The sequence below is a fragment of the Neofelis nebulosa genome, chromosome 3 (assembly GCF_028018385.1).
Source record: "Neofelis nebulosa isolate mNeoNeb1 chromosome 3, mNeoNeb1.pri, whole genome shotgun sequence".
Lineage (NCBI taxonomy): Eukaryota > Metazoa > Chordata > Mammalia > Carnivora > Felidae > Neofelis > Neofelis nebulosa.
The window spans coordinates 199587807-199659895 of NC_080784.1; the positions used below are offsets into that span (position 1 = coordinate 199587807).

General features: G+C 43.8%; 1 long non-coding RNA gene across 1 annotated transcript; it reads left to right on the forward strand.

Moving 5' to 3' along the window:
* The first annotated feature begins 35002 nt into the window (after positions 1-35002).
* Positions 35003-48074, forward strand: LOC131506241 (uncharacterized). The gene is made up of 4 exons (XR_009258821.1): positions 35003-35135; positions 39427-39567; positions 44942-45218; positions 47946-48074. It is a non-coding gene; the product is annotated as an uncharacterized LOC131506241 (long non-coding RNA).
* Positions 48075-72089: the final 24015 nt, after the last annotated feature.

Genomic DNA, 72089 nt, shown 5'->3' on the forward strand with positions numbered 1-72089 from the left:
CGAAGCGTGTAGCCACCCCTGGTTGTGTTACACGATGGCCGCCCTGATTACGTGGTCCAAATCAATCTCTCTCTCTCTCTCTCTCTCTCTCTCTCTCTCTCTCTCTCTCCTCTCTCTCTGTCTCTCTGTCTTTGTTAACCTGGTAGCAGCTTTTTAAATTTCTTGTTTAGCACAAGTCCTGGCGTGGCTGGTATACAGTCGGGTCTTGTCCGTTAGACGGTGAACTCCTTGGGGCTGGGAATCTTGTTTTGTTCCCTTGCAGCCCCAGGGCTCTGGCTTAGCTGCTGGCAGGTGCTACTCGTCAATTAAAACGTTTTGAATTGAATCATGGGCCTCTTTGGGAACTGGAGATCCGATGTGAATTGCTCCACGGGGGCTCACCCTTCTTGCTGCACTTTGATTGAATTCAATCCGATGTCCCAGAAGCATCAGGACGTGACTTTGCTCAGGCGAGTTTTCTTCCGCATTTTGATGTGGGCTTCAGATCTCCAGAACTCAGGATGATATGCAGATTTCATTGGCTACCCCGGGGAGGGACCTTTCCTGGGGCGGCCGGTGTATTGCTTTCCTGGGGTGGCCGGTGTATTGCTTTCCTGGGGCGGCCGGTGTATTGCTCCCCAACCCCAAACCGTGGGCAGTTCTCTGGTTTCTTGCTTTCTCTGAGCCAAGCCTTTGGTCTGGTGAGTAGCCCAGCAGGCATCAGAGGGTTCTTTCTTTCTCTCTTAGCAGAAAGTGGATCCAGCTGCTAAGAATAGACTGTGTGCTCTGGAGGCTGGGTCTCTAACCTGTTCCCTGTTGGAGGGGTCCTTGGAGTTAGAAGTGACTAGCACAAACACGGAGCAAATGAGGCTGTCTGTCACCCTCGGAGTAAACTCTGGAGTCCTCACTGTGACCTTGAGCCCTCGGTGATTTGGCCCCTGACCTCTCTCGCCACAGCCCCATACCAAGCCCATGCCCTGGCGGATGTGAACATCGAAAGCCCCCTGCCCACTCTTCTGTAGCAGGCCTGGCTGGCTCACGCGTACTCAGAATGACCTAATTTCCCTTCACCATCCCCCCGCCCCACCCCCAACTCAGCTTATTCACTCTTTTGCCTAATTTCTCCTTTAAGGCCCATCTTAAGCATAAAATACGGTTATTTATTTGGGAATACAAAAGAATCCCTTTCTCAAGCCTGTCCTAGAGGGAAAAACATAATTAAAAAACCCTATGTGTGCTGTAAAAGAATGAAAATCAAATAGAACCAGAAGGAAACACAAGTGTATGATTTTGCGACAGGGAGTCTTTCTATGCATGATTTTGAAGGCAGAAATCAGAAACTAAAAATGCCACACATTAAACATAGAAAACATTTAAGTGTGCATGTTAAGGCATAACATACAAAGTTTAAAAACAGGAACATTTGCAACAATTTGCCTTCATACATGGAAGGATGAATATCCTCCGTTTATACAACTCATGATGGGAAACATCCCCACCGAACCAGCATGAAAGGGTGATTTACAAAAGAAATACAATAAATGTTTAAAAAAATCACATAAAAAGTTTGTCTTAGAAGACACGAAAGAAATACAGGTAAAATCTACTAGATCAGTTTGGCAAAGATTTTTTAAAAATTTGTTTAACGTTTATTTATTGTAGACAGGGAGAGACAGAGCATGAGCAGGGGAGAGGCAGAGAGAGGAGGAGACACAGAATCCGAAGCAGGCTCCAGGCTCCGAGCTGTCAGCACAGAGCCCGACGTGGGGCTCGAACCCACAAACCATGAGATCGTGACCTGAGCCAAAGTTGGACGCTCAACCGACTGGGCCACCCAGGCGCCCCAGTTTGGCAGATAATTTTAAATGATACTATCTATGGTGCAGTAGACTATATTCAGCAAATAGTTCTTTCCTTGGTACTCCATTGATTGGGGTTTGCCCTGTTATTAGGTGTGTTGATTATACTTCTTTGCTCCTTGATGGGAGACTTGACTATATGGCTCAATTCAATCAATTAATTAAATTTAATCATCTGATGGATATTAATGTAACAATGGCATGGCATGTGTTCACGTGGTAGAGATTATACTGTTGCACACCCCCTTTCCATGATGAGAAGAACATTCCCCAGGTACCTGCTGGTTTGGATACCTGAGTGGTTAAGAGACAGTGGAACAAATCTAAACCTGTCTCAGATCTTGGAGCCCAGCTAATCTAAGCCCCGTCTCGTCTCATCTGACCACACTCCAGCCAATACAGAGCCATGTGAGCAAGAAATAAATTCTACAGTGTGAAGCATGCCACTGAGTTCAGGATGGTGTGTTACACAGTATCTTTGCACAAAACCTACCGGAAATAATGTTTGGTATTGGTGAGAATGTAGACGAATGTTGTTGGCCATTCTAATGAGAGAACTGAGGAAAAGGAAGGAAGGAAGGAAGGAAGGAAGGAAGGAAGGAAGGAAGGAAAGAAGGGGAAGGAGGGAGGGAGGGGAAGGAAGGAGGGAGGGAAGGAGGAAGGAGGGAGGGAGGAAGGAGGGAGGGAGGAAGGAGGGAGGGAAGGAAGGAGGGAGGGAAGGAGGGAGGGAGGGAAGGAGGGAGGGAGGAAAGGAGGAAGGAAGGAAAGAAGGAGGAAGAATTCTAAAAAGGTTGGGGGGAGGGAAGAGGGAGAGAGAAAGGAAGACAATTTCATGGTGAGTTTCTTTTTTATGGAATTGCTATGCCTAAAATCATCAGGTGGGACTTATAATAGAAGCAAATATCACAACCAAGTAATGGAGCAAAAGGATAAAGCGGAAACCAGAGCCACGTTATGATTATCATGTTCACAGCGATGACATTGGTGAAGGTGATAACTTACATTCATGTGGCATTTTTCAGAATAAAAAAAGCTCCTCACGTGGCTGTCAAAACTCTAACTTCTTCCTATTTTATGGATGAAGAAACTGAGAGAAGCTGATGGCTTGCCCAAGGTCATAGGCGGTCCCGAGATTTGACTGAGGGCTCTCTCACTCCTAAGGGAGTACCTTCAGCGTCGCAGGTGGCTGGCTCGCAGTCTGTCTGTGTGACCAGTGGACGTGATTTCCTGAAAGAATCCAACATGTGCTCCTTTTCCAAGCTGGAGAAATGGAGCTCGTCGGCAATTACAGCCGTACAGACGGTCCCCACTTACAACGGTTCGACTTGCAATTTTTTGACTTTACAACGATGTGAAGGCAACATGCCTTCCATGGAAACTGTACTCCGAGTTTGGAGCTTTAACATTTATTTATTTTTGAGACAGAGAGAGACAGAGCATGAACGGGGGAGGGTCAGAGAGAGAGGGAGACACAGAATCCGAAGCAGGCTCCGGACTCTGAGTGGTCAGCACAGAGCCTGACGCGGGGCTCGAACTCATGGACCGCGAGATTGTGACCTGAGCCGAAGTCAGAGGCTCAACCGACTGAGCCCCCCAGGAGCCCCGAGTTTGGAATTTTTATCTCCACTAGTGCTATGCGGTAGGATCCTCTCGCATGCTGCTGGGTGATTGCAGCAACCTCAGCTCCCGGTCCGCCACGCGGTCAGGAGGATAGACGGCCGACCCATCGACAGCGGTTCTGGGACCATACAACCATTTTCTGTCTCGCCCTCCGTAGAGAATTCTATAAATTGCATTGAGAGAGAGAACCTGGGTGGCTCGGTTGGTTAAGCATCCGATTCTTGATTTCGGCTCAGGTCATGATCTCCCCGTCATGAAATGGTGCCCTGTGTTGGGCTCCACGCTGGGCATGAATGGAGCCTGCTTGGGATTCTCTCTCTCTCTCTCTCTCTCTCTCTCTGTCTCTGCCCCTCTCCCCCAAAATAAATAAATAATAAATAAATAAATAAATAACACTCTTTTATAACACTTTTATGGAAGAGAGTTTGTTGTGAGACGATTTTGTCCAACTGTAGGCTGATAGAAGTGTTCTGAGCCTGTTTAAGGTGGGCTAGACTACCTTCTGATGTTCCATGGGTTACAGATGGAGTAAAGGTATTTGCCACTTACAATATTTCCAGTGTGCCGTGGGTTCATTGGGATGTAACCCCGCCGTAAGTCTAGGAAGGTCTGGAACGATTAAGCACTGTTGGTTTCGGGGACCTGACTTCAGAGTTTTCTCAGATCTCGTCTATGCCCGTTACGGGACGCTGCCCAGGATATTCCTCGTGAAAGGATAGTAATTTCTCATTATTCAAAGGACTCAATTAAGGGGCCTTTCATCAAAGGGTTTTAAGTACTCGTTGGACTCCTTTCCAAGGTGGTGAGTATATTTACAGAGAGAACCGGAAAGAGCAGCATGAAGACAGTGGATGTTTGACGCACTGTACCAGGGACGGTGCTGCCCACATGGAGAAATGATGGTAAACCGCATTGTGCTTCGAAAGTTGCAAGGGACTGGTTTGTACTCTCATCTCTGTCCTACAGCTAGTAGTGTTTGCAAAGATTGAAAGTCCTTTGAAGCCAGTTTCTTTTTAAGGATTTAAGAACCTATGAAAGTTTTCGGTCAGGCAAGCCTGAGCGGATAGTATCTGCAGGGCTAATCTACCCACCCTGAGAGGAAAGGCTATGGAGAGCGGGGAAGGTTGGTGGATGTGGGTTAGGAGCCTGGGTTCAAGCTGTACCACTTACCGGCTCTGGGAGCTCGGACGTGTCTTTTAATCTCTCGCAGGTGTTCTCTCCTTCCTTCCTTCTCTTCTTCCATCCCTCCGACCTCTTGCTGACATTTATAGAAATTCTTTTGTGTCATTTAAAGGTGTGTTTGTGGGCTCGTGTGCGTGGTGTACAGAAACCTCAGTCAACGGGAGGGTCCTTGATTTTGATCACATGAGGGAAAAGTCCAGAGAGCTGAGCTGCCGTAGGACTGAGGGCAGGGCTATAAAGCCATGTCTTTGTAGGTCCGGTTTTCTTGGTTCTGTCGACAAAATGTTCTGCACTTGAACTTCACCCTGTGCCTCACTGGTGATAATCTCATGATCACAATGTCTCTGCAGGACGAAGATTCCTCCTATTCCATTTCCCCCACGGAGAGGAGGCTATTTGTGTGTTTCAAAACCTTTGAACATCTTAAGCCTAGAATCTCATTTTGAGGCTCTCTTTTCTGGTGCCACCTGTGGTATTAATTACCGTGTCTGGCAGAGTCCCAAGAGCAAAGAAAAAAAAAAAATGGCATACTCCACTGGGACGTTTGAGGAGCTATCAGGAAAGGGACTCATTGCAATGATGTGGTCATAGTTTTAAGGTTCACTTCGGGGTGCCTGCAACAGGGGGGAGCCAGAACGAGGGGAGGGAGCAGCCCTGACTTTCAAAGAGGGAATTGTATGGAAAGGGCCACCTGCCAAAATCCAGGGCTCTGGTAGAGGCAACCCAGCCCCAAAAGAGTCAGGGAAGTGAGACCTCTGACTTCACCCTCTCAGTGGTTCCAGTGCCTTACCACGGCTGCCCTCCCCTCTCCCCCAAAATATGCTCCCCCACACCCCAAGCCCAAGGGCATGGCTGCCCCAAAAGACCGACCATTCAAAGCAGCCTCTCAGGACACAGAGCTGGTGGAGAAAGGCAGGGTTGCATGTGGTGCCTCGCCCAGTTTAGTGGTAATCTGGGTTTTGCTCTGTAATAAATGGCTAGAAAAAGTGGAGGAGTTTGCTGCGTGAGCCAGGTACGCGTAGAAGGTTGTCTGGGGTTTCAAATATATTATATGAAGAATACAGAACAAAATGCAAGTGTTCAACCGGGAGGAAAAGAAAAAGAGCATGGATGTGGGACCTAAACACCTGTTAACCAATTAAAATAAGAAGTTGGCAGTGATTGTAAACTGAGTTGCAGGAACGCAGTAGGACCCGGGAGACCCAAGAATGAGCTGGAGTCCTCGTCTTTGGGAGCTGCTTGGTAAGCGAGCAATTAAATGAATTGCAGACGGGCTAAGAGAATGACATTGGAGAAATGGGCTGCTGATTCTAAGAGTGACAGAATTAGGCTCACCTTTTCTGGCGGGACATGGGTAGAGAGTTTACTGCCTCCCAAGAACTTAGAAACAAAGGAGATAAATTGCCTTCCGAGAATTAAATCCACATTCGGTGGGTGTGATTTTCTGCCTGTGGTGAGGGGAAAGCCAGCCTGGAAAGGTGAGCCGGTAAAGGCCGGGACCAAATGTGTCAGCCACATACTAAGGGTTTGTTATGTGCCTGTCGGGAGATTCGATGGTTTACGCACGTGGGGTCTTTTAATCTTTACAACAGCCCTGTCCTTCAGCTCCATTATTCCGATTTTATATACGAGGTACCTGAATCCTATAGAGGTTAAATCACTTGCCCATACTTTCACAACAAGTTAAGAGGCCGAGAAGCAAGTTCAATGCACATCTGTCTGGATTCAAAGCACGGTTCAGAGAGGCAGAGGTGGAAGCCATTGTGATTTAATAATAACCTGGTGAGCATGATTTCATCGAAAGTGTGATAGTCTGTCCTGTCTCCTTCCTTCGCCTTCTATATACCAATGCTTGAACGTGGCGGAGTTTTGTTTTCCACAAGGCAAAGATTGAGAACCCATGGTGCCGTGGGTTGAACTTTAGCTCCCATAGATATGTTCACCTGGAACATGGAAAGCACCCATATTTGGAATAAGGGCCTTTGCAGATGGAGATAATGTAAGAGTATCAAGGTGAAATCATCCTGGATTAGGGTGTCTCCAATGGCGGTTGTCCTTGCAAAAGACATAAAGGAGATGACAGAGAAAGAGACACAGGGAAGAAGCTCATGCGACACGCAGGCAGAGAATGTAAGGATGTTGCCATAAACCAAGGAACACGGAGCCCCCAGGAACTGGAAGGGGCAATGGCGGATTCTCCCTCGGGTCTTCAGGGGCAACGCGGCCCTGCTGACATCTTGATTTCAGATTCCGGCCTCCAGAAAGGTGAGAGGAAGGAATTTCTGCTGTTTTAAGCCACCCAGTTTTCAGTAATTTGTTATGGCAGCCAGAGGAAACTAATGGAAGAACTTTGAGGTCACTAAATGGATGCTCTTCTGCAGGGAAGATGGAGGAAGGGAAGATTCATCATCTTATTCTTAGAGCTTATTTCTCTACGTAACTGAAACTTTTTACCTACCACGTGACCTTTGGACAACTATTATAGAACCTGGAACGTAGCGGTCGCTTAATAAATATCTATGAAGGGAATACATGTCAAACATTTTGTCATTAGTCACTCTAAGTGTTATCTACTAAATATTGGGCACCTGATATGTCTCAAGCACTGGCCTTGGAGCATCACATACGTTTTCCCTCGACTTGACCAGAACACTGCGAGACAAGTATCGGGATCTCCATCGTACTTCTGAGAAGACCAAGGCTTCTAGAGGAAAAATGCGCTGCCTACTCCTAGTTAATGGCAGGTGGGACACAAAACAGGTGTATCATTCCAAGGCCAGCATCCTAACCTCTCCATTGCAGTGGGGCCCATCTGATCATGGAAAAAATGTGCCCGATGGAGAGAGGATACGTGGTTGGCTTGAGACAACACCAGCTTGAAAGCCACATCCTAAAAAAGTTTGGGTTTCAGTGAGGAAAACCCACTCTGATCTTCAGGTCATCTTCTGACATTACTGTCACCTCCTTTTCTAACCGTAAGCAAGGACTTCAGCATTTAGAGCCAATCCAGCCGCCGGCGGGTGGGGGTGGGGGGTGGCCTGTCTCAGCAGGCAGTGAGGTCCCTCTTCCTGGAGGCTAGTGGCACTAGAGGCAAACTTGGACAGCTAACCCCAGAGTTCTGACATTCTTTGATTCTTTGAGATCATCTCAGGTAGCTGCTTAAAGGATCAAAGTACATAGTGGTTGTAAAACAAGCTTTGACAAGCTCTCAGCTATAGGAGAGAATAAATATGAAATAAGTTGGCATTTAAAAATGGCTCCACACACTGCCTCGAATAGAGTACGCATTTCATATCTTCTGCTTAATTATCAACTTTGCTAAAGCTCTTTAAAGCAGTTTAGTATTTGAAAACATTTGAACATTAGACTATCGGCTTAGGTAAGTTACATAAATCCTTTGAGCTGCATCTGGGAGAGTTAAATGAGATAATGTTTGCAAATCCTCAACATCATTTTTGACGCCTAGCAAACGTGCAATAAACAGTCGCGATTTTGGTCTTATCTTAAGAGATGGGCTGCGTAATATCTAGGAGAGAAAGCCTGAACAAACTGTTGTTTCTGTTTTTGTTTTTGCTTTAAACCTTGCATTTGAAGAATATTCATGGCCAGGAAGCAGCGCTCAAGATGTAATGTAAATTGGAGAAAGCAGCATGCCAGAAATGCAGAGATTTGTAGAAATTGTGCAACATTAATTTTGCAGCAAAAATACTCATATTTGAAGCTGACGCTTAATAATGTAACTTTGTGATGTGTAGGCATCCCTGTGTTTATAACTATATGATCACATACATAATCTACCGATGGATTCTTACATAATAAATGCAAGTTTTCACATAGAGGTGTATCTAATTCAAAGAAATTTATTAATTGCTTATAATGTCTGCAAGGCAATTTCCCTTAAAAATACTTCCATGTAAATAGTGTGATGCTTGCAGGTAAAGTTTAATATTTGTGGTCAAATGGAACGTGATACATCTGCTGTGTAACAATTAAAAGTATGCAGATCAAGAATCATTCCCTTTAAGAGTGGTTACAGAACACTTAAAATATCGTTAAAATCTACACCAGGGGATGTGTTCATTTGCATAAAGAGTGGGAGAAATTAACATTGGAGACGGGACTAATGATCAGGATGGTTAGGAATAGCGTGTGGTATCTACTACTTTTGTATCGATATGGCAAACTCTGCTGCCTTCGGTCTTCTATGCAACATTTGAAGCCCAGGGTCCCAATGGTCCAAAATCTGCATGGCATGCAGGGTTATCATTCAAGCCAGCCACGTGCCCAGTGGACACCGAATCTAAATATCTGTGTTTCCACCTTCACTGGTGGGTGTCAGTCTGACGGCTCTGGGGGAGGGGGAGCAAGAGTGAGAGTTCCTCAAACCACAACAAAAAAATTAGTGACATTGTTTTTGTGCCTCTGTGCAAATACTCGCTCTGTGTCCAGCGGAATTTTGTAGAACCCTTGCTTTCGTCTAACAAAGCACCAGGTAGTGAAATCAAAGGGGATGGAACATAAACTCTTCTAAATTCGCAGAGAAGAGTGCTATCGACGTATATGTACCAAACATGTGTCAATTAACATATGTCATATATACCATAAATTCTGGAAATCTAGATAATATTATTTTATCAAGCATTATAACGTGCCATAAATTAATCGTTTGTTATGCGTTTGCCTATGTTTCAAGACTTGATCACCCTGTGTGTGTATATGTATATATACACATACACAACACACATTCTCTACAAACACACGTAAGAGCTGGAAGAGAAAGCATCAAAATGTCCCCAGAGATTACCTCTAGGTAATGTTAATGTTCTTCTCCATCCTTTTTTTTTTTTTATTTTCTAAATTCTCTTCAATAAATAATGCAAACAATTTATAATAAAAATGCAATAAATGCTATAAAAATCTGCACTCACACTTTACTGTTGTAGATTTGCTCAAAGGAAACAGATGGCTGCTAGCCCTGTAACATTCTGTCTCCTAAAATTAGAGCCAAAGACTCTGGTATGATCCATTGCACGAAATGGATTCCAGATTGAAAAGTGCAAGTAGATATAATTGCAAAGCATTAACCTAATCTGTAGGAGTTGAGGTGAATCCATCACCCCCAATCATTTATTCAGTCGTATGTATTGAATGCATATAGTTTAGGAGACAGAGACATTCCTGCTCTCACGGAGCTTTCCCTTGAGTGAACAATCCCAGTTGCGATTAACACGTACAGTGCCGGTGTCTCTTTCTAGATGAAAGTTCCATAAAGGCAGAGATCCAAGTGCTTTGTGCACAGTTGATCTTATAGGTCTTCCCCCAGCTGTGTCCTTGAGCAGGTGCAAAATAAATACTAGTCAAGCTGAAATGGAAAGGATTTAGTAATGAAATTAAAACCAATGGAAATCAGTTCACCAGATTTTTGAGTGCCTGATGCCAGGCCCCTGGCTAAGATTCAAGAGACGAGCAGCACCTAGACCCTGAGATCCCAAAGTTCATGTCTTCCCTGGAAAGTCGTGACACAATGTAAAATGACAAGTTATACACAAAGTAACAATTAGCTAAGTGGAGGGAGAGGTTGATTACTCAAAAGTGAGAGATTGTGAAAGATATCGTCCAGAAGGTTATCCCAGAGCTGGGTTATTAATGAATAAGAGTCAGATGGGTGAAGGAGGGGGCGGAAGGAAATTCCAAGCAGGAAAAAGTAGCATTTGTCACTGCAGTGGCGGTTAAAAAAAACCATGGTGAATCTTCCCAACTGGCCATTTAGACCGATCAGGGCAATGGAGGGTTTGCAAGCCACGGTAGGGAGCTAGACTGTTGCCATACTGCAGGCGATAGGGAACCATGGAAGATTTATGAGCACAACAGTGATTGATGAGATATATTTGTGACATTCTTTGGGGAAAGGGAGTACAAGAATGAGTGGAGGGTAGCAAAAGTAGTGAGTCCGTTGGAGCAGGAGATGGTGAGCCAAGGTTGTGGGAAGAAAAGGAGTGAATAGAATTAAGGAATGTTTCTCAAGTCACAGTGATGTAATCTGGTGGCCTCGCTCACTCATTCCACATACATTAATTGGAAAAATAGCTTGAAATGTATTAAAGTCAAGCTGTTCAAGCCAATCCAGGTTATTGGAGAAAATACTTCAGAAAATGTCCTGTCAGAGTAGTACTTCGGTAACACACTTTATGAAGTGAATTTTACATCCAGATACTGAATCGTGTCTAGTCTAGTTGCATAATAATAGCAACATCAACACAATTATGTCTCATAATATTTATAACCATAAAACTCACTTGATTATCTCAAGACGCTAGGACTGATGAAGGTAAATTGTCCTTATCACCATGTGGAAGACAGCATGAGGAAAATAATGCTTAGATGAAGTAAGTAACTCGCGTGATGTCAAAACTTACATAAATGACGGTGTGTGGGTATGTGGGTGTGAGCCTACATATTTAGGGTTATTAAGGTCATTCTACCAGGCTAATCTGTAAGGACAAAGAAACAAAATAAAAGCAAGTACACTGTACCTATGAAAGAATTATGGCTGAACCTATTATGATTAGACCTTATAGGGGAGCAGAATTTATCAGCCAAATCTATCTCTTTGGCATAACGATTATTTTAGGATGATGATTTTTTTAAGAAACTGCAAAGGAAGAAACTCAGAGACCACGCAGGACTTACCCTTTGGTAAGAAACTTTGCATTTATAAGGGAAATCTCCATTTGTAAAGGTGTGGCCCTCACCACACCAGGAAGAGGGGGATGGAGCAAAATCTCCAGAAACTTATCAGGGGAGAAGGCAACGCCTTAAATCATTGTAACAACCTTACCCTTGTTTACTGTGTTTTTCCTGGTAACCTTCCATAACTGACTTCCCACCTGTAACACCTTCTTTTGTCTTTAGCTGAAGAGTTTATTTAAGGTGATGACTTTGGCCATGTGGGAGACTTACTCAGTTTTCTTGGGTCTCTCCCATGTATACAGGAGGTATACGTGTTATCAAGCTTTTGTTTCTTTTTTTCCATTAATCTGTCTTCTAGAAACTTAATTATTAGACCGGCCAAAGAAACTAAAAGGGAAGAAGGAGATTTTCTCTGCTCCTACAACCTCTAATCGCAAAATGAAGAGTTCCAAGAACATTATGAAAAATTCACATAAAACATAACTTTAGCTTCAATCAATTTTATCTGAAAGAACTTTATTTTTTAAATTGCAAAGCATGATGTAGGGCACAGATGAATTAATCATTTTTTGACTTGGGCTGTATTAACCAGAATTTCCTCTGCTCATGAATTCATTTCCATTAACTTGACAAGATCAATTATTTCTCTGTCAGGATAACGGTAGTAGTGAGTCTAAACAGTATACTTTTAACCAAACAGAAATGTTTAAAATTAAAAAAATAATAATTATTATTGTTGGTGTTTGTTCTTGAAAACACCCTTCCTCTTGGACATGTCTCCAAAAGGTAAACTCTTAGGTTCTAGCTGATGGTTGAAAACAGAATACTAAAGATAAAATGACTCAAAGACATTGATTTTTCTGATTGATGCATCAGTGGACAAATGTTAACATGAAAATATGCTTTGCATCTTATCTTTGTCCGGTGAACACACCTTCAAACCTCATGTACTATGTCTCTCAAAATTCTTGACCCTTAAAAATCCTTCCTTTACTCAACAGCCATGATAACCTTTTGAGAAACAAATACCAGAGCATATTTGTCTACAAATTAAAGTCCTCCAATGGCCCCCATTTCATTTGGAATTAGATTCGAAAAGTCATTGCTCTGACCTACAAAAAGCTGATTGATTATTCTCTATGCCTACCTCAGAAACTTCTCCACTCTCCAGATTTCTTTCTGCCATCCTATTCCTGACTCTTACCTAAACACTCAATATTATTTTTGTGCCTTTGTACTTCGTACACTCAGCGATCCAGAGTTTCAGCAGCTAGAATTCACAGACGTCTCTACACATTCGAATGTGAGAAGGAAGGAAGGGAAGACATGGACTATAACACCACGTCTCTAGTTTTTCTCTCGTCATTTAAACAAGAGCATTAGTTTAACTCTGTTCTGGAAAACTGAAAGCAATGGTGAAGAATTATGACTGTTTAGGGAGTGATAGTAATTATGGCATGATGATGACTGAGTGTATTTGAATTGTGATGTGCTCGTAAATATCAGCCTCTTTGCTCACAGCCAGAGGTAAGACGCTGACCTAGAAGAATAGTGGAGCACAAGCCATGTTATCTACACCATACTATTCAGGGCAGCACAAGCCCTGGGAGAAATGAAGTCCTAAATTCAGGATGTAGACTAGTTGACCAAAATGACACAGGGGGTGTAAAGCCAAAGGGCGGAGCTGTGACCTGTTGGTTGTAGAACACAAAAGTGCACTTCCGGGACCAAAAGCTAGACTCTCTGTAAATTGTTCCCAGGATGGAGGTAAACGGAGCTAAGCATAGTTTCGACATGAATTCCAAACAGCTGGAGAGCCTAATGCCAAATGAGGGATTCAAAGGAGGCGATCAAAGGAACCAAAGGCAGGCAGAAAGCTAGAAAAGAAGAAAACATTTGTGATGTATACCATAAGCAAGTGGTTATAGCTGGGATACATAAATAACTCCCACCAATCAATGAGGTAAAGACTAATGGCCCAATAGAAAAATTGAACATGAAACTGACAGAAGGAAGAATGCAAAAGATCAATAGATATGTGAAAAGCTGTTCAAGCCCAGTGAAATGCAAATTAAAACAACAAGATACTATTCCTCACCCACTGGGTTGGCAAAAATGCAAAGATTAATAAAAGCCATTTTTTTAGCGAAGGGCTAGGGAATGGAACTTACATTCTGTTGGCCATGCACATTTGCAGATTGGCATTATCGATGATTCTAGAGATCTATCCCAGAGGAACACTTTCACTGAAATCTAACAACTCAGGCATTAGGATGCCCATGTGGCATTTCTTGGAATAGCAAAAGTCAGGAAATGACCTAATGCCTATTAATAAGGGAGAGGCTAATAGTCTTGAACCTTGCATAGAACACTACGTGGCTTCTAACATAACTGAGTCGATCTATATTAACATGTAAATTTCTCAGAGACATATTGTTAAGTGAGAAAAACAGTATGATTCCAATTGGTTACAAACAAAAAATCATGCTCAAAAAACCAAACCAAAACAAAAAACCCTACAGTCAGAACAACACTATGTACATAAGGGCTTTTAAAACCAGGCTGGAAAAATAAGAGACTTTGCATCGATAGGGTAGCTTGTAATTACCTGTGGAAAGAGGAGGGGCCTGAGGAGGCTGGGGGTATGAGGGGTCCCTTTTGTCCCGAGTGTTTGGATGGCATTTAAACTGGACTGGACATGCTATCAAAGACTGTAAAGTCGCATAATCTAAACAAAGAGACCAATGCATAGATGTGTTGGAGGCACAAAGGCATCCTGTGAAGTTTCAAACAGCCACTGACAATCACATTAAGTGGATTTATTTTAAGACATGAATCTTAGAAAATGTGATTAGCGAATTGAAGAAGAAGAAAGAACACAACCAAACATAGCATTTGCCTATTACCTGTGGTTGTGCACATGACATGGGAAATTCCATTTTCCAGAAAACTTAGAAAAGAAAAAAAATAACAACAGCAGCTATCTGGTCAGCTCAAGCTGTGATACCCTGTAGGCCTATATTATTTGTGATGTGTATAGCAATCTCTTTACCTCTGTATCCAAGATATAAATTGTTGAAAAAAAAAATTAAATAGCAGGACTGGGATGCTAGAACCTAGATGTGAACGCTTAGATTTAACCTAGGTCGTAACAACAACTGCATAGCACTCTGCAGGTGCAAGCTAAAGAAGTTTTGGTTGCAGGCAACAGGAACCAAGGAATTAGATAGATCCAAGTGGCTCACAGAGAAGCAGGAATAACCGAGAACGCATTGCTGGTGTAAGGATCCAAGGAACATTACTACATGAGTAGGTAGCATTTATTAGATGCTACTTTACGAAGCTAAAAACTCAACACACCTTGAGTTTTTGAAATATCCTCAATGCTACGCTCAGCCCTTTGGCTATTTTAGCTCATTTATTTCCTCCCAACAATTATTACCATGTTCATTTTACAGATCAAGAGACCTTCAGGGAACAGGATATTCTCCCACCTGCCTGGAGGTCATCAATGCCCTAGATGACCTTGGAAGTCACATGTCGATAACACCAGAGTCTCGATCAGTGTGGGTCCATGGGTGGCTGTGTGGAACACAGCCCCTCCACCCCAATCTGATGTGCACATGAATACATTTTTCTCATGGTAAAGCACTGAAATTTCAAGACTCATCTACTCTACCAACCACCATAACTAACACACTCAGACATGTAAACTGTTCTTGAGAAGCAGAGCAGAGACTGGACGTCTGAGGAGGTAACATCTGACGTTAAAACAGGAAAACAACTAAAAACTTGAAAACACCTCCCAAGCTAGTTGTATTTTAGAAAAATACATGAGTTTGGAGCTAAAGGGCTTTCTGAGTCGTCAAGGACTCAAGGGCTGGAATTTCCCAGGATGTCCAGGATCCATGCGCCCATGGAAGAGGCCAAGCCCAGAAGTGAAACGATGCCCCCATCTTCTATCCCTTATCCTGACTCCCCTGGGTTCAATTCAGTGTGCTTTTATGGACACCTCTCCTTGCTCAGAGCTCTGTGTTAAAGCCAATGGGAAACAAATCAACAACAAAACAAAGAAGTAAAGTTCAGTCCTTTTTTTCTTTTTTTTCTTTTTTTCTTTTTCTTTGTTTTCTCTCAAGGAGTTTCCAATCTAAGGAGGAAGAGGGGACTTGTCTTGAAGTAGGTGATGAGTGATGGCGTTAGGTCCTGTCAGTATCAGAGTGATTTTGGAGAAACTCGATTCATGGGTTCATCGATTATTTCTCCTGAAATTGTAACCTGTGTGTCAAGAATTGTTTCGATCGGTCTATATTGAAGGGCACTGTATGCTAAACACATTTACAGGTATCATTCTTACATAGAATACAAGGGCTTCGAGGTAAGTTTCTGAAGCTGGCATTGTTAGAAGCATTTAAAAGAAGCCCGATGTGTTTCAGAGTAAAGCTGGTTGCCTGCATCTACCCAGGTGGGAAGAGATACACTAGGGGTGTGAACCCCGTGCTCCACCCTGCCTTCTAGAGCTATCCATTCCCCCAGGATGCCCTCCTGCCCCCACCTCAAGTACTTCCCTGAGCTCTGTCTAGCTTTCATTTCCTTTCTTCCGAGTAGCTGTTTCCCTTCTGAAGTCTCAATCTGTACATTCACCTCACTCTGCCTCAACAGACCTGGGAGGGAAGAACGGAGGGGGGAAACGAGAAAATAGCTCAGCAGATGTTTCCGGATAAATGTGTGTGTTTTTTTTTTTTCTTTTTTTTTTTTTTTTGTTTTTTGTTTTTTTTTTTTAAAGTGCAAGTTGCTAATGTGGAGGTTTATTTTGGGGCCTGCCAGTGTTAGCAGATGTTTGAGAAGACAAGTACCTGCTTAGACAATTATACACAGACATTGATAGCAGGTTTGTGTAAAGAGTCAATCTCTTTAAACAGATAGTTAAAAGAGGATTTCTTATTCTAGGGTGAGATTCGGCACGCTTATCGTGCACCGCTTCTTGGGGACTGATTTGGACCCTGTATTTATTGCCAAACAATTGGACTTACAAAACCGGGGCCGTGCCAAAGGGGAAGTAGCAATAGACTCTGCAGATGAAGAGCCTGGAGACTATAGTCGGGGGACACAATGCCTAGAAATCCTGACCCTCAGCCACTGGGGCTCCGATTAATTGACTCCGTGTTGCTTTGGACGTAAATATGTACGCTTCGTTTCTCATTAAAATTCTGCTTCTTAAAACATGAAGCCCAAACCTCTGGTTGCTGGATAATTAATGGCAAAATAACGCATCAAGACCTTGAGGAAACGGAAGGGGTGCAGTTTTTGCTCTGGGTGTTCTCACATGGGAAGGAATACACCCAGAAATGCCATTCTGTAAACAGTCACTGCACATCTGCCTATGGGTAAGGATCTACATATTGGGATTCAGAGATAAGTAGGCCACAACTCCAGCTTTCAACGGCTGGAATCTCATGACTCTTGTGTTCCAGAGCTGGTAAATCCCAAAGGCTTCATGGAAAAATTTCCCTCTGAGTGGGAACAAGTTGCAAGAGTAAACTTTAGACCAGCTGAAGTACTACCCGGCCTACCTGACGAAAGTGTGCCCCGGGGAAAATGGTCCTTTGAGAAACGATGAGCATGGTAATTGGAACTTTGGAACGTTTCTGATGTGATAGTCTCCAAGATCAGTAGGTGTCTTGGGCAGGGAGGCATTTCTGTTGGGGTTTGATGGTCAGGGGGTTTGTCTCCAATGGGCAGCCATAGTTGCACTGGACTCCATGACTGCTTCTCTGACAGCAGTGACATCTGATGTTCTTTACTGGACTCGCATCACTTCTGCGTCTTCTGGTACTTTTCCGGCAGCGCGATGGCCCTGTGTCCTCAATACATGAGTCTTCTCAGTTGAGTGACTATCTCCCTCTTCTATGGCTTATGGCATCTGAGCATTTGCCTCCGCTGGTAGGCTCTGTTCTCTCAAAGCACCCACCATCTGGTTCCTCCCTGCCTCTCCAGCCTCATTTCCAGTGGCTTCTTCCTCACAATACTAACTTCAGAGGTCTCCAGATGTGCAAAGCTACTTTAAAATCGCATACGTTGCAGATGCTTTCCCCCTAGCTGGAAAGCCTTTGCTCCTGAGTTTTGTTTCAGACCAACTATTTGTCATTAAGGACTATGCTACCCGATGTCTCCAGGTTTGGGATGACTTTCTTGACCCATGCTTTAACTTTCAAGTGTGCTGATACTTATACTATTATTGGTATTCTCTTATGGCATTGCCATCTGGATTTTTACACCTCTCTCCTAAAAGAGCCGTGACCCCTGCAAGGTTAGGAGCATACCAAACTCAATCCCAGAGTTTTGCCCCCAGCATATGTCTTGGTACACAGTGGTGGGGGGGAGCTCATGGCATGTGTGAATATTTCCCTTTGGAAGGACCACATCCAAACTAGCTTAAATACCACAATAAGAGCATCAGTTCATGTGAGTGGGAAGCACTGAGGTGGCATGATTGTATCCAAGGATTCATGGCAGAACTTGACATCTATTGGTTGTGGCTCTTTTTCCTTCTGAGAATTGACTTTATTTGCCCACAATTCACATGGGCGTTTGCCAAGCAGTGGCTGCTCGATGTTCTGGAATCACATCCTCGATGGTATAAATGAAAAGAAAAGAGAGAACATCTCTCTCTAGTGGTCCTATACAAATTCCCAGGGAGAGATTCTGATTGGCCGGGATCGGGTCTCATGCTCATCCCTGAGGCATCGCTGAGGTTCAGAGGACAGGGGAATGTGGTTGGGGCAGGCCTGGGTGAATGCCCTGCTCACCCCAATACCTACAGGGTACTGTGGTTGTTAGGCACACCTAAACCACACAGAGTGGGACAGGGGTAAAGAAAGAAAGGTCCTGGGTGGAGCCAGAAAAAGCAGAGAGGACATCTACAACAGACAACAATAACAGTGGTTTCCTCTAACTACCTGCTATACTGACCTAAGCAGAGTGCATGCCAGACAGTAAGTACTCAATAGATACTCCCTTAATGAATTTGCAGAAATATAGGTTCCAGTTCACTTATTCCACTCACTCCATCAATGACTTGTATGGTTACATAGAAAGTATCTTGCCTTGTGTGTCCCATGACTGCAAGTTCATTTCTCTGCCCAGGCAGAGACCCAGGCACTTTTCAAGCTCAAAAGAGGCTGCATTCAGTTTCCAGCATCAAGTTTTCATTTCTATTAAGAGATTCTCAATCCAGCAATCCAGACTACTTTTAGACTTCTGCCCACAAGCATTGGCATCAATCTGTTTCCAACAAAGTGTTGTTTGCTGTGATAATCTCACCTCCATCAGATGCTCCTAACTTTAACTCCTTGTTATTAAAATCATGTAGAGGGAGCTCAGGAAAGATAATTCCCTGGGCGAAGAGTAGATGGCGACACGATACAGGAAAAGCCAACTTGTTTGGGAACTTGCTAGTTGGCCTTAAATCTCGCTTGGCTACCAGCTGACCTTGAGCATGATACATCATCTTTCTCAGCTATTATTTTATCTATAAAAGAGATTAGATCAGATGATTCACTGGTGTCTTTCAGCATTAATTCTCTCTACACCTATGGAGATTTTTCTGTCAAGAACAGAACTGGAGCAACCATGGCTTCGGCCAAACCACTGGAACACAGAACACAGAACATTCACCATCCATCAGGAAGAACCTAACCATCCATCCAGGGAACACATAATTTAGCTTTGCGTTGGACCAAATTATCGGACTTTGGCCCAATTTCCAAACAATGTGCTTTACCCTGTTTCCTTCAACCACTTCAAGCCCCTCCCAAAAGAGCTGATGTGTTATACTCCAAGAACTTTGTTCACTTTTGGCTTTTTGACTTTTAGCTTTACTTAAACAGTTTCTTCTGCTAGGTAAGCTCTGCTTCCCCCCTTTCACCTGTTCATATCTTATCCAACCCTGAAGGTCCGGGTAGAGCCTCCCCGCTCTGTAAAGATTTCCTATTTTCCACCTCATCTCCTTCCTTCAGAATCTCCCTCTCCCTTTTCCACTGAGCTCTTACAGCTCTCTGTTTAGATCTTTGAATAACCGTGAACACGATCCACTTTGTGTTACGGCCGTTTGGGGATTTATCTCCTTTCTCCCCCAGCAATGCGAGCACCTATCCGTTAGGATAGAATGGTCTGTGCAGCTGAGCACGCATGTGTTTTGCAGCAAGACAAGCCATAATCAGATCCCAGCACTGCTACCCGGTCCTTTGGGGAATCACTTGGTCTTCATGATCATCAGATTCCTTATCAGTCAGAAGAATAACCACGGGGATGCTGGAAAGACAAAATGGCGGCCAAGTGAAAGCACTTAGTACCATGCTTGGAACATGGAGTGAGTGAGTTGCACTACGTTAAAGTGGAGCACTCACAAAGGCAATTAGTGTCTTTTTTCTTTACTGCACTTTGCATGCAATTAAGATTCCTTGCTTGGACTTGCAAGGCTGGACATAGTCTGGCTCTGCTTCTCTTGATCTCATCTCTTTTTTCTGTTATTGGTTTGCTTTTAACGGCTTTATCCAGATATAATTGGCATACAATAATACAATAATAACTGCACATATTTAAATGTATAATTTGTTTGGTTTACGTGTGCATATGTATGTATATATACGTGCATGCATACGCTTAGGAAACCATCATCACAGTCGTGATACTGAAATATTTACACCTCCTAAAGTTTGCTTTTCCTCCTTTGTAATTTTTTCTTCCCGACACCTTTCCTGTCATGTCCCATATTCAAGCAGCTACTAGTCTGCTTTCTGTAATTATACATTAATTTATATTTCTTAGGAATTTATATGAGTGGAATCATCCAATGTATACTCATTTCTTGTCTAGCTTCTTTTTTTTTTTTTTTAATTTTTTTTTTTAACATTTTTTATTTTTGAGACAGAGACAGAGCATGAACAGGGGAGGGGCAGAGAGAGAGGGAGACACAGAATCGGAAGCGGGCTCCAGGCTCCGGGCCATCAGCCCAGAGCCCGACGCGGGGCTCGAACTCACGGACCGCGAGATCGTGACCCGAGCCGAAGTCGGACGCTCCACCGACTGAGCCACCCAGGCGCCCCTCTTGTCTAGCTTCTTTTACCCAACATATTTCTTTTAAGATTTATTCCTACACTAGAGTATATCACTCATTCTCATTTTTTTTTTAATTTTTGAGTGTTATTCCATTGTATGGATATGCCACAATTTCTTGATGGACATTTGGGTGGTTTCCAGTTTTTAACCTTAGTAAATATGGCCATCCATGTACAAGTGTTATGTAGATATATATTTTCATTTCTTTTGGCTAAATATCTAGCAGTGGAATGGCTGAGTCATATAGTAGTACCAGTGTAACTTTTTTTTTTTTTGCCAAACTATTTCCGAAGTGGCTGTACCATCTTATACTTCCACCTGTAATATGTGACAGTTCCAAAGTCATTAATCTTTTTTAATTTTAGAAATGTTGACAGGTGGATAGTGGTTTTAATTTGCATGTTTAGGCCCTAATGAAGATGAGCACTACGCGCTCCCCATTTATTCTTTGATAGCATGTCTGTTCAAATGTCATGCCTGATTTTTTTTCTTTTTAATTGGGTTGTCTCCATATTATGGAACATTAGGAGTACTTTGTATATGTAAGCTACACGTTATGTATCAGATACATGCTTTGCGCATATCCCCTCCCCACTGCCCCCAGATCGGTGGCTTGTCTTATTCCATTAACAGTATCTTTTGAAGAGCAGATTTCACTCTTAATTAATTCTAATTTGCCAGAGTTTCCTTCTATGAATTATACATGTAGCTCTATATCTAAGAAGTTTTGCATAACTTAAGGTTATAAAGGATGTATCCAATCTTTTCCTTAAGAAATGTTATAGTTATGTGTTTTATATTTAGGTATATGATACATTGTGACTTAATTTTTGTATATATGGTATGAGATATTGATGACCATCATTTTTGCGTGTGTATGTTCAGTTTTGCCAGTGCCATTTGTTGAAAACTTTTCTTTCTTTATTGAATCGCTTTTGCAACTTTGTAAAAAACGTATTCTGTGTAGATCGATTTCTGAACCCTCTATTGTATTCCATTGATCTACTTGTCAGTCTTTATACTGATTCCATACTGTGTTTATTACTCTAGCTTTATAATAAGAACAGAATAAATCCTGAAATAAAGTACTGCTTGTCTTCCAACTTTGCTCGTCTTTTGCAAAGCTGTTCTGCTATTTTAGGTCGTTTGCATTTCCATGTACATTTGAGAATCAGTTTGTCAATTTCTACAAAAAAAATCAAGATTGTTCGGATATTGATTAGGACTACAATGAATCCACAGACATGTTGTGAAGCACCAACTTCTTAATAATATAAAGCTTCCTTTCACATCAACACAACAGATCTTCCCACTTATTTAAGTCTGCCATCATTTCTTTCACCAATATTTTGTAGTTTCCTGTGTACAGATACATTTTTTCCTAGCTAGGAAAAAGAAATACAACTGATTTTAGGAGATTGATCTTGTATCCTGCAAAGCTGCTAAACTCTCTTACTAGTTTTAGTGGTTTTGTTTTGTTTTTTCATGGATACATTGAATTTTATAATTAGGTAATCTTATCATAAGTAAAGAAAAATTTGCTTCTTCCTTTCTAATTTAAATGTTCTATTTGCTTTTCTTAACCTAGTAGCAAGGACTAAAACCTTTAGTACAATGTTGGATCCAAATGGTAAAACTGAGCCACAGGATGAGATATCCCAATTGTACAGAGGAAAGCATACCATTAAGTGTGATGCTAAATGTGTAGGTTTTTTTTGTAGATACTCTCTATCAGGTTATGGATATTCATTCTATTCCCAATTTTCTGAGAGTTTTGAAAAGGGATGGATAGTGGATTTTGTCAAAATATTTTTTCTACACATAGTGATAAGATCATATGAATTTTCTTCTTTAGGTAATATGGTGAATTTTAGTGATTGATTGTCAAATATTAAGCAAACTTGTATTCCTGGGGTAAAGCCCTGTCATCACAACACATTATCCTTGTTCACATTGTTGGTTTTTATTTGCTAAAATTGGTTTAGAATTTTTGTATCTATGTTTATGAATGACATTATTGTTAGTTTCATTTTCTTATAATACATATATCTGGATTTGTTATCAGTAAATTGCTGGCCTCAAAGAACTGAAAAGTATTCTCTTCATTTTCTAGAAGAGTTTGTGCAGAATTATTTTTATTTCTTCATTAAATATTTGGTGGAATTCACCAGTGAAGTTTATCTGGGCCTGGGGATTTTTTTTTGTAGAAAGCTTCTTAGTAAAATTTAAAGTTACTGAGCAAGGAATATTGATATTTCTGACTACAGTTGTGAATATCTCTATTTCTTTTGTAGTTTGTCAATTTTGCTTATAAAATTCTTCTGTTCTTTGGTGAATGAACATTGATGGTTATTATACCTTCTTGACTAATTGACTCAATTATCATTATCTTTACTCTGAAATCTACTCTGATATTAATATAGCCACCTAGCTTCTTTTGATGAGTGCCCACATGGCATATCTTTTTTTTTTTTTTTACCTTGTTTCTTAAAATTTTTTGTGTTTCTGTATTTCAGGTACATTTCTTATAGAAAGCATATAGCTAGACTTTGCTTTGCCTTATCCCAATCCGATTAATCTCTGCCTTTCACTGGAGTGTTTAGACTATTTACATTTAATGTGATTATTGATACAGTCAGATTTAAGTGTATGATCTTCCTATTTGTTCTACATTTGTCTCACATTCTCTATTTCTTCTTTTCTGACTTCTTTTGGACTAACTGAATTTATTTTATGACTCCATTTATCCTTTGTTGGCTTATTACCTGTACTTTTGTGTTATTTAAATGGTTGCTTTATGATTGTACAGCAAACATTTTTAAGTTATCACAGTCTACTTTCTAATCATTATTATAACACATCAGGTGCATTGTAAGAAACTTAGTATACTTCCATGGCTTCTATGTTGTTTTTGTCATACATGTTACTTTATACATAATATACCAAATACGTGTTATTATTTATATTAAACAATAGTCTTTATGGGGCGCCTGGCTGGCTCAGTTGGTTAGGCATCCGACTGGCACTCGTGTCATGATCTCACAGTTCATGAGTTTGAGCCCCACTTCAGGCTCTGTGCTGACAGCTCAGAGCCTGGAACCTGCTTCAGATTCTGTGTCTCCCTCTCTCTCTGACCCTCCCCTCCTCATGCTCTGTCTCTGAAAAATAAATAAACGTTAAAAACAATTTTAAGGGGTGCCTGGATGGCTCAGTTGGTTGAGCATCCAACTTCAGCTGGGGTCATGATCTCACAATTCATGGGTTCAAGCTCCACGTTGGGTTCTGTGTTGACAGCTCAGAGCCTGGAGCCTGCTTCAGATTCTGTGTCTCCCTCTCTCTCTGCCTCTCTCCTGCTCTCTCTCTCTCACAAAAATAAATAAACATTAATTTTTTTTAAATAAAAGAAAGCAATTATCTTTGATAGTATGTAAACAGTAAGCAAATAATCATGTGTAATTGCCCAAGTAGTTACAAATCCCAGTGCTTTCAATTCTTTTGTATGGATGCAGATTTCCATCAGGTATTCTCCTTGTGCCTAAAAACGTCCTTTAACATTCCTTTTAGGAGGGACTTAGGATCCTCCTAAGAGTAGAGCTAGAATCCCCCACCAATGGTGGAGGCAGGGCACACACCATTCAAGCATGGGGCAGAGTGGAGTGGGGAGGAAGCACTGAAGTCCTGTGTAATTGGAGGTTCAGATTCTCAAATAAATTCTCATTTATTTTGTTAAAAAAGTATAATAAAGTCACTATCCAGCTGTAAGAGAGAGAAGAGAAGAGAAGAGAAGAGAAGAGAAGAGAAGAGAAGAGAGAGAAGAGAAAAGAAAAGAAAGGAAAAGAAAGGAAAGGAAAGGAAAAGAAAGGAAAGGAAAGGAAAGGAAAGAAAAGAAAAGAAAAGAAAAGAAAAGAAAAGAAAAGAAAAAAACAAATTAAACTACTGTTTTGTGTACATTTTACCTGCAATTTTTTTTGCAGATATTTTGTCTTTGTAAAGGATTCTAGATTAAGAGGTGTGTTTGCTTCTTTTTTTCAGTAATTTAAAGACATTATTCGACTGCCTTCTCACATACACTGTTTTCAATAAGAAATATGCTATTATCCTTTGTTCCTGTGTATATAATGCATTTTTCCCCATCTGCCCTTATTTATTTATTTATTTATTTATTTATTTATTTATTTTGCTTTGCCACTGGTTTTCAGAAATTTCATTATTATGTCTTTTGCTATAGTTTTCTTCATGTTTCCTATGTTTGAGTTTGATTACTTTTCTTGAATCTGTGGGTTTATAGTTTCCATAAAAATTGGAAAAACTTTAATATTCTTTCAAACACATCCACACACAGGCACACACACATGCCCCCCACACACACCTACACCCCTCCTCTTTAGAAAGTCCGATATTACATGTATTAGGCCAGTAAGAAATTTTCCTGCAGGTCATTAAAGTTTTGCTCATCCTTTTATTCTGTTTTTCTCTCCATGGTTCATTTTGACAACATCTTATTACAAGACCCTCTCCAACCACACTAATAAAGCAGAACATCCCTACGACTTAGTTGTCTCTAACCAAGGTTAAGCTTTATTGTCTTCACCTAACAACTACTTTTCATCTTCTTTACTAATTTCCCTCTACATTTATTTAATTGACTTATTTACACTAAATATGTGCTGGAAAAAAAGGGCTATGTTGAATATTCAAAGAATAATTCAAAGTAGGGATATATGTGCACGTAGAAAATTGGACAATGAAGAAGTGACTTACAAGGAAAGTTGCTTATTTCACATAACAAAGGGGCCCAAAGTAAGACAATTCCAAGATTAGTTAATTCGGTGACCCTGTGACATCACCAAGGATTTCATTTCATTCTGCCCTTCTGCTTGTCATCTGTGGTGTATTGGATGGTCATCTTAACCAGCTTTCCTTATTTTCCCAAGATGCCTGCCACAATTCCAAGCAACAGATGAAAATGGCTTTCAGAGATTATGAAGGAATGATATTTGCCTTCATCCCTTTGTAAAGGTAGAAAACACTTTCCCCCAAGTTTTTCTTTTTTATTTAAAAAAATTTTTTTTTAATGTTTATTTATTTTTGAGACAGAGAAAGAGCGTGAATGGGGGAGGGTCAGAGACAGGGAGACACAGAATCCGAAGCAGGCTCCAGGCTCCGAGCCGTCAGCACAGAGCCCGACGCGGGTCTCGAACTCATGGAGTGTGAGATCATGCCCTGAGCTGAGTCGAATGCTTAACCGACTGAGCCACCCAGGCGACCCTCCCCAAATCTTTTCAAAAAACTCTCCCGGCCAGATGTTGATACCATTTCCAAATTAATTCATGGCAATGGGAATGGAAATTGCCAATATTGGCTTACACGGATCGAGATACCCTTTCATCCCAGACCTTTCCTCCTCAGCCTTGGGTATTATGGATGGTTCTTCCCCCACCTCTCCCAAGCACTCAGCTGCCCGAAGTTGTGAAGCTTGGTGATTCATTAGAAAGGAAGATGGGCAGTACATAGGTAGGCTGCCACAAATTATTTTACAAGGATGAGAGTGTCCAATTCAAACATCTAAATAAACTTATTTTAGTTCCTCTAGCTAATCTCTCAACGGATTCAAATATTTGCTAAAGTGTGAGACAAGCCTCCTGATGTCAGCTGAGTTAAGCATAAGGTTTTTCAGTTTGCATTCTTAGTCTTTCGCTTTTTCTAACATCTCCAATTCTCGGCCTTCTCTCCTGGTATCTTGCCCACCACACTGATGCACATTGTCAACTGAAAATACTGTTTCCACAAACTTCCAACAAGCTGGCAATGGGATTTCTGAAGTAGAAACATGTTTCACTTTTCCTTTTAAAAATGGAAATTTAATCAGAGTACATTTCTTGTCATGATACACCAATTCAAAAATATTTACAGCTGATTCTATTTACAGTGAATCCACAAATCTTACCAAAAATTTTCATCCAAGGGATGGTGTTATGCTTAATTCATCTCTTGTGAAACTATGTCCTCAGAATTAAAATTATATTATTTTACTCCAGGGAAGGCACTTAGAGATTACCTATTCGTTCCTGGTGTCGAAGGTGTGGAAACCGAATCTGAGGAAATTAACTGATTTAGTCAAAATCGTATGTAGTGTGTACTTCATTCCACTCACATCAGCTTAGGAGAGCCAACTGTGGGCATCTGCTCCCAACTCCGCCATCAATGACGTCAAACTGAGATTTGCTTGAGATTGACTACCATGGGAGTATTTACACCAGGGAAACTGGCAATATGCTCTGAGCCAAGGTCTCTTCTTTTCTGAAACGCTGGTCATTAAAGGTTTACCAGCACAGCACAAAATCTGTAAGACACAGAGCCAGATCTAGGATAGTAGAATTGAAAGAAGTAGGAATTTTAGAGCCGTATACTAGTAGAAGTTAATATTATTAATACCTACTTGCATTATCATTATTAACATCTCCTACCTCAGACTCTAGTACTTTTCCCACAAATTACTGTAACTCAGTCATATCTACCCTTCTCCCCAATTTGATGGGTTCATTTGTCCTTGAATACATTTGGATTGGATACCATGGTAGTCTGAATTTTAACTGTGAACAACAGAAAAAAAACAAACAAACCTCTAATGAAGGCAGAAAAGGAAATCATAAGGATATGTGCTCATTCACTGAATTAATAGAGGATGAAGAACAAGCTTAGAGGATGGACAGGAACCAAATGGACCTGGCAGCAGAAGCCTGAGTCAAGGTCATGCCTACAGGACAGTCTGGTTATGACATCGCCATTGGTACCACTACCTCAACTGCTGTGAGATACTGTGTCTATTTAATGAACCACAGAAAATCATTTCTGCATAGTCTATGCCTCTTTGTACTCGTAACTCAGTATTTAAACTCTGGTTGAACCATCAGATTGGGTGGAGACTGAATCATGCTGCTGGCATGCTATAGGAATCTTGCTTTGCCTTGGCTTCCATTGCAAGAGCTGGGCAACTGCCTCCCACAAAGATAATTCTCAGCGGCAAACTTGCACCAAAGTAGGAATGGGTTTGGTTAGTCAGTGGTAATGCTGGAAACGACAAACAAATGTCCCTTGCCACTGTCATTGTTTAGAGCTGGAAAGAAATGAAGAGACCGTGCACCTAACTACATGATGATGGGAGGATGGGAGGGAGCAAAGTATAAGCATAGAGGAAGGCAAATGTTAGCTGTGGTAGTCGTGAAGCCTCTTGAGATGGCCTGGCTTTGAAGGATTTATTGTGGGTTTTGGACGTAGCCTGAGTCCTAAAGAGGCTCATGCAGAAAATGAAATTTTTCACATTTATATGAGGACAGAAATGGCTCAGCTCTAAGAGTAAAAATGAATTCCTGAGTAGTGATAAACAGCTTAGCTAGTTGGTAGGAACCAGGAAGGGGAAAAATTGAAAATCGGAGGCACCGAGTTCTAGGGAATACACATGTAGGTAGATATATGGTGGTGGGAAACAAGGGCATGAATGTTTGTGTCTCATGTTCACACTCACCAGAGTGTATCCACATCAGAAGAACCACTGAATATCCAGATAAGTATGATGATTCACCCAGAGCATGACAACCGGTCCCTGCGTCCTCAGCCACCTAGTGCTCATGATTGACATAGCTATGGTGACAAGGATACAGGCTATACATTGAGCCTGGTAGCATGGATTCTTACCATATGGAATATAGTCTCTTCTGCTATTGTATGCCCAAACTTTTAGCAGGAAAGATGAACTTTAAATCCTCAGTATGGCTCTATCTCTCGAAGAGTCCAGCCTGCCACTTGGTACTCGGTTATGTTGGGGTCAATGGTTGGCAGGTCAGCAGTTTTTCTTATTGGAACAAGTAAATGGATATAAATTTGCCTTCCCCAACTTTCATATCTGGGCCCAAAACCATTTTTAAAGGGGTAGACAGTATTTGATTAATAAACATGAGATACTTCATTACATTGGCTCAGCCAAGAGATTTATTTTATTGAAAAGAAAGCGCGACCACAGATACACATACAAGATATTCACCGATCCTACCACATCCTTCATCACCTAGAAGCAATGGTCTGATAGAAAGTTGGGAAAATCTATAAGAAGCTAACCTAAAACACCACATAAGGACAATACCTTGCACACTGGGGTGCTATCCTTCAGGTTACGGTACGTGCTTGGACCATAAATGATTTATGAAAATCATAAATAGTGATTTATTTATAGTTTATAGTCATTTATTTATAGTAATTTATTTACTATAGTAATTTATTCTCAATAAACAGAATTCACAGGTTCAGGACTCTACGAGTAAAAGGAGAACTGGCCCCTCTCCCGTGACTCCTGTGACCACTTGCCAACACGGTGCTTCCTGTCACAACCAGGGATCACGGCGAGGATGTCCCCCCAACCTGCAGCTATGACTTCCATCTGTTCACTCTGAACTCTTCATGCAGGAGACCATCAGAAAAAAGGGCGATCATACTGGTTAGGTTGACTGACACACTTTTCATAGGGCTGAAGTTTGCCACTATCTAATGGATGTGGGGAGGTTCACTCAGGATTCAGAGTCAAAGTTTGGTGCTTCTGTGCCTTGTGATAACAGGGAGCAGGCAGTTGCAGCAAACGTGCCCCCAAGGGCGAGGTCTAATAGGGAAGAGGGTCTGGATCACTCTAACACGCCAGTACCTTAGACAATCTGCAGTGCTGGTGGGTGAGAGTGGGAAAAATATAAGTTGCGTAATGAGAGATTATGAATCTCAGATTCAGCCGCAAGAGCACCCGCAATGGTGTGGTACCATAGATTTTTCCCACTAACCACTATGAGGTTTTTGAGGATTTTTTAGGTTAGTTTTTTTTTAATTTTTAATGTTTATTTATTTTTGAGAGAGAGAGAGAGAGAGAGAGAGAGACAGCGTGCGAGCGGGAGAAGAGCAGAGAGAGAGGAAGGCACAGAATCAGAAGCAGGCTCCGGCCTCTGAGTGTCGGCACAGAGCCCAAGCTGGGGCCGGAACTCACGAGCCATGAGATCATGACATGAGCCGAAGTGGGACGCTTAACTGACTGAGCCACCTAGGCGCCCCTAGATTATTCTTTAGAGATTATTTCTGCCTACCACCATGAAGAGTCCGTGACAGAAAGGACTTCATATAGGGACGATCAGAGCTGAACATGCGAGAGGTAGATGTTTGGGGGGGCTCTGTGCCCCATTTCTTCTGATTTCATACAGCCCTAGTAGGATGGCTCCACGCATGCTTACCACGTAACACCTCAAGCAAGAGTTTTAACGTCTGCTGTTTTTCTGCCTTAGGGCTTTTTCTGGTGCCCACGTTCAGGGAAGACTAAAAACGCAAGAACTTACTGCATGGGATCCCTCAACCACTGGGGCGTGAGATTGATAGATAAATGTTGCAGACCCCCGTTCTTGGAGAGATCATTCTGAGAGGATTCTATGCGGCCCACAGTGCAACTGAAGCCAAGTTCTGATTCTGATAACCAGGTCGACAATGCACACTCCACGGGCATTTGGCTGGCTCAGTCAGTAGAGCATGCAACTCTTGATCTCAGGGTCGTGAGTTTGAGCCCCATGTTGGGTGTAGACATTACTCAAAAATTGTTAAAGAAAAATAATGCACACTTCATTTACTTTTTGCTTTTGTTATCTCACGCCTAAATTCTTGAATCACTTCCCAACAGCACAATCTGCACCTAAATCCTTGTCTCAGGCTCTCTTTGGAAGGGAAGCCAAACTAAGAGAGGAGGGAGGCTGAGATAGTGATCCAATTATTGTTTGGCGAACACGAAGCATGATCACCTTCTAGATTCACAGCCCAGAGTATGTCCCACTGTCTGCAATTCATGAGATCCCCATTTAGTGTCTCCTTCCCTAGGTCCCATTCAGGTACATTCTCTATGTAGTTAACATCTTCCAACTATAAGTTTTAAATAGTATAATTTATATAAATCACCTAACCCCGTGCCTGGTACAAGGTAAGCGTTCAGTTCATGCTCTAGCAATGGTGGTAACAATTATTGCCATTATCATTACTATTGTGCTGATTTATCTACTGTTGATTCTGTTCAGCTTAAAAATGATCATTCCCTGCTATTGTTTTTACTTAGTTTATTTCTCTCTTATTTCAAAGATATTTTGAGAAAAACTTATAATTGCCATCAGCTAATTAAGCTAATGCTTAAAATGCCTACTTTCCAAGGCTATTTTGAAACGCGTATAGATAATGACTAAAACAGGGTCTCACACGTGGTACCTTCCCAATAATGCTTATTTTTCCTTCCATTGTTATTGTCTATTACCATTACAACTACCAATAATATGATCACTACTATCGTTGCTGCTTCCATGGAATCAAAAAACCAGTGCAAGAACGGAGATTCCACTTTTCCTTGCTTCAAATATCACGACCCGATTAAATTTGAGAGTTTCATTTTCATTAACTTCAACTGCTCAATAATTCATTTTCACCAAATACGGCAAACCTGACCAAACAGATAAATAGAAGATGGCAGGTGCAATTTGTGTGCTCTCTTATGAAAATCACCAGTAAAAAGTGCTTTCTACGATTTATTGGATTTACAATTGGGACTCATCCATAAGATAATATAGCATGCAAAGAACACCATTGATTGAGTGCCAGCTCAGATCCATGTGCTATGCTGGGCATTAGCTCATTACAGCCCAGAGCCATCCCCTCTGACTTCCCATCATTGATCCTAATTCACAGGTGAGGCACTAAGGCACAGAGAGTTTCAATCACCTGCACAAGGTCATGTATTTTGTACATGACAGAAAGACTACCTCCTTCAAACCAAATTAATAGGTGCTATTTACTATATATTTTATTCCTAATAAAGGGGCCATCCACACATTTCACAGAAAGAAAGGTATCTGTACTCTGAACTCTGATCAAGAATAGGAACTTTGAAGGTGACCTTCAGACCCAGAGGCGTATCAGAATTTCACTGCCTGCGTACGTCCTAGTTAGTAACTGCTCTCACTGTGTCTTTTAGAATAGCCCATTTTGGTCCCCAAACCATCAGAAAACTTGAAATAACTGAACCGTGTAACAAGAGCTTGTAAAAAAAAAATTTTTTTTTAAAGAAAGAGAGAGAGAAATGCTTTCCCACACAAGGGCCCTCCTACCTGACGCTTGTTGGGAGCACAATCAGAGGCTCCGGTCACCTCCTCTTGCCGCTTCAGCCTTTATCTTTCATGGTGACTCATCCTGTAATGTGAGTCAAACCAACTCACCGAGGGTTGATTTTTACTGTGTGTTTTTGACTCGGTCTGCTAGATCCTGTGTCCTCAGACACACACATTAATGACAAGTCAATTGTAAGCCCCGTTTGTGGAAAAAGCCTGACATCACACAAGAAGTGTGGATTTGGGGGTTGGCAGATCGGCATCCGGGTTCCTGCTCTGCCACTTTCTATTTGTGTCACCTGGAGTCCATTCCCTAACCTGTCTGAGCCTCAACGGTGGCTTCGCTTAAAGAAGCTGAAATGCATCTTGCAAGGTTATCACGAGAACTTAATGAGAAGAAACAAAATCCCAGTGGCTTGCCGAATTCCCAGTGTGATATAAAGTGACTATTCATTCCCTTCATTTATTTCCCGTCTTCGCTAAGTTTGGCCGTAATTTGACTGGACTTCTTTTGGGAAAGGTAATAGACATAGAGGCAGAAAACCTGCACTCCCATTCAGTCCCTGGCCTTTCCTAGCCAAAATCTGTTAGTGTGATTAGACGGTATGATACGCTTGAGAACACCAAGAACAGTTAGTTCGCTCTCCTGGAATCCTGAGCGACCTCTTCACCTGCTCCTACCCCCGTTGTCTGGGGAATAGGAAACCATCGGGCCATCCAACATGGTAGCAAACCACTCCGATTCTGGCTTCCAAACCCAGCTCAGACATTAATGTCTTTGTGACCTTGGGCAAGAAGTGTGGCCTCGCTAAATTTTGGATGCTCGTTTATAAAATGGGATCGATGACAGTACCTGTGTCAGAGCGCTGTGGTGAGCATGAAATGGAATAGAATTAAAAGAGCGGTGTCTGACAATAGGCATTATATGTGCTAGCTATCATTGGTTTTAATTTCTTTATGGGGATTTTCGGTCCTAGTTGGCTAGCTCCCTGTTCGTTCATGTGTCGGTACATTTACTAGCTTACTTAGGCATTTATTCAAAAAGTATTTCTGGAGTGATCGCCACGTGCCCGGCACTCGGGACACTTTAAAGAAGCATGTGACCCGCGTTCCGTCTTAAGGAGTTCACGGCGTATTAAAGCTCTGGGCAGACCGGCCGTCAGTTGCAAGACACGGGGAGATCCTGAAGGTGGGTGGAGGTGTGTAAGGGATGCAATGAGAACCCCTGACTTCGGAGGGAAAATAAGAAGCAACCTGAGCCTGAGCCTCCATTTTCCACTGACATCCATTAACACACTGAGCGATATTTTAGGAGCTGCAGAAGATGAGCTCATATGTCAGACCTTCTCACGACGAAAATGGTTCCGATTTGTATTTCGTGGTAGCTTCCCATAAGCCAGTGTGCCCATGCAACTAACAGCGTTAAGTAATAGGATGCTTCGACTTTCTTGGTTGCCACTGGTTCAGCAAAATCCTTCCTCGAGGCAGGCTCTTTTATCTGCGTGGGAACACTTCTGTGGCTACTTCTCCTAAGAGGTAGTGTCACATCTGCAACCAGGAGGAAGCAATTTGCCGTCACCAGATCCCAGTTTGGAAAGAATCAGAAAGAAGAACCAAATCATTTTCCGGTAGGGAAATTTAGAAAAGACGGAGAGTGAGGCGCTTTTAAAGCGTAAAATAATCAGAAGTGAGTTCTATAATGTTCCTAACCATGCATAAGGGCAGCTTTTCTTCCCTTTTGCTAACTCTGAAACAAAAAGAGCACTGGGCAGAGAGTCAGATTTGAGCCTTAGCTTCATCTCTAATTAGTGATGTGCTCTTGAGCAAGTCAGAACAATTCTGAGTCTCCGTATCCTCAATTATTTAAAAAAGGGATAATTATGGGATAATTGATGCTTAGAGGAAAAAAAAAACTCTGCAGAGTCACTGACCAATAAAGGACATTTAGTAAATAATATCCATTAATGATAATGATGATGATGATAAGTAATAATTAAAACAAAATCTGTGCTGCTCATTTTAAATGAAGCCTGTCAAGAAATCTTGCAGGCTGCACCAGCATGCGATTATAAATTGGGTTAAGAGACGGGGAACCTAGAATAGATCTATGAGATAATGGCCCAAGAGGAAACCATAGAGTGAGCATTTAATACTTTCATTAGGAGGAGAAGTAGCTTCAGCAAGTAAATATCCCCATGGACCTCAGGAAGACTTTGTGGAATTGAGAAGAATTAGAGAAGACTATGGGACTCGAAAAGCTACCTTGTGTCCCCCTAGAACTTGTGAGAAGGTTCCATCTGTTACTGCCTTAGGCAGATGAGTCTTGGGATACGTCAGTCGGCCAAAGACTGCTCATGGAGAGCTTCTACTAAATTAATGGGGGGACCTGGGACAGTAGCTTTCATCTGGCATAATATAAAACTCTCACCGGTGTGCCAGTCCATATGCATCCATATTTAAAAATCTGCATCCGTCTAAAAATTCAGTGGAGTGCAAATTGAGCATAATGCTATTGGGATGATGCTTTCTGGGTAAAATGTGAAGCTCTACTGGTTAAACGGTACAAAGATGCATAAGCTGTCACATGCTTTGGGTAAGAGGTAGAAATCAAAACATGACTGGCTGATACTGGAAAGTTCAAGAATATAATATCGTGTGTATAGTATAGTAAGAGCTGAGTGAGGGCAGGGCAAGATTTCCTCCATCAGGAGCCTAGTGCCAGAGAGTGATCAAGGGAACTGAATAAAAGTCGGGTGCCAATTATTAGAGTGGTTCTGTAACTGTTGATGACGCTTGGGTCCTTTAATATCTTCAAATTCAGCAACAAAATGTCTCGCATTGAGAGCACTCTCCTTCCTCACAAGGGTTTAGAACCAGGTCTTTGGGAAGCACGGAGAAAGACCTCCAGCATGGCTCACTCCTGGTCATATTTGATCTGTCAGCTATCTATTGCTGTGTCACAAACTCCTCTAATATGTAGTGGCTTACACAGCACACACTCACCTTACAGTTTAGGTGGGACAGGAAGCCAGCCATGAGTTGTTAGCTAGGCCCCATACTGCTGGCTCTCTCACGAGGACGCGACCCATATATTGGGCAGAATGGTGTCGCCCTCAGGCTTTACTTGGAGAAGGAGCTTCTAACCTCACTCTGGTGGCTGTTGGCAGCTTCCAGTTCCTCGTGAGCTCTTGGCTACGTTTCGCCCTCAGTGTCTTGCCATGTGGCCCTCTCCATACAGCCTTTCCCAACACGTTAACTTGATCCATCAAAGCGAGCAAGTGAGAGGGTAAGAGAGAGTCTCAGCAAAAGGAAGAGAGTACTAGCAAGATGAAACTCCATCTTTTATGACCTCATCATGGGAGTGCCATTTATCTCTTTTGTCAGGTTCTCTTCAAAGCAAAAAGTCACTGTCCGATATTCTGCTGGAGGGGAATACCCAAAGGTGTGAATGCCTGGAGGTGGGGCTATTTGGGAGCCATTTTAGGAGGACGCCTACCACAGCCGTTACAGGAAACGTCAAATTGTAAGCATTCTAGCATCCTCTATCTTCACCAGCTTTCCACCTTTTTACTCTTTATCCCATCATTCTGATTCCGAAATTCTTCTCGGCCAATATCTTTTCCCCATGCCTTCTTTATTCTATACAGTAATTTTTTTTTTTTTCTTTTTTGTACTGAGAGACTCTGGTATAGTGAAAAACCAATGTCGATTGAAATTCCCAAAGTTAGGCCTGATGCTAACCCAACTACTTGCATTCTATGTGAACAACAACAAAAAAAAGCAAAAAGCAAACAACTCTTTTTTTTCTTTTTAACATTTATTTATTTTTGAGAGACAGAGAGAGACAGAGTGTGAGCAGGGAAGGAGCAGAGAGGGGGAGACACAGGATCCAAAGCGGGCTTCAGGCTCCGAGCTGTCAGCACAGAGCCTGGCTCGGGGCTCAAATTCCTGAACCGCGAGGTCATGACCTGAGTCGGTCAGATGCTGAGCCACCCAGGCATCTCTATTTTTTAATCCTCTGTTTCTTAACCTGTTAATCAGAGCTTAACAATGTAACATAGTGGCTAGTCCAATGGTATTTGAAGTCGGGCATTCTGGATTGGATACCAGCTGCCTGATTTCTTAGTATTATTTCATGTGCAAAACTACTTTATATTTTTTGTCCCTTTTAATTCGGTAACACCGAAAAGTAGAACCCGAGCCTTAGAGAAGTTGTGATCTTAGCAAACCTCTGGGCACCCGGCAAGTGCTAATAACTCGCTGCTATTCATTTTATTTTCTAAGTGTTTCAACTTTACACGAGATGCATAAAATGAAATGCATGAGGTCACCCAATTCAGTGATCGGCTAAATAAAGAAGTGCTTTGTTAGACCCGCATAAGCAATTCAGCTTAGAGGTTAAGTGTGGGCGCCAGAGAAAAACCGTCGGGGCTCAAACACTGGTTTGCTGTTTCCCGGCTGTGCAATCTGAGCGGAATAAGTATGAACGCGAGCCGTGGAGCCCACGGCCTGATGTCAAGTTCTGGGTTTGAACGCTGGCTCTGTCATCTACTAGCTGGGTGACTATGGGAAAATTACATACCCTCTTGAGTGCCTCAATTTTCTCATCTGTAAAATGGAGATATGAGCACCTACCTTCTAGGTTCATCTTGAGCATGAAAAAAAGAGTACTTTTCATTGCTTGATAGAGTGATTCACATAAAAGAAGAATCATTGGATGTAGCCTTTACCTTCCTTCTCTATCTCAGGATGACCAGCTGTTGCATGAACGATTTGCAAACCTTCTTTGTAGACCTGAGGTCAACTCCTCCTAGCTATGTGACGTTGGATAAGCCACTTATCCCGTGATCCTTGAGTGTCACTTATGCCAGTGATCCTCCATTGTCACTGGCAATGCCTGTGCCGGCTTCCTCATCTACCAAGTTGAGTCCATTTCTTGATCAACAGTTGGGGCCATAGCCAGTTCTGGGGACAAATAACAACTTTCTTCGATTGTCTCCCTCCTTCCCTTCCTTTTTTACGTGTGTTTGGAATCCAACGCTGAAGTATGTGGACAACAATGATGTAATCTTCCCAGCATGGGTCAGATCAACACTTGACTGTACTAGAGACTTTTAAATCACGGAACGTTTCTTATGTGGCATGAGTGATGCTAATCTTTTTACAGATGTATCACAGTAACTCTCATGGCGCACTCAGTTTTCAGATAAGAAGTCGGAGGATTCAAGAATGTTATTAAGATGCCCAAGCTCTCATGCAGGGAAGCCAAGTCTCCATGCCTTCAGTTAGCCAGCGACGCTCATTCGGCGCTCTCTTTTGCTTTAGGCACTTTGTAGCCAATATTCACAGAAGCCCCTCTCGATACACCATACTTAAAAATGTTTGATAAAATATAGAAATATTTAAAATGCACGGATGAATGGTATCAGAGTAAGAGACTTGATTTCCGGTGGGACAAAGTGATAAGAAAGGGTGAATTCAGAAGACAGACTGAGCTCTCCATCTACGTTGCAGGGTAGGGGAGACGCTGACTCCACAAACACCTAGTGACCTAGTGCCTACATGCGCAGGGGATAATTCCTGGCATTTGAGAAGAATGAGAGGTTAGATATTTTATAAGCACACATGAAACATTTATGAAAACTGACCATGCTCTACAAAACTGTGAAGCAAATTCTCTGCAATTCAAAGGGTTAAGTACCCTCCAGACTTTGTATTTTGAGCACACCGTAATTGGGCTAAAAGAGACCACAACATACGAGCAGCCGTATGAATCTCCCTGTATTCCAGACGTGGTTTGAGTATTATGTTATCTCACTGAGACCCATAACAACTCTCTTTTGCGGATGATGAGACCAAAGTCAAGACTGAGAAAGTGAGAATCTTCCCAGGGTTGGGTGGTTGAGGAACAGCAGCGCTAGGATTAGAACACGAACATCTCTCCCCCACTCCTGAACCACTGTAGTCATTGACTCTCAAGAACAATAGCTTGAAAACTTCCACATTTAACTTCGAAATAACCCACACATGAGATGAAATGATATACAAAAATTAGAGAACATGAGAAATCAAATATAAAAAATGTTCTTGTGGGACGCTTCTGAAATAGTATCCAGGGGGAAATAGATAATCCTACGCAGTTACAGTAAAAATGAAGACACAGGAAATTAATGAACTAAGCTTCCAAAGTGAGCGGTTATAATATAGCTAAAGAGACAAACGAAGGAAGCGAAAATATGCCTCCAAATTAACAGCTATGAAATCCATCAGTACAAATGTTGGTTCTCTGGAAAAACTGAAAATTAAGACAATGCAACGGTTAGATGAACCAAAGAAAAAGAGACAGGACAATTTAAAATATCAGAAGTGAAAAATTAGGATTGAAAAAAGACCTTGGAACTAGAGATGCGGTGAGGATTAAAACCATAAACAGAGTTTGGGACTATTGTGGAATATTAGGGAGATATTTATACATAAGTAAAGTTGAAAGTTTAGGGAAATTAGACAAATCCTTAATACATGTATACATATACACACACACATGTATATATGTAAATTTACTAAACTATCGAAAGAAGTAGAAAACCTCAGCAAACCCATTGCTTATCCACATGAAAACAATGATATAATTGTTTTAAGAAAAAATCAAGTTAGTATTTCTCAAAGAAAATATCAGCCCCTGATAGTTTTACATAATCCTAAGCAGATGTTAACAAACATGCACACAGAATTGTATAAAAATATGTCCTGACCAAATTAGATATATTCTACCATTTCAAAATCAGCTCAACATTATTTTATTACTGGGATTCATTATGCTAACATATTAAAAGAGAAGAGAATATGGTTATGTCAATAAATTCAGATGAAAGAATTCATGACATAAGCCTATTACCAGAGTACAATTAAAAATGACCAATTTATAAATCTGTAACATTATTAAACATTATTATTACAATGGCCAGCACTTGAACTATGCTGATCATGTGCACTATTCTAAGAAACTTATATACACGTATTTATTTGAATCTCACACACCGTTCAAAAATATAAATCTGATATACAAATAAATAAGAAAAAACATCCAAATGGGGGGAAAAAGGTACAATAGCTATAAACAGAAACTTCCCAGATGAGGAAACGGGAGAGACCAAAAACCATGTCTTCAAAGATTCTGAACTTCATAATAATTCACCAGATAAATATAAATTAAAAGCACAAGGGTATGTCATTTCACATTTACCAGATGGGCAAAGTTTGAAAAGTCTCCCATTATGAAGTGTCGATGAAAATGTGGACCAGCAGGAGGCCTTTCTCACACAAGGCTGGTGGGAATAGACACGTCTACAGTCACTTTGGTGCACCATTGGGCATTGACCTGCCAATTCAAACCCGCCCTTGTACTGCAATCCCCAAGCCAGCAGCTGAACTAGTCTGTACGCTGAAACATAGACAAGGACATTCATAGCAATGCTCCCACCAGCACCAATGCTGACACTGTGACTGCTGTTAACGCTAGCAGCCAAGCAGCGGGTTCTGAAACCCTAGATACTGTCACAGTCCTCTGGAGGCCTGGTTAAAGCCTGGCTCGCTGGGCCCCATTCTCAGAGTTTCTGATTTAGTAGGTCTGAGGTGGGACCAGAGAATTTGCATTTCTCACAAGTCCCTAGGGGTTCTGATGCTTCTGGTCCAGAGATCACTACTGATATTGCCTACTCTGGACCCGTCACTGTTTTACGTGCTTTCTACTTATTAACTTCCTAAATCCTCACAAGGATGCTATGAACTAGACTCTTTTCATCTCTTTGTTACAGGTGGAGAAACTGAGGCACAAAAGGCAAAGCTAGCCGTTCAACATCAGCAGTCAGTTGGTGGTGAAGCTTGGGGAACTCGGGCCAACCGGTCCTGGGTCTGCGTGATTAACCAAAAGCATGTGGGGCTCTCTGGATGGACAGGTGCAGAAAAGCATTTCAAATGGGGAGAATGTCAAGCGAAGGCTTGGTATTTGGGACCATCTTGACATGTTTGGGAACTAGAAACAAGTCCAAGTGCCTAACGTTGAACACACGGAGCAGGGATAAAACCTGGAAGGGGTCAGAAGGAAGTGGGGTGGGGGTGAGGGTTATTGCACCCTGGGCTTGGTCTCCCGGGGTGGGGGGCAGGGGGTGCTCTATACTTTGGCTCGGAGACTGACAGGAGCCAGGAGGGACAGACAGAGAGAGACAGGATTCAGTGTGTGCCTCTAAATACAAGGCTTGGGGAATGGCTTGGAGGGAGAGAGACCGGAAGGGGGAGGGGAGTTTGGAAGCTACGTGCCCTGGCCCTGATGAGACGTGAGGGCTGCTTGCACCACGTGGCTGGAAACAGGGCAGGGAACCGGGTGCGAGAGATAGTCAGGTACAGAGTCAGCAGGATCTGGTGGCCAACCACAGCGTTCAGGCTAATTCCCAGCTTCCTGACTTAGTCACCTTGGTAATGGTGGTGTGGTTCTCTGGGGCGCTAGAGAGAGAAACATGCACCAGTCAGAGCTGAATCTTATGTCTCTGCTGGAAGCTGTGGCGACTGCTCTTAAAAACGAGAACTGCTTGTGACAGCTTCCAGCTCCAGGAGTCCAGCTGACCTGGCTGGCATCGGAGCTCCAGCGCTTACTCCCCGTGTGGGTCTTTGATGTGTGTCCTCTCGGAAGCTCAGAACAATCCCAAATCATGATTTTAAAAGAGGTGCATATTGGGGTTGGCACACGGGTTCGCTTCACAGATATCGAGTCCGCCTTGAGTGGGATGCCGACGGGAACATAAAATACCCCTGATCTCATGAGTTTACGTTCTAGAGGGGAAATGATAATATAAGAAAATTAGACAGTACCATATAGCCACCTGCTTAGCCATGAGTCCTGGGAGGAAGAAAAAAAGAAAAGAAAAGAAAAGAAAAGAAAAGAAAAGAAAAGAAAAGAAAAGAAAAGAAAAAGAAAAAGAAAAAGAAAAGAGAAAAGGGAAAAGGAAAGGAAAGAAAGGAAAGGAAAGAGAAAAGAAAAGAAAAGAAAAGAGGAAAGGAAAGGAAGAAAAAAGAAGATAAGGGAAGGGAAGGGAAAGAAAGAAAAGAAGAGAAGAGAGGAGAAGAGGAGAAGAGAAGAGAAGAGAAGAGGGAAGGGAAGGGAAGGGAAGGAAAGGAAAGGAAAGGAAAGGAAAGAAAAGAAAAGAAAAGAAAAGAAAAGAAAAAGAAAAGAAAAGAAAAGAAAAGAAAAGAAAGGAAAGAAAAGAAAAAGAAAAGAAAAGAGAAAAGGGAAAAGGAAAGGAAAGAAAGGAAAGGAAAGAGAAAAGAAAAGAAAAGAGGAAAGGAAAGGAAGAAAAGAGAAGATAAGGGAAGGGAAGGGAAAGAAAGAAAAGAAGAGAAGAGAGGAGAAGAGGAGAAGAGAAGAGAAGAGAAGAGAAGAGAAGAGAAGAGAAGAGGGAAGGGAAGGGAAGGGAAGGGAAGGGAAGGGAAGGGAAGGGAAGGAAAGGAAAGGAAAGGAAAGGAAAGGAAAGGAAAGAAAAGAAAAGAAAAGAAAAGAAAAGAAAAGAAAAGAAAATAAAAGAAAAGAAAAGAAAAGAAACGAGGGAGTTAGCACCAAAGAAAGGATGGGCTGTGGATTGAAATGATCGACTCTCGAAGGCCCCCACCCTGTAAGTTACAATCCTCCAAGGCAGAGGTGAGTCTTATTAATGCATCCCCCAGAGCCACACCGATACTCAGTGAAGGCTTATTGAACGGAATGAAAGTGTGTGTTCAGCAGTTTTCACCGATGAAAAATACCGAATCTGGGAAGAGCTCCGTGCTGGTGGCAGGGACGCAGGGTCTCATCACAGAGCTGGGATGAGTCTGTGCCACTCCCAGGCTCCCGAACAAAACCGCAACGACCTATTTCGCTTCCGAAGCTAAAATAAAGAAGTCACTCTGCAAAATGCACCCGACTGCGCTCGAAAACAGGAAGGTTTCTCTTAACATATTAACCGAATCACCTGCGAAACCGCCAAACATCACTGCAATATGTGAAGCAACGCGATGCCTTGGAACTGAATAATTTATTCATACATTTGCTGACAATGTGCATTTCTGACACCCCATTGTTTTCCATCCTGCATCATTTCCTGGTGCAATGTGGTCACTCCTCTGCCGTGTCAGATCAGAAGTCTGCTTCATTTTGAGCTCTCGAAAATTGCAAGAGAGGTATCCTGAGGATGCCGTTTTTATATACGAGGAGCAACTAAATTTTGAAGAGAGGTGAACACTTACTTTTTTAAAATCTTCACTGAGGGGGCTCCTGGGTAGCTCCGTCGGTTAAGCGTCCGACTTCGGCTCAGGTCACGCTCTCGCGGTCCGCGGGCTCGAGCCCCGCGTCGGGCTCTGGGCCGACGGCTCGGAGCCCGGAGCCCGCTTCGGATTCTGCGTCTCCCTCTCTCTCTCTCTGCCCCTCTCCTGCTTGCGTTCTGCCTGTCTCTCTCTCAAAAATCAACACACATTAGGTTTTTTTTAGAAAAGGAAATGGAGAAGTAAATAAACTTAAAACAATAAATAAATAAAAGTTAAAAATAAGTAAAGGCTTCACTGAATGAGCAAGAGGAGTTGGTTAGCATGCCGATGGTGGACTTTGCTGATGGATACATACATAGGGTATGTTCTGTATGTCGAAACCATGGTGGGTGGTTGAGGCAGAGACAGTCACAACTCTCTCCCTGCCGGGAACAGCATCCCCTCTGAGCCACCTCATTCTTGCAGTAAGCCCCACAGGTAGGTACTGTGGTTATCTGCACAGAGTAGGAAACAGGGGTGCAGACGGGGTTAAAGGCGCCAGTGGAAGGGCCTAGACGGTGCGAAGAGTGCTTCCCACGGTTCCTACGTTTACTCGGTTAGGAGCGTCTTCACCCCCAGGCTCTAGGCTCCAAGTCGGCAGCACAGAGCCCGATGCGGGGCTCGAACTCACAGAGCTGTGAGATCATGACCTGAGCCGAAGTCTCACTTTGGCATTTCCCCAGACCTCAAAGTGGTGTCCTGACCATTTTCAGTGACTGGAGAGGTGGAGGAAGCGTAGACTGAGGAGCGATCTGGTCTTCGCTGCACGGCTATTACTTATCCTTGCTTTCTTTAAAATGGAATCTGTTCTTCCCACTAGTCCTGGAAGGAAATGACCTTACGGTGTTGGCCCCTCCAGTTTAAGAATGAGGAAATAGAAACTCAGCATGTTCGGTGACTATTCAGGGACTAGGTCAAGTCACAGAACCATCACGGGGCTGAGCTGTGACCATGAATTCTGTGTTTAAGGGCAAGCACGCGCCCCCTTTCGTGCCGGAGAAAATATTCCCCGGGGTGGGGGAGATCCCCCCACGCCCTCACCACCCCCTAGCCACCCCCCCACCCCCGCTGTCGCTCACCATATTCAGGAGCAGGCCAGACCACTGAGAACTGTGTTCCCGGATAGCATGATCATGGCCCCTCTGCAGAATCGCACTTCGTTACATAACCTTTTGTCCTTTCCCAAAGAGGTCCTTAAAAAAACAGAGGTGGCGTTTTATGTATTACTGAATTGTTGTGGATATTGCTCACGTAGAGGGTCCCCATTGGCACAGCCCACGAGAGGACTCCTGTCAGGCCTCACTGCCAGAAAAAATAAAAGGAATCCGGGGCGCCTGGGTGGCTCGGTCGGTTGAGCGTCTGACTTCGGCTCAGGTCACGATCTCACAGCTCTGTGAGTTCGAGCCCCGCATCGGGCTCTGTGCTGACGACTTGGAGCCTGCAGCCTGCTTCAGATTCTGTGTCTCCCTCTCTCTGTGCCCCTAACCCACTTGCGTTCTGTCTCTCTCTCAAAAATAAACAAACATTAAAAAGATAAGATAAGATAAGATAAGATAAGATAAGATAAGATAAGATAAGATAAATCCACGCCTCTCCTTGTCTTTTAGCTAATTGTCTTTTTCTTTGCCCACTGAGATCCAGAAACAAGTTTGCAGTGCACCTGTAACCAGTGTACCGAACTTGAAAAGTAACAACTTTTTTAAAGTTTGTTTGTTTGTTTGTCTTTGAGAGAGAGAGAGAGAGAGAGAGAGAGAGAGAGAGAGAGAGAGCACAGGCAGGGGAGGAACAGAGAGAGAGGGAGAGAGAGAGAGAATCTCAAGCAGGCTCAATATTGTCAGCACAGAGCCCCATGCAGGGCTTGAAGTCACGCACTGTGAGATCATGACCTGAGCCAAAATCAAGAGTCTGATGTTCAATAGACTGAGCTGCTCAGGTGCCCTGAAAAGTAACAACATTTTCTCAGCTTTGGGGAGCTAACCATTTCCAGCATGAATGGATAGCTCTGACTATTTCCCTATGTTAAATTTTCCTTTGCCACAGCCTGCCCGTGAACGTTATCTTCACGTCCTATACTCACTTCTATAAGCTACCTTGCTATCCTTTGGGCATTGGGTTGGGTTATATGCATGAATAAACAATACCTTCCATGAAACAAGCCACTCCCCAGAAGCAGATCCAGGGTGGGGAGACATCTCCCCCAGAGTCTCCCAGAGAACTAACCTATAACACAGTGACTGCAATAATAAACATGATTCATAATTAATAAGCGATGGCATGTTGTGAGCTCACGATGTGCCAGCTGTATTAAATGCTTTCTACGTGGTTCATCCTCATAATAAACTTGGAGGTGGAAACTATCATCCCTTTTAATAGATAAAGCAGCTGCACGTTAGGGAGATCGGAGCATGCCCCGGGTGGTCAACTGGGGAGGGTGGAGCTAGGGTTCCAGCCCAGATCTGTCTGCCTCCAGACCCCACTTCTTCTCCACAAGGAGAAACTGCCTTTGCATTTCAGACTAAATCCGCCTCCCGAAAGCTGAGCGAGAGGGTGATGCGGGCGGAGGGGAATTGCCACAGGGAAAGTTCCATTCGGTTCCCCGTTTTCAATTCTGTTGCTTTCAGCCCCTTGAGATGGATGGCGTAACCTGGTAATATGTACTGTATTCTCCACTCTGCAGTATTGTTAATTAAAAAAGGCGGGGGATTTATGAGTTTTGCACGGCCCTGTTTCGTAGCTGCAGTGTGGAGGGCTCCCCAGGGAAGCAGCCCCAATGTGCTGCCTTTTCTGTAGGGTCAGCACACTTTGCACTGAATTGGCCCCACGGAGGGATGAACGAGGCCCGGGCCGAAATGGCATCCCAGGTAATTGTCACCAGCACCCAGGAGACAAGGCAAAAATTGGTGACGGCGTGGAATTTATAGCTCAAGTTGGGTTTCTCGAATGGGTCTCAGGACTGCCCTGCCAGGTAGGAACAATTCACTCTTCCTTTCTCTATTTTAGGTGCGGTGCATTTTCAAAACAGCATAGGTCCCCTGCAAAGAAATCGGAATGCACAGACAAGCAAAGCTGCATTAACATTTGCAGCCTCTTACCCTGGCCGATGGTTACTGTTATCAGATCACATCCTTCCAGATCTTCTCCTGTGTACATAACATTACGAAACCGAAAGGGAGGGATGCTGCTGTGCCTGCTCTTTTGAGAGCAGCTATTTTCTGTGAAAGGAATATATATGCTGTGAGCATTCATTCACGCCGATAACTTTGCCACCGCAGCGAAGGTGAGAGATTGTTGGCTCACATCTCTCCCCTCTACCTTCTACGTAGCGGCTTCATCGGCTAAGCGACTAGACAGCAGGTGGTAGATTTGGTGTCGGTTTAAATAGCTTTCCACTCATCGTTCGACACGAGAGCTAGCTTGCACTCGTGAGCGAACGGGCAACCACTTGGCTGCCGTGGGCATCTGAGTGTGAGGCCCCCGTTCCGTTGCATCTTCGGAAGACGGTACGAGTTCTCTGTGGCTGCTGAGAACCAGTGACCGCTCCTGTGGCCTGAGCCAAGATGCACTTACGGTATCAGAGGCCCGGGAGTCAGGTGTCTGCTGTGCCTCGCCGGGCCAACCTCAAGGTGCGGGCAAGGCTACACGCCTACCAGAGGCTCCAGGGTAGAATCCGTCGCCTTGCCCCTCCCAGCTTCTGGAGGCCACTGTGTTCCTTGGCTTGAGGACCCTTCCACTACCTTTGACCAACAACACAGCATCCCTTGGATCCTGCTGCCATCGCCACCCTCCCATCAACCACGGGAATGTTCTCCCCTTTTAAGGATTTATGTGATCAATGGAGTCTGGAGAATTTCTCCAGATGGAGGCCCTTGACCTTAATCACATCTGTAAACTCAGAGGTTCTGAAGGTTGGGACACGGACCTCTTTGGAGGTCTCTGTTCTCCCTAGCTCCCACTGCAAATGGCACGCCATCTGATGGCCGTCACTTATGTAACTTGTCCCCTGTGGGTGTGTATTTAGGCTGCAGCCAACATTTTGGCTTTATAAACCGTCCTTCATCAAGAGTAGAATAACTAAATCTTTGCTTATCTTTAATTGTTTCCTTAAAGGAAATTACTAAAAGCAGGATTTCTAGATTAGAGCATACGCCCACTTGCAAAGCTTTTCTACATGCAGTGCCCAATTATTTCTTGAGTACCTACTTTGTGCCAGGCATTGTTCTAGACAGCAGGAATTCGTTAGTGAATAAGACAGCCCATGTCCCTGTCCCCCTGTACAGTTTATATTCCGTGGGACACCAACAGCTGATTACCTTTCAGCAATACCTAAACCGCCTCTGATACTGATTTGCCCATGTCCTTTCTTTGATTCACGTCTCAGTTAGTTAGGCATCCGACTCCGGTTCAGGGCATGATCTCACAGTTCATGAGTTTGAGCCCTGCATAGGGCTCTGGGCTGATAATGCAGAGCCTGCCTGGAATTCTCTCTCTCTCTCTCTCCCTCTATCTCTGCCCCTTCCCAACTTGTGTGAACATGGTCTCTCTCTCTCTCTCTCTCTCTCTCTCTCTCAAAAATAAATAAATAAATTTAACAATATGTAAAGGGTGGGGCGCCTGAGTGGCTCACGCCGTTAAGCATCTGACTTCAGCTCAGGTCACGATCTCACGGTTTGTGGGTTCGAGCTCCCCATCAGGCTCTGTGCTGACAGCTTGGAGCCTGGAGCCTGCTTGGGATTCTGTGTCTCCCTCTCTTTCTGCCCCTCCCCCACTTGCTCTCTCTCTCTCTCTCTCTCTCTCTCAAAAATAAACATTAAAAAAATTTTTAAAAATCTATAAAAGGTATTTATTTAAACATAATATAGTTAATCAACTAAGCCAAAATATAGAGGAAAATGCATTTTGCCTACATTCAGAAATTCCATGGCTCAAGATCCAGTTTTGCTATATACTAGCAACATGAACTTAGAATGTCAGATCCATGGGATGGAAATGGAGTGCATTCTATGGGTTAAGCAATTTTTTAATCATTTTGTCTATTATCTCCATTCTCAGAGACACTCCGTGAGTTTAATACTCTTAAAATGCCATTTTACATAGGAGGAAATTGAGGCACAGACAGGGGAAGTAACCTTCCCAAGGTCCTACAGCCAAGAAACACTGGAGTCAGGATTCAAACAAGCCAGTCTGAGCCCAGAGCCTGAACTCATAACCATCATGATCCTTGTTATGGGTAGAATTTTGTACCCCAAAAATATATATTGAAGTTACACCCCCCGGTACCTCATAATGTAACCTTAAATGAAAATAAAGCTGTTGCAGATGCCATTGTTTAAAATGAGGTCATACTGAATAGGGTGGGCCCCTAATCTGATAGAACAAATGGCCCTACCAAGGGGAAGTTTGGACACAGAGGTAGACATGTGCACAGGGGGAACATCACGTGACCATGAAGACAAGGTCTACAAGACAAGAAATGCCAAAGATGGAAGAAAATGGCCGGAAGCTAGGAAGAGACAAGGAAGGAGCTCCTTTACCAGGTTTCAGAGAGAGCACGGCCCTGATAATGCCTTAATTTCACACTTATTTTTTTAAATTTTTTTTAATGTTTATTTTAGAGAGAGAGAGAGACAGATTGCGAGTGGAGGAGAGGAAGAGGGAGGGGGAAACACAAAATCCGAAGCAGGCTCCAGGCTCCAAGCGGTCAGCACAGAGCCCGATGGGGGGCTTGAACCCACAAACCGTGAGATCATGACCTGAGCCAAACGTGGACACTTAACCAACTGAGCCCCCCAGGCATCCCTAATTTCACACTTTTAACTTCCAGAACTGAGACAGAATTAATGTGTGTTGGTTTAAGCCACCCGGTTTTGAGTACTTTGTTGTGCAATAGCCCTAGAAAATGAAAATAATCTTCAATTGCGTTGTGGAGGAAAATGAGGTTACTTTTAGCTCATAGACAATGTGACTCCTGTGACTGACCACGTGTTTTTCTTTCTTTGGTTGACAGGAACTTCAGAACAGTGTACTCATCACAGAACCTCAGGGAACATAGTTCTGTGGTCCGAATGCCCCTATCTGGATTCTAACATTCCAAATTTATCTCACATTTATTCCATCATCATTATTTGTAGAAAATCTTCCTGCGTTGTGTAAAGTTTTTGTTGTTGTTGTTGTTTTTTATTTACATCTAAGTTAGCATCTAGTGCAACAATAATTTCAGGAGTAGATTCCTTAGTGCCCCTTCCCCATTTAGCCCATCCCCCCACCCACAACCCCTCCTGTAACCCTCTGTTTGTTCTCCATATTTAAGAGTCTTTTCTGTTTTGTCCCCCTTCCTGTTTTATTTTTGCTTCCCTTCCCTTATGTTCATCTGTTTTGTAGCTTAAAGTCCTCATATGAGTGAAGTCATATGATATTTTCCTTTTTCTGACTAATTTCGCTTAGCATAGTACCCTCCAGTTCCATCCACATAGTTGTGAAAGGCAAGATTTCATTCTTTTTGATTGCTGAGTAATACTCCATTATGTGTGTGTGTGTGTGTGTGTGTGTGTGTGTGTGTATGTGTGTGTGTATACAAATCACATCTTCACCTGTCAGAATGGCTAACATTAACAACTCGGGCAACAACAGATGTTGGCGAGGATGCGGAGAGAGAGGCTCTCTTTGGCACTGTTGGTGGGAATTCAAGCTGGTGCAGCTGCTCTGGAAAACAGTACGGAGTTTCCTCAAAAAACTAAAAATCGAACTACCCTACGACCCAGCCATTGCACTACTAGGCATTTATCCAAGGGATACAGGTGTGCCGTTTCGAAGGGACACATGCACCCCCGTGTTTGTGGCAGCCCTATCGACAATAGCCAAAGGATGGAAAGAACCCAAATGCCCATTGATAGATGAATGGGTAAAGTTTTTTTTTTAAGCCAACTTCAAATTACACCCTACCTAGCCACTAAAATGTGTACAAACACAGATTGAGAAAAAGTTCTAGACAGGCAAGACTTGCTGAAAGTCACTGGTCATTTGCAGTAGGCGTCAAGTTGAAACCTGGCTGGTTGTACTTCCAGTTCAGTGGAAACCCTTCACCACCGAGCCTCTGGGACACGGGAAGACTCCGCCAAACTCCTCTGTCTCCAAGCTTCTGCCTATCTTCCCTGGCCCACACACCTGTCCTGGCTGGAAGATCCCACTTCGTGCTGAACCAGTCTTGATTCAAGGTCCTGAGTTGACCTTGACTGAGGCAGCTCGAAGTGCCCTGATAGTACAGGTGATCCAGGTTCTAGATACCTGAGATCGCCTCCTTCCAGAACCCAAGATCCTTCCACTCTGTCCAGGCTGATTTTTAACAAGCGCTAGTGCCCGCAAGGAACTCCCACACAGACACAGCCACCGAGGTGGTGGGAGAGCATAAGGTAATGGAAAGAGTGTCAATATATCTATATATCTCTATATAGACTTTGGCCTCATTTATCCTAGTAGTTGGGTGATCCTGGGCAAATCACTTTGCCTCCTGCATTTACTTGGTTCCTCATCTGTGAAATGGGAAATCTACCCCAGAGGCAGGCTGAGCCGGGGGCAGGTCCGGGTCTTGCCCGCGTGCGACACATAGTGAATGGTGGCCCCTTCTTAATGCCCTGCTTCTTGCCTCTGTCATCCAGCTAATTGCCTCGGCCTCAGGCCGACCAGGACGAGCTCTGCACCTATGATGAATGAGAGCCTAGTTCTCTCGTTCTCTGACGCTTTCCTCCATGGCAGCATGACAGAGATTCGGGAGCTGGAGACAAAGGCCGCCCTGGGTTAGGACAGAGCAGAGCAGGAAGAGAAGCCAATTCCTTGCCTCTCAAACCAGCTGTCATCATCTCGGCTTGTCTCCACTGATGCAAGAGACTTGGGAGGTTCTGGAAGCATAACGCATCAGCCTGGCCGGTGCAACATGTCCATCTCTCCCTAACTTGCTCTCTCTTTGTTGTTGTTAGGACGGGACGTGTGAGCTCTGAATAGTCCCAGCAACCAGGGCTCAGCAGTTTATCAAAAAAAAAAAAAAGGGGGGGGGGGCTGACATTTCATCCTGAGCATTTTATTTCTCTCGAGGGCACAAAGAGCTCAGAAAGATCGTTGATGCTTCCATTTTAAGAGTGGTGGTCCGGCTTCGCTCTCACAGGTGATGCTGGGGTCTGGAGCCGGCGCTAGCCTGGGAAAAAGGAGACTGGCAGCTAACGGTCCTCAAGGACCTGTGTGGCCCAGGCTGGACGTGCCCGGAGCCCCCCGCCTCACCCCCCTCCTGCACATCGGATGGGCGTCGTCTCCTGGGCACAGGTGGGCAGGCTCGAGCCTCTGAGTCACCCATCCCACCTGTCCCACTACTGGAAATGAGGTTTGGTTCCCAATGTATCACTTTGGTCCACATGAAATTCTCCTGCAGACAAAAGAACGCAGGCTCAAGTGAGTCTGGGCAAGCCGTAGAGACTCTCTGAGCTTCAGTTTCTCAACTTTATAAGTGAAATATTTATCCTGGCCCTGATTGCTTCTGGAGGCACTGTGCCCCTCGGTCAAAATCAATTGAGTGACCATATTATCGTTTACCAATCCCTTGGTGCTGGGGATCCCGGAGGCGCACACACTTTGGGAGATTCACTAGGGCTCGTTATGCGACTGTCCTCCCCGCTAAGATTTATTGCAGTGTCATAGAGAGGATGCACAGCCAGAACGCAAGGGGAAGAGACACGGGCAGAGTCTTTAGGGATCCACATGAGGCTTCCCCATGCTCTCTCCCTCCCATGAGGGTCGTAGAGAACATGTTCTTCCAGCCACGAAAACGCAGCGACCTGTGGGTAATGTCCCCACCCAGGGGAATCCACTGGAAGCTTGGGCTCGGGGTTTTATTACGGCCTGGTCACACAGGCACCGGCTGCCGAGCACATGCTAAATTCCAGCCTTTCTGAAAGAAAACAGCGAACACCACACTGTTTCCACAGTCTAGGCACAGCGAGTACACTTAGCAGGGAAAGTGTTCTATCACTGTGGGGAACCGAATACCAGCCAAGTTCCAGAGGCCAGCCGAGGGCCGACCTTGCAAGAAAGTCTTTCTTTGTTTTTTTAATGTCTATTTATTTATTTTGAGAGAGACAGAGAGAGAGGGAACACGCACATGTGCCTGAGTGGGGGAGAGGCAGAGAGAGAGAGAGAGAGAGAGAGAGAGAGAGAGACAGAGAGAGAGAGAGAGAGAGAGAGAGAGAATCCCAAGCAGGCTCTGCACTGTCAGCACAGAGCCTGATGCAGGGCTCGAACTACAAACCGTGAGATCATGACCTGATCCGAAATCAGGAGTTGGACGCTCAACCGACTGAGCCCCCCCAGGGGCCTTACAAGAAAGTCTTTCTACAAACATCAGTCTCTGCTCTGAAACTGTCTTCTGCCCTCGTGACACGGATGCGAGTAGATGTGCTTTACCCCAGGAGAGCAAGGATATGGGGCATCCAGACATTTGACCACAAAGCTGTGCATGAAACACTGTCTTGCCTGAACAGCCTGGATCTATCCCAGCTCGTTCCGTCTCATGCATGCTCCCTCGATGGGCAATTTTCAAAATCAAGTTCTGATCCCCTGTGAGTGTTATCCGAAAGTCAATCCCCGTATCTAGTGCTTAGGCAGAGGCCACACATTGTTTTTAGGGGAACAGTGACTCAAAAATGAAGGCATCAGTGAAAAATCAATTCATGGTGTTATGTGCTTTGTATCGGGTTGTGCGTCTTTAACTCTGACGATGTAGTCAAATCACCACGTTGGAAAGTTTAATATCGTGAACAGCCCAGCAAAGAGGATATTAATTAGTATTTCGAGCTATCTGCAGCCCATTAAATCTGTTGCTTGTTAAAGGCAATATAGTTTCAAGTTCAAATGGCTTAAAATAATGAGCAGAATTCATTTTCAGTTCATTAACACAGTTGTCAGTATTCCTGGGCAGGTGGTAATACAGTGAGTTCTACCCGTCACAGACGCGGCTGCTGAGCTCAGGAAAGACCCTTCCCGGGTCGCTCCGCCCTACCCAAGCTTGTCACACGTCTTAGCAATGCACTCTCTAATTCTCTGATCTTTTGACATTGTCGTTCCCTGGTAAAAGAAATTTAATCAAAATATGTATGCTGGAATTTTACTTAAGCAGAAATAATGACACTCATAAATTCAGGTTTCTATGTGAGCATATTCATTAGAAATGTGCATAATCTCAAACCTGGCCTCTCTGTGGAGGCAAGACACCCCCAGGGAATTTGGGGCAAGCAGGCACGGTGGGCTCACCCCCCTTCTCCCCCATCCCAGGGGTGCGACTCTGCAGCTCTAAACCTAAACCCACTGGAGGGGTAACCTGACGGCGGGGGGAGGGGACATCCGAATGCACAGTCCGCTTCTGCAGAAGCATTTCTACCTTACGGGTCTGTCCCAGCCTGGTGTGTGTGTGTGTGTGTGTGTGTGTGTGCGTGTGTGTGTGTGCATGTGTGTGTATTTGGTGAGGATTAAGTGAAATTATTTTTATGTATTTATATATAACATTCATATATAATTTATGTAGACAAATAATTTCATCTCTCCATGTCTTTGTATACGTATATATATGAGAGACAGAATACATATATATGTAGTGGGTGGAATAGTGAAACCCGCCCAGAAGGTACGTACTTTCTCATCCCCAGAATCTGTGAAAATGTGACCTTATTGGAAAAATGATCTTTGCAGATGTAATCACATTAAGGATCTGGAGATGAGATCATCCTGGATTATCCACTTGTGCCCTCAATCCAATGACAAGTGTCTTTATGAGAGAAAGGCAGAGGGAGATTTGAGACAGAGAAGAAAAAGCCATGTGCAGACAGGCAGAGATTGGCCGATGCTGCTGTAAGCCAAGGGTCTCCAGGGGCCACCAGATTTGGAAGTTTTGAAGGAGGCTTCTCCCTCAGAGCTTTGGCAGTGAACATGGCTCTGTGCACACTTTGATTTTAGACTTCTGGGCTCTACAACTGTAGGAGAATAAGTTCCTGTTGTTTTAAACCACACGTTTGTGGCGATTTGTTGTGGCTCAAGGTGAGTAACACTATTTATATATATTATATCTTATATGTACATATGTATGATACTATGTAATATATATAATACTATCTCCATAGATTATAGATAGTGTATACATATATATGTAATGCTGTATATAATATATAAGATTATAGTATTTGTATATGTTATATGTTATTCTATATAATAAATAAATGCATATATGTATAAATGATATACTATATTAATGTATACCTATAACCAGAACAGGCCTGGGCACACTGTTTTTTTCCAGAAAGTCAATAAATGCTGTTTGCCGCTCTACCCCTGATCTGCCCGGACTACGTTCCTTGATATGAAAGTGGTTCTGAAAAAGCAGCACCCTCCTATACAAATGCCCGTTATCTAATGTCACTGTTTGCACCAAAAAGCGTCCCTTTCAAAGTCTCTTCTCCTTGACCTCATCCATTAGGGGTTGAATCCTGTCCTCCAAAATTTCATGTGTGCAAGTGTTACCCCCCAGCCCCTCAGAATGTGGTTGTATTTGGAGATCGGGTGGGTTTTTTTTGGTTTTTTTTAATGTTTATTTACTTTTGAGAGAAAGAGAGACAGAGTGTGAGCGGGGGAGGGGCAGAGAGAGAGAGAGAGAGAGAGAGAGAGAGAGAGGGAGACACAGAATCTGAAGCAGGCTCCAGTCTCCGAGCTGTCAGCACACAACTCGATGCAGGGCTCAAACCCACAAACCGTGAGATCATGACCTGAGCCGAAGTCAGACGCTTAACCGACGGAGCCACCCAGGTGCCCCTGGGAGATCAGGTTTTTAAAGATGGAATTAAGTTACAGTGATGTTATTAAGGTGGGTTCTAACCCAATGTGATTTCTAAGAAGAAGCTCCGTTGGTTAAGCGCCTGACTCTTGATTTCAGCTCGGGTCGTGATCTCAAGGTTTGTGAGATCGAGCCCCACATTGGGGTCCGTGCTGACATTGTGGAGCCTGCTTGGGATTCTCTCTCTCTCTCTACCCCTCCCCTGCTTGTGTGCTCTCTCTCTCTCTCTTACTCTCTCTCTCTCTCTCTCAAAATAAATAAATTTTAGAAGGGGTGGATGAGGACATAGACCACACACAGAGCGAAGATGATGTGAGACACGGGGAGAAAAGGGCCAAGGAGAGAGGCCTCAGAAGAAAGCAACACCTAGACCTTGGACTTCCAAGATCCACTTCTGCAGAAGCGTTTTTTTTTGCATATTTATAAATGATATAAATGGGAGACAACAAATGTCTGTGGTTTGAGCCCCTAAGCTGTAGCGCTTTGTTACACGGCCCTCGCAGGCTAATACACCATGCCAGCAGTGAAGGAGGATCGAGTCTCCTGTCTCTGTGAGCCTGGTTTTGAGGGAGTGTTGCTAATGCCCACTAAAGCTCCACACCAAAGACAGCATGGGGAAGGTGCTCGGAAAGCCCTCCTCAATGGCCCAACGTGGTCCAAAGACAAGGACCCACGAGGGAGAAAAAGTCCTTGGATGATTCGTTGCTTCAGTTACCTGGATTGGCATTAGGGCTGTAAAGACGACCTTGGGGGCCAGCCCTGCACCGCCACAATGCTGTGACTCTGGCATGCACTTAAACAGCCTTTGCCACACATCAGGCTCTGTGCTGGGCTCTTTCCGTATAATAGCTTACGTGATGCTTACACTGCGTCTCCAAATTAGCTGCGCTTATGGGGAAGAAGAGACACAGAAGAGATACCAGATCGTGTGCACAGCGTCGCTGGGATGTAGCCCGGGCCGTCAGCCTCCCGAGTCTGCTTTTCGACACCACAGGAGGCTGTGGGTAATAGAGGCGCCTCGGCACATTCCAGTTCTTTCTCTCTCCAAAACATTTCCTGGTGGTTTATTGGTTGTTGTTATTTTTTCTCCCCTTAATCACCCAAGATCTGCTCGCTTGGAAACTGGTTTAAAAACAACAGATTTTTGGGGGCATCAACTGCTAAAAAGACATCAAATGGAAGGGAATATATTGGTAATAATGTTTCCTGTGGGGAACTCTAAAGATTTTTGAAATATAATGCAATCTTCTACTGTGACCTTTTCCAAAGCCCTGCAAAAAAAAATTAATAAAGAGGGAAAAGGAGGATAGAACTCTTTTATCATATTTGATTTGTATTGACTCTGGTGTCAGGGGGGTTATTGAGGGCCTCCCGTCCGGCTCGCTTGGTGAAGAGTCACAGTTGTAAATTTATCCCGTGTTTTATTTATTCCTTTCGTCATTCCAAAGACACTAGAGTCACGGGACTCCAAGAGGGGTACTGCGCTCTACTCGTGGTTTCCATGAGGACGGTTATTTTTCCAGAGCATAGGGAAGGGTCTCTCTCTCTGCGCCTTTTACTTCCCCCTCCCCGGGGAGGTGCAGGGACTTCCCAGTTTGGTAAGATCAGGAGGAATAAACCGGGTATGCTTGGTTCGCCTCGGTCCCCGTCCTGCGTGGGTCCTGGCTGCCTTCAGAGAGCACCCAGCTCCTCCCCCCTGCAGCCTCCCCCAGCAGGTGACTATACGGGGACAGTTTTCATGCCCTCCGTCATGTCTTTTTGGCCTGTCTTTGGTGGCAGCCTTAACGGCCTGTACTCAGACAGCGTGGTCACATATCTGATCCAGGGCTCAGGGATGTCCCCCTCTAGGACACATTACAAGCCTTTCCCTTTTCTACCTCAGGGACTTCTCTGGGGCTGAAGGAACCTTGTGGCCAGCAATCTCGTGCAGCAGAAATGCCAAGGAGGTATAGCCGTGGAGGTCAATGGGGCCCGGAACAATCCAGCTTCCCTTGCCAGTGACAGCGGCCTTGATGAGACATCTTTACAACAGTTTCCTTCCTTCCCAAGCTTACTCCCCACACTCCCCGTTTCTGTTTCCTGGGCTCTCCTTCCCGATAATCCACGGGCACCCAAGTCCTTGTCACAGTCCCTGATTTGGAGAGAACCCAGGTGAAGACACTTGGGCTCGGGTCATGATCTCGCAGATCATGAGTTTGAGCCCCACATGAGCCAAGCACTCTCAGCGCAGAGCCTGCTGGGCATTCTCTCTCTCCCTCTCTCTCTCTCTGCCCTTCCCCTGTTCACTTGCTCTCTCACTCTCTCAAAACAAATAAACTTAAAAACAAAATAAAACAATAAAGTTTCTGTTTGGCCTCTGTATGAACCTGGCTTTATTTCTGAAATTGCTCAGACCTGGCAGGAGAAGATTTGTGCTCTTTTATTTGGGGGGGTGGGGGGGGGAGGGAAGGGAGGCACAGAGATCCTGGCACGTAGAGATGTTACTAAGTTCGTAGTATGCAAACTGCCACTGCGTCAGTGACCCCAGCAGTGTGAGGGAAACACATGCAAAGAAATGTGGCCATCTCACGAGGCCACCTCTTACCTGTGCAACCTCAGACATGTCACAAACTCATCTGGGTAAGCATGAAATCAGATAAAGGGTATCAAGGAGATGATGTTGCCTTCCAAATGCTCACTTTGAACTAGAAGGACAGGCATAGGCAAGTGTGATGCCTTTGAGTTTGGCAAAAGAAGTTACATGGCCCCGCCCCCTGTATGAGATGTCGAGACAGCATGGAGGGGGTGGGTAAGTATCCGTGCCACATGCCCTGTGCCCCGGGATCACTGTGGACCCTGACTCTACCCCTGTGTGACTCTACCCTTGGATAGCTTTGCAAAACATCTGTCTCCAGATCCTCATACCCACATCTCGAACATGAAGACACGGAAGTCCTTTTTTTGAAGTGGCATGAGATGAATACTATAAAAGAAAGTAGAGCGACTAGCAAATGGCAAAGTCCTTGGCACACATTAAGCCCTGACTCAATGCAAGACAATGACATCAGTTATCTGTTGCTGTGCGTATGCATTGCAACACTCAATGGCTTAGAAAGACAAGAAACATTTGTCATTCCCCAGAGCTTCAGAGGGTCAGGGATCACTTAGCTGGGTGGCTCTGGCCCAGAGTCTCTTGTGAGAATCCAGGCAGACGTCCGCTGGGGCTGCAGTTCCATCCAAAGGCTGGACTGGGGCTCGGGGGTATGGTTCCAAGATGGCTGCCCTCATGGCGGACAGGTGCGTGCTGGCAGTTAGTGGAAGGACTCCAATCTTTGCCACAGCAATCTCTGCACAGAGCTGCTGAAGCATCCTCATGACCTGGCAGCTGGTTTTGTATACATATATGTGTATACATACCCATATCCATAACTATATTCTACATGCATATTTATCCCATTATACTTTCAGGTAAAGTTTGAGGTCCTTGGTTCCAAGCACAAGAGTAGAGAGGAGCGAGGTGTCACTAGGGACGCCCCAGGATCCTTCATAACAGGTGCACTGGATCTGGGTAAGTGCAGAGGCAGCGGTAACATGCAAAGGCGCGGGGAAAGCGGTAGGCACATTTGAAAGACAGGTGGAAAGACCAGTTGTATAAAAGCAAGGGTAACGTAGGCGCAGGCTGGAAAGAACACAGGGAGAAGAGAAAAACAGATGGGAGGTGGAAAACGGAGCGGAGAGGTCAATGACAAATTATTGGGAGCATTTGAACAGGAGACCTACAAGATTGAAGCGGCAGTGACTAAGACGGTCTTGGGCACAGTGTCGTGGGCAGCTTGAAAAATACCAGAAGCAGGAGACTGCTCCACACTCAATATTCATTTGTTATGAGTAAAATGCACGTCATTCGGGGTAATAGGCACTAATTTACGTAGCGTCCCCTCAAGAGAACATATTATGCACTGCCTCCCATACAAGCTGTAATTAAGATATCATGGCACTTGTACAGGAAATGTCTGTGCGCTGACAGCCCAAGGAGTCTTCCCGGGACTTAGTGATTATAGCCAAGGCTGGGCATGATTTTGGTGGTTGTCACTTTGCCCACTTCTCTAGAATCGCGTCATCAGTATCATTTGAGGAGCTTACATTCGCACTATGGTGTGTGAGGGTCTGCATCGATCCCCACAGCCCACCTGATGGTAACTGAACCTCGTTTCCTGTTAACCCGGTCCCACCTCATGACTCCCACAACGAGCAGGGGGGCAGCACACTGACGGGGGCAGGGATGGTGCTACCGAGAGGTGGACAGACTCGGGCTCAAAACTCGTCACTTAATACCTATCGTTTTCATGAACTTGTTTCTTTTTTTGTAAAAAAAAAAAAAAAAAAAAAAAAAAAGGAGAAAGATAGAAGAACAACACCTGGAAAGACTGTAGTGAAGATTAGGTGACATTTACTCAGAAATTATCTAGCAGGTGGTAGATGGTCTTGTCCTTCCCGTGTGCTTGTCTTCTCGAGTCACATAACAGAGAATATAAATTCTGGCAAGCGTTAGGTATTATTCTCTGAGGAAGATGGCCCTAACGCAATGGTGGCCCCATATTGGGCACGTCTTGTCTCAGAAGAATACCATCGGTCAAGGGAGTTTTCCAGAACCCATTACAGTCCAGGCCTTCTCTGGTTTCTCCCACGTCGTTTCCATTTTTAACCCACTGTCTGGTGACCTCGGAATCCCCCCCCTTAGACTCTGGTTAATAACATCTTAAGCACACTGTCTTGCGTCCAAGTCGGCTTTCAAATTCCACATATTTTTTTTTTCCTACTGGTGCTTAATCATCGCCCTCCCCAGAGTTTCACCTTTATTTGGCTTTCCTCTTCCAGACTGATGACTCAAAATCCATCCCCTGGTATAAAACAGAGTGACCATTCAGGAAAAACATGCCCTGTGACATGGGAGTCAAACCACCTCCTCTCAGGCAACATAGAAGGCAAGAAGTTTTTATGAAGCCGCTAAGAGGTTGGATTTGTTTGCTAGCCCAGGAAATCTTGTCTTTTCTGACTACAGGCATCAGAAGGTTAGATTTCATACTTACATTACAATTAGCAAATAATCGATTCCTGATCCTAGGGCCAGAGAATGCCGCCGAGGCCCCCATCTACATGGGAGGGTTTCGCATGGTAGCATCCGGGTTTCACATCTAACTGGGAGTTTTACCTGGTGAAGGCTGATGGATTTAGGACCAGAATTATGATGAAAAGGAATCAGTTTGGATCAAGGGAAACGGTATTTAGTATGCAGTCTGAAAAACAAAGTACAAATGAACTGGGAAAACAGCTGAAAAATATCTCCAAGGGTCACAGGCGGGAGGGAGACGGCTGCGAGGAGAGCCGACGTCATGTGTGGTGAGAGCTGAGGCCTGGAACCAGTACCCGGCTTCTCTTCCCTGGGGTGCCCTGGGCTGCGCATGGACTGGGACAGTGCTTCTCCGAGCCACGGTCTCCCCTTCTTGTAAAACGGGGATCCCTCCATCTATCTCAGATTTAGTGCTGAGCCACGCACGGCAGAAAACAAAAAGACGACCCAGCACAGACGTGCAAGACTTGCTTACGAGACAAATTCTTGCTGACCTTTAACCTTAAACAGATGGCACACTCTTCACGGACTTCTACAGGACAGTTTTCTTGTCATGCAAACAACTTACAAATTGTTCCAGCTGTTCCACAATCCCATCCAGGTCTGTGGCCAGGCAGATATTATGGTGCGCTCTAAATGTGTGTTACGTTTCTGTTAGAACCTTCCACTCACAGCAGGGATTCTCCATTCTGAGGGCTCATTTGAGGGGCTGGGAACCAAAGATGATTTGTCGTTGGCTGTAGGACAGTCAGGGGTTGGTTGTTCTATCAGGTGACAGCATGTGATTGGCTGCAGAGCACAAGCCAAGGACACCTGTTCCCACCTTGAGGCCCCCCCCCCTCACCATTGCAGTCTCAGGAGGGTGCTGCGCTTTGATTTTTTCTTGCCTGTATAATATACAAGTATATTATTATATACAAGCATATAATTATTATACAAGTCCTCAGTAAATATGAGTTTGCTGTTACACCTGTACATTATTATACAAGTATAATGGTACTCATGCTCTTATTATATATTATACATATCAAAATATATTAACATTATTGGGGCACCTGCGTGGTTCAGTCAGTTGAGTGTCCGACATCAGCTCAGGTCATGATCTCACGGTTGGTGGGTTCGAGCCCCACGTCGGTCTCTGTGCTGACAGCTCAGAGCCTGGAGCCTGCTTCGGATTCTGTATCTCCCTCTCTCTCTGCCCTTCCCACATTCACGCTCTGTCTCTCTGTGTCTCTCAGAAATGAATAAGTGTTAAAAATTTTTAAAAATATATTAACATTATTATATGCTAGTATTAGCATTAATATCCTGTGTAATTATATAATATATCATATATAATAATACATATACACCATATACATAATTATATTTACTATATTATATATTATATATATAATATATATGTTATATTGTATATTACATATACAATATAGTATTATATATATACTATATATACATCATATACATTCAAGCATAATAATAAACTCACATTTATTGAGGACTTATAATGGGCCAAATATTGTTCAAAGATACTTGCAACCTGTAATTCTCTCATACCCATCATGTGAGGAAATTGCCATTATACTCGCTTTACAGATGAAGATACGGAAGCACGGGAAATGTCCAGGATCATGCAGCTGGTGGGGGGAATTAGAACATGAACCCAAGCGCTTTGTTCCGGAGCCAGCCCTTGTACCCTGTGGACCTTACCCTGCCTCCGTCTGTGTGTGGGGGGAGGGGAGAAGCAGCCCGCTCTTCAGACTTTGGAGAACAACAGATTTACCAGGAAGCATCATAAAATGCCAGCGTCTGGACCTGGCTCTGTGTACGGAAAGCGTGTGTCTCAGATCTAAGCGTTTCATCGGCAACTTTAGAAGTAGTGCCGTCTATCTGTCACCTTCCCCCAATCCCTGCCTCCCACCTTCACTGCACATGCCATGAGCATGTTCCTGTTACCTGTCTTCTCGGGGCTTTTTATGTTTGCATAAACAGTTTCATAGCTGAACGCAGGAGTGTAGGAGTTGCTACGCATTTACAGACTTCATCTACTTTTTTTTTTTTTTATTTTAATCACACTTTTAAGCAGTGCTTTGGTCAGAGAGGAACATCAAAATTATTAGGATGCAGATATTCATATTTTAAACTGTGGGGTCTCTGCATGTCAAGGTGCCTTTCTTCCACCACACCATGCATCATTAACTTACGAAAGCTGTTTGCCTGAATTTTTAAAAATGCATTTAAAGAAAGGGGGCTAGTTTATAGCATCTTAGGCCCAACTTGCCTTAATAATTATTTCAATACAATGATATCCCATATATATTTTTGCTTTTTTATTTATTTTTTTTAGGGGCGCCCGGGTGGCTCAGTCAGTTAAGGGTCCGACTTCAGCTCAGGTCATGATCTCGCGGTCCGTGAGTTCGAGCCCCGTCTCGGGCTCTGTGCTGACAGCTCGGAGCCTGGAGCTTGTTTCAGATTCTGTGTCTCCCTCTCTCTCTGCCCCTCCCCCGTTCATGCTCTGTCTCTCTCTGTCTCAAAAATAAATAAACGTTAAAAAAATTTTTTTTAATTTATTTTTTTTTAAATTTACATCCAACTTAGTTAGGATATAGTGCAACAATAATTTCAGGAGTAGATTCCTTAGTGCCTCTTACCCATTTGGCCCATCCCCCTTCCCACAATCCCTCCAGGAACCCTCTGTTTGTTCTCCATATTTAAGAGTCTCTTCTGTTTTGTCCCCCTCCCTGTTTGCATATTATTTTTCTTCCCTTTCCTTATAGTCATCTGTTTTTCAATTGATATCCCATATATATTTTTCAAGTCCTATACCCATCAGGCTACCTAGGAGGTAGCTCAGCCAGAAATGTTTGAATAACAAAGCACACTTCACGTTGACAAAGGCCTTTTTCCTTGAACACGCCCCTCAGTCCCTTAATCAGCCCTCCTGGATTTTCCTTACATCCATTGTCTCTGAGAGTCTGAGGCAACTTTCTAATTAAAAGAGTTAATAGATGTAGAATTTCTGCTCTGAAAACCTAGTTTGGCATGCGGGGTCTAAGTCAGTCTTCAAGCATGGTTAGTATGTATCCTTCTCCGGATATCAAAATGAAATCAAGGAATTCATTACTGCCTTTAAGGAAATTTTGTTGTTTTTGATTTATATATACTTAGTTTCATTCTCTCTCTTAGGGAAACTTTGCACACCTCACCTACAGTCCGCTGCACATATTGTAAATTTTAAACCAGAGCAGCTTTCGCCTCTCCCAGGCCTCCTGACCCTGAGCTATTGTAACTCGAACTTTCCTGTGTGTTTGTTTCCAACCTACCCAGTGCCCAGAAGCCTATATGCATTATCACTTAACCTCACAAATCCCCACGTCATGAATTAGAAAACCGAAGCTGACAATCTTTTCTGTAACTGTTAAATAATTGTGTCAGTCGGGGCTCTACAAGAGAAACAGAAACAGCATGGAAGATCACAAGCAGGCTGGAACACCTTGGGAACAAACCATTGGGAGCATCAGAGCCGGGTTCACCTGATTAGGGCAGGCCCACCAATGGTGATCTCCCTTTTGGTGAACTTAAAGTCAACTGATGAGCAACTTTAAGCATATCTGAAATGTCCCTTTACATTGGCACCTAGGTTAGTGTGTGTTTAGGTACCTGGGGATTGTAGCTGAATTGATACATCAAAAAGTATTCAGAGTAATGGAGTATGCTCACATGATGTTAAATAAGTATAAATGCTATCACACTTCATCACCTCTTATAAAGTGGTCTCCAGCCTTTATCTGCACAGAGAAAACACTTTAAAACATTATGCACGACCTTCTTGCTAACAGTGATTCACAGTAGCAATGATTTTGAAGGTTGCGGTAAAGGCGCTGATTGAGCCCGTCAAAACTGATAGGAAAGTTTTGCATAAATTGAGCAAACCTTTGTGTGGCTGAGGGTGCCATCATTCCTCTATATTATCTGGCAAAAGAAAAATGCGGAACCATGCGGAAATTAAGCGTGATGGGGTCTTAGAGGAAAATCTGCCATTTCAGGAGTGGTCAGCAAGCCAAAGAAGGAATACTTGTAAAAGATTCTTTGTTCCCATAGGATTTAGTTTCTATTTCTTCAAGTCCAATAATCCCATCCTCTTTGATATTTTATGTGAGTATTTTCTCTCTTATCACCCTGACTATACGTCCCTCAGGGGCCTGCCCATTCTGTGTTCCCCAGAGCAATGTACTTTTTTTTTTTTTTTAATTAAAACCACCTTGGGTATATGTTTCCTTACAAAGAGATCAAAAACAACGTAAGAACATTTCCAGGGGCTACAAAGGGCTCATCCCAAGCCAACGTAAAGAAGGCAGAAAACTGACAAATATATATATATGAGAGCTTCTAGAAAAAACAACAATACTAGTATCAGAAACAATAATGTGGGGCCATTTAAGGTGAGACCCAGCAGCTCTGCAGTCCTTGGCTGTGAGCAGTGCCAGTCTTACATTCTGGCACTGCAAGTGTTCCCTGGGGGGACCGCTACTCAGACCATCAAGGACGGGGCATGTGTGTTTAGGGCCGCATGTGTTTAAATGCACTCAGGTGTTTTGAAAGTTCCTCTGCAGAAACTGTTCCGGCAGGTGAAATCTCCTCATCTGGGAAGAAGTTACGTCACAGCCACGATGATACCAGAGAAATGACACCATCCATGCATTTGTGGTCCTTCTTTAGAAAGTGGGCTAATAGTCCTTAGCCACGGAATTTTATAATAGGGGTTAATTATTCGAAATACGTCAAGCGGTCGTCACAGGGGCGAGACGTTATGTGGGCTCTGTCTGCATTTGTGATTATGATTTCCCCAGTTTAGGGGAATCTAGGAACTAAATCAGAAGGCTTTGAACAGAAGCTGTGAGATTTCTCGGACCAGTGGCCCGCGGTGGGGGAAGGTGGGCACAGAAGCACGTGTAAAAGCCCTGCCTGCTTCAGGACCTGGTTCCCTGAAGCAAAATGAAGTGTGGGCTGGAAAACGAGCTTTCTCCAAAAGCACCTGCACAAGGGTGGCTGGTGACAGGGACGCCCGCCCACTGGTTTCTTACAAATGTGCTGGGTGAAATGACGTTGGGGTTCTATACAAAACGGGATTTCCCTGAAGCCTGCCTTCCTTCTGTAAGAGAGTGCACCGACGTAACCACCCTCTTTGGTGTAACCAAGCGGTGCCTAATAGTTGCTCTTGGGAGACACGGGCAGTTCCCGAGTTCATCAGGGGGCCCCTTCCTGTGAGCGGGTTAAACAGGCAAGCTGTGGAAGAGGACAGAGCCCGGAGACAGCCTCCTTGGGTCCTGGCGGTCTCTGGGCCAATGTCAAGGAATGCAGGAATCGAAAGCATTTCTAGAACACTCCATGGCTGCTGCCAGGAGCATCTTGCTGGGGGGATGGGGGTGGACAGGGCATCTTCTGAGGTGGACAAAGAGGACAAGATCCGATACAGCAGTACCAAGAGGAAGTTATGAGGCAGCTTCACATGCCTTGAGCTCATGTTCCGTGGCTCCCAGAGACCTTTGCTGTTGCTTCTCTGAAAATCTCTGTCCGTTCCTAAATGAAACTCGGCTTTCTTTTTCAAAGCCCAAACAACAAATTATTCTGTGTTTATGTGAGACGGTAGCAGAGAGCAGGCCTGACAACTCCCTTTGTGAGTTAGAAACCAAAACAGATCCTATAAACGCAGAGGTGGTGAGGAAAAGCCCCACAAACATGGCTGAGAGAGATGTATACACATACTCATGATGGTGTCGAGAACCCATAAAACTCGAGGCTTGATGGGCGTTCTTTTAAGCATTCAAACGTTCTTGTACTTGAACTCTTTTGTAATGTGACTATCAAATAATTTTCTAGTCTGGATTACACTTTATTTCCAGAGACACAGAACTGATTGCCCCCCGTAAGGCAGCTCTAACAGTTGGAAGCTTTCTTTGAAGCCAAAATCTTAATCTCTGAGGTTTGGGGTCCCCAGCTCGTGTTCAACTTCTACATTTAGTTTTGTCTGGACCACGTCCGGAATTTCGGACTGCTTGGGGCGGGGGGTTTGGTCACAAAGGTATCTACTTCATAGGGTTTTTGTAAAGATTAAATGAGATAATCCATGTACAAAGTATTTAGCACCTGACAGAACACATGGTAAACACTAAATATTGGAGTTTTCCCTGAGTATTGTTTCCTGTGGCAGCTTGTCCAACATTTTAAGACCTTAATTATATAGATTATCTTTGGGGAATGCAATTTGAGATAGATAGATACACACACGCACACACACACACACACGCAAATCTACTCTCTACATGAATTTCTAAATATAAATATATACACGTATATATTCTATTAATTTGAGCCAAGTCACCAAGTCTTTTTTTTTTTTTTTTTAATTTTTTTTTTTCAACATTTTTAATTTATTTTTGGGACAGAGAGAGACAGAGCATGAACGGGGGAGGGGCAGAGAGAGAGGGAGACACAGAATCGGAAACAGGCTCCAGGCTCCGAGCCATCAGCCCAGAGCCTGACGCGGGGCTCGAACTCACGGACCGCGAGATCGTGACCTGGCTGAAGTCGGACGCTTAACCGACTGCACCACCCAGGCGCCCCTCACCAAGTCTTTACAGAGAATCTACTACTGGCCAGAGAATGTGCGAGGACAAGGGTCAGCACAAAGATGAATAAAGCATAACCCTGGTCTCCCATGAAACTTGGTGAGCACACTCATTATCTAGAATACAGAGAGGATTGGCACATAGACAAGACAGACGCGGAGTCTGACCATGGCAGTGGCTGTGTTTTTAAAAACACCTTTTAAGTTTATTTCTTTATTTTGAGAGAGAGAAAGAGAGAGAGAATGAGCAGGAGGGGCAGAGAGAGAGCAAGAGAGAGAGAGAACCCCAAGCAAGCTCTGCACTATCAGCACAGAGCGCAAGGTGGGGCTCAAACTCACACGCCATTGAGATCATGACCTGAGCCAAAGCCAAGAGTCAGATGCTCAACTGACTGAGCCCCCCAGGCGCCCCTGGTGGTGGCTTCTGAGCAGAGTCTCGGATAAAGAGCTCACATCCAGGTGACTGTCTCCCACTCTCCAACACCCTCGACAGTTCCCGGTCTCATCAAGCCACAGACACTGCACAGAACTGTGCCTTTCCCTCCAGGACTTGCCATCCACAGATGGAACACCAGTTACCGGGGTAAACGTCCGGATGGGAACCAGGAAATGTGAGATGCTGTCTGAAACTTACAATGAAGCAGGTAGCCCCGTGCAATGGACCAGATGTTTTGTCCCCCGCTGAATTCATATGTTGAAATCCTAACCCCCCCAGTGTGATGCCATTAGGACAAGGGGCCTTGGGGAGCTAATCAGGTTATGAGGGCAGAGCCCCCGTGAATGAGATTAGTACCCTTATAACAGGACCCCAGAGGGCTTTCCTGCCTCTTGGTACCAGTGAGGACACAACGAGGAGTTGGCAGTCTGCAACCCGGAGGTGATTTCTCACCAGCACCTAAGCCTGTTGACACTTTGATCTCAGACATGTAGCCTCCAGGAAGGGAAGAACTAAATGTCTCTGGTTTATAAACACCCCAGCTTATGGGATTTTGTTACACCAGTCCAGAGGACTAAGATACTCCACGGCCCCGGGTAAGTAGGCAAAAGTCTCCATGCACGTTGAGGGTATGGATTAAATGCCTTCTAGACCCTCCCTCCAAGTTCCAAAGGCCAGACCTGCCTGGCTCCTGGGGGAGGAGGGGTGGTTCAGAGGAGGTCACAAAGATGCTGCCGGGGCGGGAGCAGACAAAGAGGCGGAAGGCAGAGAGTGGAGAAAGAACACGCAAGGACTGAGAACCTTACCTTGCAAAGACTTGAGAGCTTGCAACTGTCTTTAAATCGATTTAAGCCTGACTTGGGAGCCGCTCTCCGGGCTTGGAAGAGGGCGCAAATTTGAATCCGTCATTACCGAGGCTCCTTCAGGCTCCCAGGTCAAAAGGAGGACACATGCCTCTGTTTCTGTTCAGAGGCTGAAACTAGCAAAGGACGTTAACTTCACACAATTCTCTTTAGTCTTGCAACACCAACAGCCTCTAAACAAAAGAGTGGCCCAAGGGCTTAAATCAAGGTGAGGAAAAACACAAGAACAAAGAATAAAACACATGTTAATATCCTGGACAAATATTACATTGAAATTGTAAACCAGTTGTTCTGGGGGCGGGGGTGGGGGGCTGCTGGCACTCCAGAGAGCTGTTACTTGTGGGTCTTGGTGGGCTTCTGTGAAGGGATGGGGCCCAGGGGTCTTTATCTATAGCCTACCTCATTTTTCTCTTCCGATGGAGTCGTTCCTCTTCTTTCGACTCAGTGTTGGGAATGCCCAGGTTTGCCTGCACCTTACTCTGGCGGGGGCGGGGAGGGGGGCAGGGGGCGGGGCTTCACTAGCGGTACTCGATCCTTGTGAGAATCACACACGTAATAACTGGGAGCCATTCAAAGACATGCCAAGCTCTGTTCAGTTCTATGCAGAAGTCTGCAGGCTGGGGGCGCCTGGGCGGCTCAGTTGCTTAAGCGTCTGGTTCTTCATTTCGGCACAGGTCATGATCTCACAGTTCACTGGATCGAGCCCCTAGTTGGGTTCTGTGCTGAGAGCATGGAGCCTGCTTGGGATTCTCTCTCTCTCTCTCTCTCTCTCTCTCTCTCTCTCTGTCCTTCCCCTACTCACACTCTGTCTCTCTCAGCTACAACTCTAAAAATCTCTCTAAAAAAAATTCCGTAGGCTGGAGTGTTGGCCCACCTTATCTCCAATTACATACCCAGTATACCTTCGCTCCATTTCTCCACAAATTCCAGCACCTCCTTTCTTCTCCAAGGAAACTCTATTTCTGCTTCAGCCAGGAGACTTTTTCATGTGTCTCTCCGGTCAGCGAAGCCTCATAGGTGACTCCTGCCTTTCCTTGGTTCCAAACCACGGGTTCTTTCTCCTCTGCTGTGACACAGCTTACTCCATTATTCTAATCTCGGAGGTTCAAGGATGTCTCAGGGGCAGCAATTCCAGCAAGACTGGCAATGTGTGGATGAACACAGGACCTTCGATCTAAGCAAAGATAGAGTGTGGAGAGACAAACATCTCCATCTTGGGGGTTAATCGTAGATGTTGAACACTAGGACGAGTTTTGAAAAAGTAAATAATTTTACGATGCTGTTATGTATTCTACCAAATAAAACTCTTTGCTAAAAACCATTAAAAAAATGGAATGCAAGTATACTCTCAGCACAATTCCAATCAGGATAATTACTGTGTTATCTCTGCAGAGGAATATGAAATTATATGGGAGCAATAAATTGTTCAGCTATCTTTGAGAATTCAGTTGGGTCCATCAGAAGTAAAAGAGAACCTACAGCAGTCTGGATATATTGGAAAATGAAATATAGACATAGTACTATATTCTGAAAGAGACCTTAGCCATTAGATGGAATACTGTTATTCTGGAAGAACTGAACTTATTAAATTGGTCATGGAGATCCCAAATGAGAGGTTAGAAGACACAAGACACGGTCCTGGAGTAATCGTTTTAGGAAACAACAAGAGTGTTAATTTCACATGATTTTTCCAAAGAAACCCGAAGCTAGCTCGTTGGTAAAGGCTAAGATGAATTGTGTGGCCCTAACACATTCTTCTCCCTTCTTTGGCCTCATTTTCCTTATTAGCCAACCAAGGGGTCCGGACTAGGGGACACCTAGAGTCTCTTCAGGACCCAACGTCCACAGAATGAAGGACCTATTAATGATTTTCCTTGGAAGGTGGGGCCTTTACAGAAAATAAACCATGTGGCCTTCAGCAAGCCACTTAATCTCCCCAAAGTGGAAGTTGGAGAGAGGTTGTGTCTGGAAGATTTCATGAGGAAAACACCTGCACCCATCCTGTCTAAATCTGTCGGACCCTAAATAAGGACTGCTAATTTTTCAGAACTGTTTTTAGAGTTGAATAGACCTATAATAGCATAGGGCCAGGGGTCCTAAGGTGGGGATTTTGAATTTTTTTAACGTTTATTTATTTTTGAGAGAGAGAAAGATACTGAGTGTGAGCAGAAGAGGGACAGAGAGAAGCAAAGACACAGAATCTGAAGCAGGCTCCAGGCTCTGAGCTGTCAGCACAGAGCCCAACGAGGGGCTCAAACCCACGAACCGTGAGATCATGACCTGAGCCCAAGTTGGACACCCAATTGACTGAGCCACCCGGGGCACCCCGTAAGGTGGGGATTTTGAACCGATGGACCACCGTGGATATGTACGTGGAATTATACATATATTCTTCCCCACTCCCAGGGAATAAACCCAACCATGGATTTTATCAGATTTTTAAAGGGACCCTGGGCGTTCCAGATGTTTCAGAAGGATTACCGTTCTTATGCAAAGTATATGCCACAGACTGAATTGTGTCCCCCAAGTTCATAAGTTGAAGCCTTACCCCCCACTGCAAAAGTATTTGGAGGTGAGGCCTTTGGAAGGTGATTAGGGTTAGGTGAGGTCCTGAGGATGGGGCCCCCAGGATGGGATTAGTGCCCACATAAGAAGAGACACCAGAGGGTTTGCCTTCTTTCTCTCTCTCTCTCTCTCTTTCTCTCTCTCTCTCTCTGCAATGATCATGCGAGGACATATTCCAGAAGACAGCTATCTAGGAATGAGGAATGATCGGGGGGGCATCGATCTTGGACTTCCCATATTTGTGGAAAACCGCGAGAAAATAAATTCTGTTATATAAGCCCCCGGTTTATGATATTTTCTTCCGACAGCCCAAGCCAACTAATACAGTACAAAAACATTGAAGTCAGGAGACATTCATTTTAGGCCAATTTCTCTCACTGAATATATCTAAAATCTTGAATATAAAAACATGATTTCCATCTGAGATGGAAACAATATGTCTTCTACTTAAGACCAAAGAACTGAGAGCTTATGGCCTACAGTATCTCGCACTAACTTAACATGTAAACATGTCCTATCATTTCAGGCTCATGGAATAAAACATGAAAAAAATAAAATTATGCCTATTTTAATTAAGGGCAAATTATTATTTGTCAGTTGTAATTTCTGCCTAGGAAAATTCACTGGGAAAAAAAAATCACTGTACTCATTACATTACAAATGAAGAATCTGGCCCTGCAGAGAAGCTCAGGAACTCATACACCATCTCATGACTAATAAGAAGTAGAAGCCAAAGACTTTCTACTGTAAAACTCCCGACTTCCTAGCTTGGCAAAGTGTCTTTCATTTGGCGTCAAATTAAGTGATTTTTTTTTCAAAATTACAACTTAATTCTAAATTACGCTATTTTTACAATACAAATTGAGTTCACCTTTGGTTTACCGTCTCACATAACTTACATATCGGTTCCTCCTTGTAAGTCTTAAATAACTCACAGCACATAAAGTGGAAATAATTGCCAGTTTTGTAATTGTCCTACTCAGGTTTCCACTTGCTTCAGTCACCTTCACCTGTATGTTCATATTGCAAAGAAAAAAGTCATTCATAAATATTTATCGAATGTTCCCGGTGCGATGGAACAAAGCATGTTTGCATTTCCATTGTGTTTTGTTTGGTACTGTAGGTACAGTGACGGGAACTAACTACAGAGCTTCTATCTCCAAAGACTTAGTATCGAGGAAGAAGGGCAAATAAACTGACAGTTGTAACACAAGGCACTATGCTCATCACCAAAGCTTTAGGAGACCTTAGTACGTATTATTTTTTATAATATCAAATCACGTGCTTGCTGTATTACTCTTCTAATTTGCACATGATTTTTTCTTTTGTTTTCATGATCAAATTGCCCGATTTGATATTGCCCAATATCCCTTCAGAAGAAGATTCAGCTCTCGAAGTTGTTTTGCAATTCCATGGGGTTTCAGCTACCTGAGTAATCTATTTGCCTTTTTCTCTTTTTCCCTTCTGCCATGTCACTTAGGGGGTTAGTTGTTATTGTCTTGCTTTTTAGTAGGTTTTCCTTCAATATTTTCAGTCAATGTGTTTTAGCTTTACAAATGACTGGCTGGCACTGACTGAAGATAGACCCTAAAATAAAAAATAATTTAGCTTTAGGTCCCAGGCAAATGCAATTAGAAAAGACGCAAAGAAGGAGACAGGGCATTCCTGCCTGTTGGTAAGCATCTGCTTCTCGTCCCATATTTACATAGCATTGTTCCAACGGGCAGTTGGGTCCTAAGAACTCTCCTAGTTGGGTTCTGGAAAGCATACATTCTGGCATCGGCCACGGGGCTGGGTTCGAATTATGACTCCGCTTTCCGTGTAAGAGAGGAACACCTTTGCCTAACTGCCTGTCTGACATCCTTCACGTGTATTTCTGCTTCATTGGAAGTTGAGGTTTATAACCCCAACCTCAGAGGAATGACATGATGTATATGGGGTGAGGGGTAAAACTTGGTCCCCAAACGCAGGCATATAAACCCTACGTTCTTTAAACCAATTGAAATGTGACTCCTCGCACCAGTTTGCTGGGAAATTTAATGTCCACGTTGACTTCACCATCTACTGGGTGTGTTCTGGAAGTCTGGAGGTTTAAGTGACACTTGGGAAAAGGAGCCATGACCTCTGACCTTCAGCTGATCCTGGTTGCCCGGCCATCCTCATTGTCATCGCTCAGTGTGGCTCCTGGAAGTCTGATGGCTTCTCTGGAAATCTAGCTTTTTGCTAAAGTTTAGCTGATGGACATGCTCACCATTATTAGGTAAACACTGCCACAGACCAGAGCTGACCATATTGGAGGAAGAGTGGATGATAATGGAGCTGACCATGATGGAAGGACCAGAATGGACGGAGGGCGGTCACCATCTGCAGGGTGACTATCTCCTTTCCATATTCACAATTGCTTCTCTTTCTCACTTTTTCTGTATTCTCTTCCCTGATTTCCCACCTGGCTCCCAAAGTACCGGCCTTCTCTCCCCTTCTCCTCCACAGAGATGCTTTTCAATGAGCCCACCCCTTTACGGAAGACAAAAAGTGACAGTAATTTCTGGCAATTTCTGTTGCTATACGGAAAAAAAAAAAACATTGTTAGGGCAAGGATTAACTGATGGCTTGTCCGCACTTTGAATGGGGGTCCATGGAAATGTAGGAAAAACAAACATCAGTGAAAATATTTGAATCATCTCCC